This window comes from Saimiri boliviensis, chromosome 1, assembly GCF_048565385.1.
Source record: "Saimiri boliviensis isolate mSaiBol1 chromosome 1, mSaiBol1.pri, whole genome shotgun sequence".
Classification (NCBI taxonomy): Eukaryota; Metazoa; Chordata; class Mammalia; order Primates; family Cebidae; genus Saimiri; species Saimiri boliviensis.
The window spans coordinates 283,958,079-284,019,026 of record NC_133449.1 but is presented as its reverse complement, the minus strand read 5'-3'; the positions used below and the strand labels follow the sequence as shown (position 1 = coordinate 284,019,026).

At 42.8% G+C, this 60,948-nt stretch overlaps 5 protein-coding genes across 5 annotated transcripts; 2 read left to right on the top strand and 3 right to left on the bottom strand.

Moving 5' to 3' along the window:
• Window positions 1-4,727: 4,727 nt before the first annotated feature.
• Window positions 4,728-5,138, bottom strand: LOC101045345 (histone H3.X-like). The gene has a single exon (XM_010330750.2). It carries the CDS (start codon window positions 5,136-5,138, stop codon window positions 4,728-4,730), a length of 411 nt encoding a protein of 136 aa, XP_010329052.2.
• A 3,658-nt stretch (window positions 5,139-8,796) lies between these two features.
• On the bottom strand, window positions 8,797-9,207 carry LOC120364586 (histone H3.Y-like). The gene has a single exon (XM_039470486.1). It carries the CDS (start codon window positions 9,205-9,207, stop codon window positions 8,797-8,799), a length of 411 nt encoding a protein of 136 aa, XP_039326420.1.
• A 20,935-nt stretch (window positions 9,208-30,142) lies between these two features.
• Window positions 30,143-30,553, top strand: LOC120364962 (histone H3.Y). The gene has a single exon (XM_039471917.2). It carries the CDS (start codon window positions 30,143-30,145, stop codon window positions 30,551-30,553), a length of 411 nt encoding a protein of 136 aa, XP_039327851.2.
• A 21,691-nt stretch (window positions 30,554-52,244) lies between these two features.
• LOC141585547 (TATA-box-binding protein-associated factor 11-like protein 12) lies at window positions 52,245-52,838 on the top strand. The gene has a single exon (XM_074405394.1). It carries the CDS (start codon window positions 52,275-52,277, stop codon window positions 52,836-52,838), a length of 564 nt encoding a protein of 187 aa, XP_074261495.1. The 5' UTR covers window positions 52,245-52,274.
• A 5,659-nt stretch (window positions 52,839-58,497) lies between these two features.
• On the bottom strand, window positions 58,498-59,473 carry LOC120364963 (histone H3.Y). The gene has a single exon (XM_074393216.1). It carries the CDS (start codon window positions 59,166-59,168, stop codon window positions 58,758-58,760), a length of 411 nt encoding a protein of 136 aa, XP_074249317.1. The 5' UTR covers window positions 59,169-59,473; the 3' UTR covers window positions 58,498-58,757.
• Between the last annotated feature and the right edge of the window lie 1,475 nt (window positions 59,474-60,948).

The following is a 60,948-nucleotide window of genomic DNA, read 5'->3' as shown; positions in this document are numbered from 1 at the left end:
CTTTAAAAATTTTTAAATATTTATAGTCCTCATATTTTTATGTAGACATCTAAGTTTTCATTACAAATTTAAATAGTTGTAAAAGATGTTTGACATATTGTAAATTTTGTTATTTAAAAATAAAATAACTAGATCACTCTTTTAAATATGTTCAGTGTAGTGACAATAATAATTTCGTATCTTCTACCAAACATTTAAAAATATATGAAAGAGATTTAAAAGTCAGGTATTTTACCGTCTACTTTTTCTTCTGAACTAATTTTATGCTTTTTACCTAACATAATTTTCTCCAAATGTGATATATATTTTTGTGCTTTTCTGCAACCTCTGTATACATACATGTATATAATATAAAAATGGACATAAATATCCACATTCCCCTTACCAGCCCAGTTTATCCTCAAAGTACCTGATAAATGACTTGTTGCCGAATCAGTTGGGGATTTTTGCTCAGACATTTAAGTTGTGTAACATGCAACTTCATAAAATGTCAAATTTTCACTGAAATATGTTCTTTATTATTGTGAAATGCCAAAGGCCAGAGAAAAACATCTGTTTGTGCAGGAAGAGGTGCTGCACCCGTCTTCTTATGACAGGACTGTGTTTACTGGAGCTTCTCCATCTCAGTCCACCCTGGATTTACCCACGATCTTAATATTGTTTTCAAACTGTGACATTGTTTCATAAGCACCTTGACTAAATAATTGGGCCTCCTAGGACATATTGAGGCATTTTTCTGTGTCTTTCTCATTGGAAGGCAAAGTTACATAGGCCTTGATCATCCTGTAGACAGCTACTTTCAGAGAGCAAAATCTCTTCCAAGAAACTTGTGTGGTTTCCTACTGAAGCCGGGAGTTGCTGTGTCTTAGCTTTAATGCTTATATCTGGGTTTCGACAAGTGAAGCCTCCAAAAGCTTTTCCCTTGTGATATTCTGCCCTGCAGGCTGTGTCTTGAGCAGGCACACTGGAATTGTTGTCCTTATACGTATTTTAAATTCTTGTATGGATTTTGGTGAGTCATCATACAAACAGTTAAACTGTTTTCCAGCCTGCAGAAATAAAGATACAATCCCAAAGCATCATTTTCTCTTCTCTGAGTATTCTCATATTCCTACCTACTATGCTTCATGTCAGCAAGTGATCCTTTACATTATTATAAAGCATCTTATAAGACTAGACAGACAGAAACAATCCCAAAACCAACTTTCTGCAAACAGCCATTTGCAACGATCAACTAAGCAGTCTAAAAGACACAGATAGAGCCTATTGATAGTTCAGGTTTGCTATGGTGACATGATACTACCCGTTCTTCTACAGGTACCCAAATTTAGTTCAAAACATTGCTTCAGAGTATTCTTGATTTTATTCATTCTACCAGCGATCTGCTCAGAAAATCAAATCCGAGTACAGTAACAGAGGAAAAGAAGTTATTAAAATATCAGACAAAGCAGGTTCCTCAGGAGTTAACAAAGTTATTTCACACTCTACTTTACCTTTATTGTGGAAAAGGGTACTTTTTCATCATAAGGACCTGAGATTGATTATGGAATCGCTGTGGACCTCTTCAGCACAGCTCGCACATACCCATCGGGCTGTTTCAGTCTGTTTACCTTTGCCATGTGCCCCCTGAATCACAGTGTGAGCAAAAGGGTCTAAAAGCCCCCACAGTTTGGCTCTAATACTCACTGGAGAATAACAGCTATTCTTTCTTCCTCAGTCCAAAGATACCCCCACAAAATGTTGTTTTATTTCCTCATACACTCAGCTTTAGCTCTTAAAATGGGACTTACTGTACATGGAATCTATCTTTGGGTGAGCATTACATAAATTTCTACACTTTACCAAATACGTGGCGATTCTGTCTCATACCTCCATATTCTGACATTGTTTACCTTTCATTTTATTTTGCTAACTTCTTTGTAAAGAAATACAGCAAATTAGACCAGTGTGTCTTAGAGAGAGACAAGGAAGGTATGGGATTTTGGAAGAACTGAAGGAGATGGGAGGGGTCTCTCAGGAATTAAAGTGCTTGAGCAACCAAAAGAAGTGTGATCCAAGACTCAAAGTCTCCCAGTCTCTAGATTGCATTCAGCTCATTTCTTTCCCATGACATTGAGGAGTTTGGAAGCTGTGTGGTGGCAGATGTGGCAGGCCTAGCAGTCTCTGAACACTGGAGGTAAGGAGAACCTGGCTCAAGCAGCCTCAAGGGGGGATGAGCCACTGGGGAGAGTGGCGACAGTGGTGATGGCACACACAAGCTTAGAACGTTTTTCTGGCCTTCCATGGAACTCAATGCTTTGAGTGGGGTTTGAGTAAAGCTGAAGTGCTGAAGACACAGAAACAAGTTCCCATCAAGGTCTCAGAGGTCGGCTCAGGAGCGGGACCACTGTGTTGTTTCTCAAAGAGGGAAAATGAATTAGCCGAGAAGGTTCAGTGTCCTTACGCATTCAATCATCTCAATATGTAATATCATATGGCCACAGCTCTGAAGAAAGGAATCCGTAGAAAGCAGTATCTTTCCAGGAGAAATCTTTGACAGCTTTCATGGCTGGTTGTATTACATGTTAATGACAATGAAGTTTCTCCTGGAGCTTCATTACCACTCTTGAAGTCTATCTCATAATGTATATTTGGAGACGGCCTAGAAAAATGTGGTGTCTGATTGGTGCTAACAAGATGGTGATGAAATTCCTAACAAGTAAAGACTGTGCTTGACTATTTTCAATAATTTAGTATTCTGGGATAAGCTTAATATCCTCACTGGCTGCCTTTGCCCCCCACAAACACTTAGCATATGCCCAAATAATGTTTAAGCAAGCTAGCTCCGCTATTCCCAAACACATATTATCTAGGGTCTAGTCTTTAAAAGTACAAAGTAAAAAGTTTAAAAATACAACTGACAAAAGGTTGTACCCAAACTAAAAAAGCAGAAATGATAAATTGATGGATTTGTGTTTTCTATGGAAGAGGGTACAAAGCTGAGTGCTAACATGCATATATAGGGGAGAAGAGGGCAGGGTTTTTATAAAATGAATGCAGTCAAATCTTTTGTAACAGTTTCTTAAGTAACATAAATATTAGAGAGATGATTCATGAAAGTTCAAGCTATTGCCATATCTAGGAATATCAAGAAGTAGCTAGTATTAAAAAAAAAATTTTTTTTTAAACAAACCTATTAATGAGATAGATATTATAATGTTTCTTTTTTTCACTAGTTACTTAGTTTTTCTTGGTCACATATTCAAGGGAACATGCTAACATTTGGCAAAATGGTGTTTGCAAAATTCTACTTCTCACTCTTTCACCTACCATGCCACGTTCCACTATTATACTTGTAAGTATTGGAAATTCAAGTACTGTTAATATAAATTAAAGTACTGTTTTAATATACTTTCACCAAAGTAGTATTTTTTTTTTATGAGAAAGCCATAATCTCATCAGTAATCCCTTTCAAAAAAATCCAACAGAAAATACGAACTGGTAACTGACGGTGATGAGAAAATAAAACTCAGAAAAAAATCCTAAGGCAAAGCAGCTTCAGGCTTCAGTGTGAAACCATCGTAGTCACTTAGGAGGTGTTTCTCTGTCAAAGCGGCTATCTGTTCAAAAGGTGCTCAGGGACCATGCACTTTTCTTCTTCCAAGTAGGAAGATGTAGGAAAATGACTCAATTCCCTCAAGGAGGAACAAATATTTAGTCAAAGTTATTATGAAAAAGGCTGCTTTCATGGTCGGAGGGAGATCGTGTCAGAGTTTGAGGAAGATGTTAAAATCGAGGGTGAATCCAGGGCAGTTCCAGCACACAGAGTCTTCTGTCATGGGAATATGGAAGCAGTATTTCTTCTGCATGCACGGGATTACTTTTCTAGTCTTGGGCTGGAAATTACATGATTTTTTGGTACTTGTTAAAAATGTGGCCTTTAACCTTGGACGTGCAGACAGCCTTTCTCAAATGCTTGGACTGCAGCAGGGCAAATCTTTCCATATGTCACACATATCCAGAGCCTCTTCTACAACCTGCCTGACCCAGGCCTTGGCCATCCCACCCGTGACAATGACCGCACTCCGGGACTGCACTCTGGGATGGACTGCATCGGACTCCCGGAGTGGGAGGGGAGGGGGCTCTGACGCCCTGCAACACACACATACACCCCACAATGTGCGTCCACAATGTGCAGTAACCTGTAAATAGAAGAGTCCATTCAAATTTTAGAAAAAAAAGTTCAGTGTATTTTCATAGCAAACAAGCAGAAACAGCACAGGAGACAGAGAATACTGAAAACATCTAGTTGCGTACATAAAACCTCCAAGCATACCTGGAGTCTACTGTTTCATAAAATGCAATAAACACTTTTAGCTTTCATGAATAAATTTATTTTGTTTACAGAACCCATAGGCACACATAGAAAAGGAAAAAAACCAGATTACTTTACGGTTTTATAGAGTTGAACTGAAACTAGCCACAGAGACATTTCCACTTGACATTATTGCCTTAGGAGCCTCGAAGGAGATGAGGCATTTACTAACAGAAGCGACCTGACGTCTGCCTGCGTTTCCAGTGGCAATCCTATGCTTAGCTGGCTCCGGACCCCAGGAGGGAAAAGAAACCAAAACAGAACAAAACTTCTCACATCAGAACTACCAGTTACAGGGAGAAGAGAAAAACAAAACACAACCAAACAGAAAAGAAGTCCGCTAGAGCGCAACGTTTCCCAGGAGCCTGGGCCCTTAAGCTCCCTCTCCGCGGAGGCGAAGGGCCAGCTGCATGTCTCTGGGCATAATGGTGACACGCCTGGCATGGATGGCACACAGGTTGGTGTCTTCAAAGAGGCGGACCAGGTAGGCCTCGCTGGCCTCCTGCAGGGCGCCAATGGCCGCGCTCTGGAAGCGCAGGTCCAGGCTGATGAGGTGGGCGACGTCGCGCACCAGGCGCTGGAAGGGCAGCTTGTGCAGGAGCAGCTCCGTGGACTTCTGGTACTTTCTGATTTCGCGCAGCGCCAGGGTGCCAGGCCGGTAGCGGTGAGGCTTCTTGATCCCTCCTATAGGCAGCCACTTCTTGCCTGGGGCTTTGGTGGCCACGGGCTTCCTGGGGGCCTGCACAGTGGTGGCTTTGCGGGCGGTCTGCTTGGTGCGCGCCATGGTGTGGGGCCTCGGCCTTTCTCCGGTCCTTGGGCTGAGCCTGGTCAACAGCAGGCAGCGGTGGTTTCAGACAGCTGTGATGGTGGGGCTGTGGACGAAATTCAGAAAGCCTGTGAGTTGAGATCCATGGGCAAGGCGCTCCCGCACACTTAGCCCCCGAAACCCAGCCCGACTTACCAGCTCGTTGGTCTGCAGGTCAGAGGCCCTACTGCTCAGTCTCCCGGGGGTCCTGGGCTTCCTAGGTCTGCACACCAGCGGTAGTGAGTCTCCCTCCTAGGCTGTCTCTTTCTGAGTGGAGATCTCTGTGGTCTCAGTGAAGTCCGGCCTCTTTTAAGGTGTTCCGATGATTGCATTAGCCCCACCCAGATACCTTCCATTGTACTCACTGCTTCATCAGGGCTATGAAAAGCCAATCAAGTCCCCGGGTTCTTCACACACCCAAGGGAGGGACGAACCTCTGGAGTGTGCATCATGGGAAGGATGGGAGGTGCGAGTTAGGTAAAATTCTGGGTGCCAAAGAAATTCTGAACGTTTACATTTCATGACCATCAAGGAAGTCATTACAATGAAAAAGAGTAGAAGTTTTATACCCATGCATGGATGCACATACCATACACAGAACAGGAAATTCCAGGATAATCTCTACTCACAAAGTAAGTTTACATTCCTGTTTCAAAATAGATCTCATTTCACAGAAAACCTTTAGGTTCACACCAAAATTGCGCCAAAGGAACAGAGATTACGGATATACTCTCCTACAGCATATGCACAGGCCCCTTCACTATCAGCTTTCTGCCCTAGATTGGGACCTTGAGCTACAATCATTTAGCTTACATTGACACGTCATCCTGACTCCAAGACCACAGCTCTCCTTAGGATTCACCTGGGTGTTGTCTATTTCACGAACTTGAGCAAAGGCATAATTACATGCATCCACCGTTATTGTACCCTATGGACTAGCTTCACGTCCGTACAAATGAACTGTGTCCAGTCCCTGCACCTGTCCTTCACCCTCGGTACCTTGCAGCTACTCAAGGATTGATTTATTCATATTTAAAATGGATGCATCTCATTGTATATATTTCTTATGTACAAAATGCTGTTTTAAAGTATGCACACATGGTCTACTGTCTAACTCTAGGTAACTGACAAGTAGAGTGATAACTTTCATATTTAGCAAAGAAGGGGGCCAGGCTCTCATAAAACGAATGCAGATAGATCTTCTGTAATAGTTTCATAACTATCACGAATATTGGAGAGACATTTTATACAATTTCAAGTTATTGCCACACTTAGGAATATCTAGCAGTCTATCTATCTAGATAAAGAAACTTTTTCTTTTATACAAACCTAATAATGAGATAAAGTGTTTTTTTTTTTTCTTTTGAGATGGAATATTGCTCTGTCACCAGGCTGGAGTGCAGTGGTGCAATCTCGGCTCACTGCAACCTCCGCCTTCTGGGTTCAAGTGATTCTTCCACTTCAGCCCCCTGAGTACCTGGGACCACAGGCACGTGCCACCCTGCCTGGCTAATTTTTGTATTTTTAGTAGAGATGGGGTTTCACCATGTTGGCCAGGATGGTCTTGATCTCTTGACCTTGTGATCTGCCCGCCTTGGCCTCCCAAAGTGCTGGGATTACAGGCTTGAGCCACCACGCCCAGTCAAGTTTTTCATTTTTAATTAGTTTTTTCTAGTCATGCATTCAAGGGAGCATGACACTGTTTGGTAAAATGAGATGATTCCACATCATGTTTTTGTTTGGTTTGAAAGATGAAAGAGCTGAAAAACCTTTCGTCACAGAAATGCCACCCAATTAATCAATTTTTTTGAGATCATAATCCAAAAATTACATTGTGATTTAGCTACAAGTTTTTTTTTGTAATGACCTTTGAATTTATAACTCATTAAAACTTTTTGTAGTTTAGATAAAAACAAAAAATTTGAAATTATCGAAATTTAAAAAATGTCTGCCTGTCATATTCTACCCCCTCCTTTTTTTTTTTTTTTTTACCTATCATGCCATGTTCAGCTCTTGTATTTGAAAAGTATTAAAAATGAGAAAGTATTAAAAAATAAAAAATTAAAAGTATTAAAAATTAAAAACAGTACTTAAAAAATGTAAGTATTGGTAATTTCAATATACTTTTGCCAAATTAGTATTTTTTTGGTGAAAAAGCCACAATCTCATCAACAGTGCCTTTAAAAAAATTCAGCAGAAAATATGAACTAGTAACTGATCATGATAAGAAAATAGAATCCAGTAAAAACAAAGTTCTAGGGCAGAGCAACTTCAGTCTTCAGTGTGAAACCATCACAGTCTTTTGGAAGAGGCTTCTCTTTCAAAGCACATTGCTATCCAGAGGTGCTCAAGGCCCAAATAGGAAGATGTGGAAAAAACTCAAGTGACAAAAAAATCCAAATATTTAGTCAAAATGATTCTGAAATAGTTGCTTTCTTCATCCAGGTGTGGCCAATTTAAGAGTTTGAAGAAGATGATAAAATTGTGGGTAAACTCAGGGAAAATTGAGCTACCAACCTCTGGTACACAAAGTCCTCATCATAGGAAGATGGAATAAGCATTTTTTCCCTCAGGATTTTTCTGGCCTTGGGTCTAAAATCACATGATTTTTTTGGAACTTGTTAAAAATGTGACCCTTTAATATGAATATGCAGACAGTCTCCCTCAAATGGTTTGGCTGCAGCAGGGGTGTGTCTATCCAGATCTCACAGACTTTCAATGATTTTTTTTTTCTTTTGAGACATAGTCTCGCTCGGTCCCCAGGCCCCAGGCTGGAGTGCAGAGGCGCGATCTCGGCTCACTGCAACCTCTGCCTCCCGGGTTCAAGCAATTCTCCTGCCTCAGCCTCACGAGGAGCTGGGACTACAGGCGCACACCACCATGCCCGGCTAATTTTTTTGTATTTTTAGTTGAGATGGGGTTTTACCATGTAGGCCAGGATGGTCTCAATCTCTTGACCTCATGATCCGCTCGCCTCGGCCTCCCAAAGTGCTGAGATTACAGGCGTGAGCCACCGCACCGTCCCTCAATGATTCTCTTGCTACTTCCCAGACCAAGACCTGGGTCATTCCAGTCATGGACCACATTCGAGGACACTGAACTGCCAGAGATGGATGGCAGCAGACTTCTAAAGGGCACCTCTCTCCCTTTCCACCCCACAAACACACCCACACTGGTTTTTCTGCCTCCCCTGATGTGAAGTGGCTTGTGGATAGAGAGTCTATTGACACTTTAGAAAGTGGTGTTGAATGTATGTTCCTAGTAAACTAGCAGGAAGAGCCCAGGACACGGGGAACATTGCAAACACGGAGCCGCATAGAGGGAAAGAGAAAGGGTGGATGTCATCTGTTTGATCAAGTTAAACAAATGTCGTTGAGTTGCCTTCAAGAGGAGATTTATTTGGTTTGAAGTATTCTACACACAGGCATAGTCCAGTGAAAATGAACAGATTTATTGAACACGGATGTAGAGTGGAAGTGCTGAAACGCGCTCGCTGAAACAATTGCACTTGACACTGCTGGCTTATCATCGTCAAGGTAGATTAGACATTCACAAACAAAAGCACCCAGAACCACCACCAAGACCCGATTTCTGCCTGTTTCCACACCCAGTCCTACGCTTAACTACATTTGGGCTCCTAACGACCTTCTCTGTGGAGGCGAAGGGCCAGCTGCATGTCTCTGGGCATAATGGTGACACGCCTGGCATGGATGGCACACAGGTTGGTGTCTTCAAAGAGGCGGACCAGGTAGGCCTCGCTGGCCTCCTGCAGGGCGCCAATGGCCGCGCTCTGGAAGCGCAGGTCGAGGCTGATGAGCTGGGTGACCTCGCGCACCAGGCGCTGGAAGGGCAGCTTGTGCAGGAGCAGCTCCGTGGACTTCTGGTACTTTCTGATTTCGCGCAGCGCCAGGGTGCCAGGCCGGTAGCGGTGAGGCTTCTTGATCCCTCCTATAGGCAGCCACTTCTTGCCTGGGGCTTTGGTGGCCACGGGCTTCCTGGGGGCCTGCACAGTGGTGGCTTTGCGGGCGGTCTGCTTGGTGCGCGCCATGGTGTGGGGCCTCGGCCTTTCTCCGGTCCTTGGGCTGAGCCTGGTCAACAGCAGGCAGCGGTGGTTTCAGACAGCTGTGATGGTGGGGCTGTGGACGAAATTCAGAAAGCTCGTGAGTTGAGATCCATGGGCAAGGCGCTCCCGCACACTTAGCCCCCGAAACCCAGCCCGACTTACCAGCTCATTGGTCTGCAGGTCAGAGGCCCTACTGCTCAGTCTCGCGGGGGTCCTGGGCTTCCTAGGTCTGCACACCAGCGGTGGTGAGTCTCCCTCCTAGGCTCTCTCTTTCTGAGTGGAGATCTCTGTGGTCTCAGTGAAGTCCGGCCTCTTTTAAGGTGTTCCGATGATTGCATTAGCCCCACCCAGATACCTTCCATTGTACTCACTGCTTCATCAGGGCTATGAAAAGCCAATCAAGTCCCCGGGTTCCGCACACACCCAAGGGAGGGACGAACCTCTGGAGTGTGCATCATGGGAAGGATGGGAGGTGCGAGTTAGGTAAAATTCTGGGTGCCAAAGAAATTCTGAACGTTTACATTTCATGACCATCAAGGAAGTCATTACAATGAAAAAGAGTAGAAGTTTTATACCCATGCATGGATGCACATACCATACACAGAACAGGAAATTCCAGGATAATCTCTACTCACAAAATAAGTTTACATTCCTGTTTCAAAATAGATCTCATTTCGCAGAAAACCTTTAGGTTCACACCAAAATTGCGCCAAAGGAACAGAGATTAGGGATATACTCTCCTACAGCATATGCACAGGCCCCTTCACTATCAGCTTTCTGCCCTAGATTGGGACCTTGAGCTACAATCAATTAGCTTACATTGACATGTCATCCTGACTCCAAGACCACAGCTCTCCTTAGGATTCACTTGGGTGTTGTCTATTTCACGGACTTGAGCAAAGGCATAATTACATGCATCCACCGTTATTGTACCCTATGGACTAGCTTCACGTCTGTACAAATGAACTGTGTCCATGACATCCATTACCTCACATATATATTACTGTGATGACAACACTCCACGTCCATGTTAATAGCATTTTTCAAGAAGACAATCCATTGTTAAGTATAGTCACCATTATTGCACAATTATTGTTGTACAATAATTCCTGAGCTTACTCCCCCTATGTCACTGAAATGTTGTGTATTTTGACCAACATCTCCTCAAGTTGGAGGATTTCTGGGCTCTCTGCTCTGTCCCATCAGCTTTGATTTCTGTTTTTATGGCATTGTTATCCTAGTTTTGTTCCTACAGCTTGATAGTACACTTTAAAGTGAGGAAAGCACGAATTTTTAAAATTTTCTCTACGGTTTCCCCTGTGACGGTACCACTCAGACACATGTCAAAGAGATTTGGTTCTTCACTATTTCATGCTTTAACTGATTGTTAAGACAGAGTAATGACATGGAATGTTTTTTGTGGGCCACCCTGAAAACTGGAACTCCAGTTACTGTCGATATACATTTGTTACAGTTTATTTTACTTTCAGGATATTTGCTGAATTACCTGTCTGTATAATGACAAATAGGGTTCAATTACACAAAATAGTTAATGGTCAAATCCTACAGTGAGAGAAAATTTTATTTTTCACCTCTGTATTTCCTACGTAATAATTTGAAAAATATAGTAAAAATAGAATATGTTCTAGTATAAAACTTAATTATTGTTATGTGCATTTCTGTTTTAGAGAAGGACAGAACAGAGATCAACATGTTATTTTAGGCATAAACATAGGTTACATTGGGACCAGTGTTTTGGAGGTGAAGGCATGGAAATGAATGCAAAGATTAGACAAGGTTTCTGGGGTCCATGTTTCTCTGTTTAGTTTTCCATGAGGCTCCTGGAGTGTGTTACCATTCTAACATTATAAAGATCACTCCCTGACACGAAACGATTTTGGCAGTAATGTGAAAAAAATCATTTTAGAGGAAACTCTGGTTTTTAATTCAATTTCTGTTTTTCCAAGCTTGAAGACAATTGGTTGCTTCCCCTGGGAACATTATGAAAAGTGTAAATGTTTACAAGGACAACTATTCTAATGCTCTTAGAAAGCCAGGGCCTTCAGGAAAAAGTATTGTAAAGGGAGACTGTGTTTTATGTCCTAAAAGTCATACAGGAGCAAAAACATCCTAGATCATAGAAACTTTAGAATTCAATTTGATTTCATCACAGTCTCTTAAAAAAGTTTCTTTTTTCTTTGTAAAAACAAATCCCCATTCACAGAGTGCTCCAGGCTCACGCACCTATCTTGTTCCAGCCAGAAAGCCCAGAACAACGCCTGCACATGCATGGACCTCAGAGCTCCAAATATGATGATGATTGTTACCATTTTTGAGACAGGTTCTCATCCTGTTGGCCAGGTGTGAGGGCAGTGGTGCCATCTCTGCTCACTGCAACCTTCACCTCTGGAGTGCAAGCGATTCTCCTCCATCAGTCTTTAGAGTGAGTAGGTGATACAGCAGGCACTAGCGACCATGCCCAGATAATTTTTGTTTTTTTAAATTAAAGACAGGAGGTCTGGAAGTCCTGAGTTCATGGGAACCACCAGCCTCGGCCGCCCAAATTGCTGGGATAACAGGAATGAGCCACTGTGCACGGTCTGAGATACAAATATGATTGAAAGTGATGCTCAGACAGGCTGCTGCCTTTGTCTGGGTGTAACCAATGTAAGATGTAAGAAAGATGTTAAATCATGGATAAGTCCAGGGTGGACTGAGATACTGAAGCTCCAGCCTAAAGAGGGTCCTGTCATAGAAAGACTGGAACCAGTACTTTCTCCTTTAAGATCAGGCCTTTCTATCTGGGCTGGGACCTGGAGGAAGATGAGTTTATTTTATTTTATTTTTTAAATTCAGTGTTGGGGAAGTGGGATCTGGGCTGTTCCCTGTGAAAGGCCTCCTTCCAACGGTTGGGCTGCAGCAGGGGCGGGTCTCCCCACATCTCTCACACATCCAGGGCTTCTCCTGCCAGCTCCCGGAACAAGACCTGGATCATCCCAGCCATGGCTATGGCCACGTTGTAGGACACTGAACTGCTGGTGATGGATGGCATTGGGCTCCTAAAGGCTGCCTCTCTCCCTTTCCACCCACAAACACACCCACACTGATTTTTCTGCCTCCTGTAATGTGAAGCGACTTGTGGATAAAGAATATTTTCCCATTTCAGAAAGTGGAGATCAATGTATTCATAGCAAACTAGCAGGAACAGCCCCGGAGATAGGGGACTTTGCAAACACGGAGCTGCACATCGAAAAAGCCAAAGTGTGGATCCATCTACTGTTTGAGCAAATGCAGGAGACATGATCTATTTGGCACCTATCCGTCTATTTGGTTTTCCATAATATTAAGGAACACATTTTTTTCTTCCACAAGTGTTCTTGATTTGAAATGCTGAAACCTGTTCACTGAGACTTTTCCACTAATGCATTAGACCCTCGATGTAGATAGAAAGTTTACAAACGAAACAAAATAGAAACACAGTCCCTGCCTGTGATTTCTGCTTCTGGTTCTACTCCCAATCGTAGTTTAGCTACTTTTTGATCCTGTGCTGGAAATGCTACCAACACTGACCAAAACTTCTAATATCGTATTTATCATTAACAGAGAGAAGAGGAAAAACACAACAGAACACAAGAAACCCATCTACAGTGCAAGGTTTCCCAGGAGCACGGACTCTTAAGCACCGTCTCTGTGGAAGTGGCGGGCCAGCTACGTGTCTCTGGGCATAACAGGGACGCTTCTGGCATGCATGGGACACAGGTTGGTGTCTTTAGAGAGATGCACCAGGTACAGTAGTCCTCCCTGGCCTCCTGCAGGGTGCCAAGGCCACACTCTGGAGGCGCAGGTCCAGGCTGAGGGCCTGGGGATCTTGCGCATCAGGTGCTGGAAGGACAGCTTGCACGGGAGCAGCTGCGTGGACTTCTGGTACTTTCTTATTCCGGGCAGCCCCTGAGTGCCAGGCCTGTAGCGGCGGGGCTTCTTGATCCCTCCTCTAGGGGGTGCCTCTTGCCAGCAGCTTTCGTAGCCAGAGTCTTCCTGGGGGCCTGCCAGGCAGTAGCTTTGAGGGCAGTCTGTTTGTTGTGCCCTATGGTGCTGGTGCTGGGCGATGGCCACTCTCCTCTCCTTGAGCTGAGCCTTGCCCCCTGCAGGAGGCGCTGGCATCAGAGAGTGAGGGCGGTGGGGCTGTGGACAGGATTGAGGGAGCCTGTGTGTGAGATCCATGCAGAAGCCTCTCCCGCACACTCAGCCTTTTCCAGCCCAGCCCCAGACTTACCAGCAGAGGAAGATGGAAAACTGAAATGGTCACTTCTCCATCAGGGATGCTCCCCGGGTATTTTTCTCTCCCAAAGTGACATTCATGGAAATCGGCAGGTAGCCTTCAGGGGAAGCCGGGGCTATTTGATGAAATGGTCATATGTGCCTGTCACTGAGACCACCCTCCCCCCCACCCCGGCTCCTTTTTAACTTTGATGCGGGGCTGAGCCTTCCTTCCATTTGCCATGAAGCCCAGAGAAGGCCTTGGGTTCACCGCGTTGCTGAACCAAGATCTCAGCGGCGACCTTCATGCTACTGGCTTGATGAGAAAAAGCAAAGCAGAGCAATGCAAAACAAGCAAATAACGCACAAACCAAGGGCCCCTATTTCGGTACACTGTTAACAGCTTCTCTGATACTTGCTTTAGGAATTTAATGCCAGTACATGCAATGTATGTACCACATACCGAACAGGAATTTGCAGGATAATCAATACTCACAAAAGAGTTCACACTCCTCTTTTAAAAATAGAGCTGATTTTCTAAAAAATCTTTAGGTTCATGTCAAAATTGGGCAGAGGGAACAGAGGTCCTCAATATCCTCTCCCCCCACAGATGCATAGCCCCCTTCACTATCAGCTTGCTGCCCCAGAGTGGTACGTTGGCTACAACCATTCAACCTACAATGACACATCACTCCGACTCCAGGACCGTCGCTCTCCCCAGGATTCACCTTGGTGGTGTACATTCCATGAACTCTAGCAAAGGAATAATGACAGGTATCGACTGTTATTGTATACTATGGACTAGTTTCACTTCACTACAAATGTAGTATGTCCAGCCTCTGCACTTCTCCGTCACCCTGCGTCCTTTGCAACCACTCAACAATTGATTTATTTATTCATGTTTGAAATGGACACATCTCATTGTATATATTTCTTATGAACAAAATGCTGTTTTAAAGTATGTACAGATGGTCTAATGTCTAAATCTAGGTAATTGACTTCCATTAGCTCACATATGCATTCCTGGGTAGGAACACCCCACATCCACGTTAATAGCATTTTTCAAGAATATGATCTATTAACTATCGTCACCATATTGTACAGTAATTCTTGAGCTTATTCCTGCTATGTATCTGAAATGTTGTGTATTTTGACCAACGTCTCCTCGAGTTCCCCCAGCCACTACAGCCCTAGACAACCACCTCTCTTCTCTTTTACATCTGTCTGATTAACTTTGTGGGATTCCACATATCGTTGAGATTATGTGGTATTTGTGATTCTACCTATCCCTGACTTATTTCAATTAGCATGATGTTCTCCTAGGTGCACCCATGTGTCACAAATGACAAGATTTCCTTCTTTAAGGCTGCATAGTATTCTCTTTTGCCCATAGCTACTCTAATGAGTGTGAGGTGATATCTTCTTTTAGTTTTTATTTGCATTTCTCTGAAGCTTGGTGATGTTGACTATATATATGTGTATATGTTGAACAAATATATAAATATATAGGAATTAAAATTTATATGTACATTTTTATTTATAAAATGTATAAATATATATATAACACTATATAAATAAATGTATTTTACAAAAATACATAAATACATAAATACATGTATAGATGTATCTAGACATATATAATATATATGTTGAGAATATATAAATTTATATTTATATGTAACTATATAAACATAAATATATGTAAAAGATATAAAAATATGTATTTATATAAATAAATATATAAATCTAAATAGATAAATATATATATATAAAACGAGTAACAGCAAGTATATATGGGTATATACTTGCAGGCCACTTTCATGTCTTCTCTTCAGAAATGTCTATTATTTAGTTCCTTTGCCCAGTTTTTAAGTTGTATTGTTTCTTGGTTTCGAGTCCTTTGAGTTCCTAGTATATTTTGGACAGTAGGTAATTAATTCCTTGTTGGATGTAGGGTTTGCCAATATTTTCTCTCATTACGATTTTGACTCTTGGTGGTGTTGGTTGTTGTCAGTATAATCACGAATAAGGTTGAATCACACAAAATATTTAATGGTCAAATCCTACACTGAGAGGGAATTTTTTTTAAACATTTGTATTCTTATAGAATAATTTGGAAAATAAAGTAACAGTTGAATGTTATCTAATATGAAAATATATTGTTATCATATCTGTTTCCGTATTAGAGAAGGCACAAAACAGACATAAATATGTTACTTCAGCCATAAACTGAGTTTACACTGGGGCTAATTCCTCGGAGGTGAAGGGATGGGAAGGAGTGCAGGGCTTAGACAGGGTATCCGGGGTCTGCATGTCTCTTAGTTTTCTATGCAGCTTCTAGAGTGTGTTACCATTTGAATATCATCAAACATCACTCCCTGACATGAAACAGTCTTAGTAGGAAAGTAAAAAGAGTCATTTTAGAGAAGAAGGTTGTTAATTTCATTTTTATTTTTACAAGCTGGAAGAGTTGCTTGATTCCCCAGGAAAGGTTATGGAAAAGAATTAACTGTTTACAGCGGCTAATACTCCAGCACTCTTAGAGAGCTCGCGGCCTTCAGGGTAGAGTATTGTAAGGGAAGACTTTGTTGTTGCTCTTTAAAATCATGTGTGAGCAAAAAGCCTAAGTTATAGCAACTTCAGGATTCAGTGTGAATCCACCATAGTCTCTTAAAAGGGTTTCTTTTTTCTTTCTGAAAACAGCTCCCTATGCACAGGATGACCCAAGGCCCTTGAAGCTGGAAGAAGAAGCTTTCTTCTTCCAACTAGGAAGCCCTAGAACAACACCTGCTCATGCATGGACCTCAGACATCCAGGATGATAATTGATATTTTCTTGAGCCAGGGCGTCACTGTGCCAGCCAGGCAGGAGGCCTTTGGCTTCCTCTTGGCTCCCTGTCATCTCCACTTCCAACGCTCAAGAGATCCTGCTTTCCCAGCCTCTGGAGTAGCTGAAACAGCAGGTGCTGTTTAGCTCTTTTTTTTTTTTTTCCTCACTTTAATTGTAGAGAGGAGGTTTCGTTATGTTGCCCAGGCTGGTCTGGAACTCCTGAGTCAAGCAATCTGCCCACACTGGCCTCCCAAAACGATCTGATCATAGGAATAAGCCATTGTGCCCGGTCTGAGATAAAAATATGATTGGATGGGATTATTAACCCGGCTGCTGCTTTCATCTGGGTTTGACCAGTGTAAGATGTAAGAAAGACATTAAGTCATGAGTAGGTCTAGGATGGGCTGAGATACTGAAGCTCCGGACTACAGAGGGTCCTGTCATAGAAAAACTGGAACCAGTCCTTCCTCCTCTAAGAGCAGGCCTTTCTAGACTGGGGCCCAGAGGAAGACTTTTTTTAGTAGGTGTTTGGGAAATGGCCATTGGTCTGCCCCCTGAGAAAGGCCTCTCTCCAATGTTTGGGCCGTAGTGGGCATGTCTCCCTGCGTCTCACACATCCACGGCCTCTCCTACCACCTCCCCAACCAGACCTTTGTCATTCTAGTCATGGCCACAGCTGTGACCACGTTCTAGGACACCCAGCTGCCGGTGATGGTCTGCATGGGACTTCTAACGGGTGCCTCTCTCCCTTTCCCACCCACAAACACACACACACTGGTTTTTGCCTCCCATCATGTGAAATGACTTGTATATGGAAATCTATCCACATTGAGAAAGTAGGGTGTGATGTATGTTCATAGAAACTAGCCGGAACAGCCCAGGAGATAGGCAGTGTGAGAACACGGACTGCACATAGGAAAAGTCCAAGTGTGGATCCCATCTGCTGTTTGATCAAACGCGGGCGACGTTATCTACTTGCCACCAATAAGAAATTTATTTGTTTTCAATCATATTAATGAACAAATTTTTCTCAACTGTTCTTGATTTGAACTGCTAAAAGGCGTTCAGTGAGAAATTCCCAGTTGACGTGAATGCATTAGACTCTCAATGTAGATTGAAAATTTAGAAAAAGAAAACAGAAACACAATCACACCTGTGACTTTTGCCTCTCTTGTTACTCCCGATGATATACAGGGCTACCTTAGGACCCGGTGAGGGGAACAGAACCAAAACTGAAGAGAACCGCTAATAGCAGATCTACGATAAATGCAAGGAAGAGCAGAAACACAATCAAACGGATGCGAAGCCTTCCATAGTGGGGCGTTTCCCAGTAGAATGGGAACTTCCGCACCCTCTCCGCGGAGGCGGCGGGCCAGCTGCGTGTCTCTGGGCATAATTATGACACGCCTGGCATGGATGGCACACGGTTTGGTGTGTTGAAAGAGGCGCACCCAGTGGGCCTCCCTGCTCCCCTGAATTCGCGGGTGGCCACTCTCTGGAAGCGCAGGTTGGGCCTGACGATCTGGACGATCTCGCGCACCAGGTGCGGGAACGGCAGCTTGCGCAGGAGCAGCGGCATGGACTTCTGAGACTTTCCGGTTTTACGCAGTGCCAGGGTGCCAGGTCTGCGGCGGTGAGGCTTCCTGATCCCTGCTGTAGTCAGTACCCTCTTACCGACGACGTTGGAGGCCAGGGTCTTCTTGGGAGCCCGCCAGGCAGTGGCTTTGCGGGCGGTCTGCTTGGTGCCAGCCATGGTGTGGGGCTGTGGCCTGTCCCTTGTCCTTGGGCTGAGCCTGGTGAACTGGAGGCAGCGCTGGTACCAGACGGCAGTGGAGATCGGGCTGTGGGCAGGATTCCGAGAGCCTGTGTTTTGGGATCCATGCAGAGGAGGCTCCCACACACTAACCCCTTCGCACGCAGCCCCAGACTCACCACCTCACTGATCAGAGGGTCCCAGGTTCCTGTATTCAGTCTCCTTGAGTGGCCTTGAGATTCCTAGGTCTACACAGAGCAGTGGAGAATCTTTCTCCTAGACCGTCTTGCTCTGACTGGAGATCTGTGTGCTCTCAGCCAAATTCAGTCTTTTGTAGGAGGCTTGGATGATTGGATTAGACCCACCCAGCTATCTTCCACTGCATCCTGTGCTTCAGCAGATGCAGAACCTAATCAGGGCTGTGAACGCCCATGAAGTCCCTGGGTTCTTCCTACCCAAGGGTGGGACAGACCTCTGGATTGTGCATCGTGGGAGGGATGGTAAATAAGAGGTGTCCCTTAACATTTTGGGTGCCAAATGGATTCTGAAAGTTTATATTTTGTTTACATCACGGAAATAGTTACTTGAAGTTGCACATTCGACAGCTTACATGTCTGCGGAAAGACACCGGCCCTTGAGATCATGAGGTCTTCATCAGATCCCATGAGGATGAAGTGAACCGGGAAGGGGAATATGGAAACCTGAAATGGCCACTCCTTTGCCTTTGAAACCACGCCCCTTGTGAACCGTGGCAGAGAAGTTAACATAGTCCCTCAAGAGCATCTGGACACAGCAGCGCTTTGACATCAGTGTCTCATAGAACCTCCATTCTCACGTTTTTAAAATTATTTCGGAGGGTAGTTTTGGTGGTAGATGAAAGGACATGGGTTAATGAAGTAGGAAGGCATAAAAATCCTTACAATGTTGGTTTACAGACTCCAGTTTTCCCCTTATCAACCAGTGCAACGCTGTTTAACTCTGTTTCACACACTGGGCATTCGAGGAAGTATCTGAATGAAAAATTCTGCAATTAGAAATATTTATCAAAACCACTAAGCTATAAAATGAATAACATTCATTCTGCCATTCTGTATTTTCAGATGTTTCGTTTCTCAGTAATGATGCAGATTTTTCTCTAAAACATCTGTGCACTTTTACCTAACTGCACGTGTGATTAGTGACACATCATAGAAATGCAAATTAAAACTAAAATAAAATACTCCCTCACACCTATCAGAATAGCTGTTATCAAAGAGTCAAAGGATAACAATTGTAGATGACGATATGAAGAAAAGGGAAACCCCTTGCACTGTTGGTGAGAATGTCAATTAGCACAACCACTATAGAAAACACTGCAGCGCTTCCTCCAAAACTAAGACTAGAGCTGCGATATGTTCCACCAATGCCACACTGCTAAGTATATATCCACAAGAAATAAAATTAGTATACTGAGGAGATATCTGTACCCTCATGTCTATTGCAGCACTATGTACAATAGCTAAGATAAAAAAATCAATGTAAATGTCCAAATATAGGTGATTGGCTAAACAGATTGCGATATAAGTACACAATGGAATACTATCCAGCCTTAAAAAATAAAGACACCTGGATGAACCTGGAAGTCAGTATGCTATGTGAAATAAACAAGGCATAGAAGGACAAACACTACTTGATCTCAATCATATGAGAAATCTAAAAAAGTTGATCTCACAGAAGTAGAAAGGCAGTTGTCATGGACTGTAGTGGCAGGGGTGGGTATTTGATGAGATACCAAAATATACTCAAAATATACACAATTTCATTCACATGGGAGGAATAAGTTCAAGAGATATAATCTATCTTACACCATGGTGACTCTACCTAACAATATATCAAACTCTTGAAAAATGCTAAGGGTGAACGTGAAGTGTTCTTAACAAAATTATGATAACTACATAAAATAAGCTAGATTTGACATTTTACAATGTATATAATATATCCTGTTGTACATAATAAGTATATACAATTTGAAACATCAATTGAAAGATTTACTAATAAATAAACACAAAGATCCACGGTTGGAAGGGGTTGGTGTTGAGAGAAAGAATAGAGAGGCTAGAGTCAAAACATTTCTAGAGAAGTGAAACTATTTCATAGGCACTATCGTGGTGGATGCCTGTCATGATGCACCTGTCCAAACCTACAGAATGTACAATAAAAACATAGTGAACCCTGGTCAGGTGCGATGGCTCATGCCTGTAATCCTAGCACTTTGGGAGCCTGAGGCCAGTGGATCATGAAGTCAAGAGATTGAGACCATCCTGGACAACATGGTGAAACCCTGTCTCCATTAAAAACACAAAAATTAGCTGGACCTGGTGGTGTGTGCCTATAGTCCCAGCTACTTGGGAGGCTGAGGCAGGAGAATTGCTTGAACCCAGGAGGCAGAGGTTGCAGTGAGCCGAGATCATGCCACTGCACTCCAGCCTAGCGGCCTGGCAATGGAGCAAGACTCTGTCTCAAAAAAAAAAAAAAAAAAAAAAACCCATAGTGAACCCTATTGTAAGCTACAGACTTTGAGTGATAATAATAGGTCAATGTAGGTTCAATGATTGTAACTCACACACAATCTGGGATAGAAAGTTGATACTAGAGGGAGGCTGTGCATATACGGGAGAAAGGATTTAGGAGAACTCTCTACTTTTTGCCCAATTTTGCATAAAACTAAAATTTTTCTATAAGTTGAGCACAGAAGTCTTAGCTAGGGCAATCAGACAACAGGAAGAAATAAAAGGTATTAACATTGGAAAAGAGCAAGTCAGACTATCTCTGTTGGACAGACATCTGACAGTATACCTCTCAGGGACATTATAGGTAAATTCAGTAAAATCTCAGGTTACAAAAGCCATATGCACAATCAATAGCACCGCTACACACCAACAACAACCCAGATGAGAATTAAATCAGGAACTCAATCCCTTTTAGACTAGTTACATATGTCTATGTGAATATACTTAACAAAGAAGATGAAAGATCCCAACAAGAAGAACTACAGAGCACTGCCAAAAGAAATAGATGGTAGAAACAAATAGGAATGCGTTCCATGCCCACAGATTAGAAAAATCAGTGTCATTAAAAAAAACTATACTCCCCAAAAGAAGCTGCACATTCAATGCAATTTCTTCCCAATTACCAACATCATGTTATGCAGAGTTAGGAGAAAAAATCTAAAGTGCATATGGAACCAAAAAAAAAAAAAAAAAAGCTCAAATAGCCAAAGCCATGCAAAGGGGAAAAAAAAAAAATCTGGAGGTATCCTATTACCCGACATCAAATTATTCCGAAAGGCTATAGTAAACTAAAGGGTGTTGTAGTGGCATAAAAGTAGACCCACAGGCCAATGAAACAGAATAGAGAAAACAAAAATAAAGCCAGCTGATTTCGAGAGAGCATACAGAAACATCAACTGGGGAAAGAACACTCTTTTGAATAAATGGTAATAGGTACACTGGATAGCCACACGCAGAAGAAGAAAACTCGATCCCTATCTCTCACCATATACAAAAATTTACTCAAGATGGATTGAAGATTTAAATCCAAGTCCTGAAACCATAAAAACTCCAGAAGAAAACCCAGGGAAACTGTTCTAGACATTGGCCTAAGCAAACAACTTATAACAAAGACTCCCAAAACCAAACGCCACATAAACAAAAATAAATTAGTGGGAACTAATAAAAACAAAAAGCTTGTCCAGAGCAAAATAAATCATCAGAGTAAACCAACAACCTACAGAATGGGAGAACTATTTGCAAATTTTGCCTCTGACAAAGGACTAATACAGAATCTACAAGAAACTGAAACAAATCAACAAAGAAAACACAAACAACTCTATTAAAAAGTGAGCAAGTGACCTGCATAGATATTTGTCCAAAGAAGATACAAAAATAGCCAAAAAACAGGAAAAAAAATGCTCCACATCACTGATTATCAGGGAAATTCAAATTAAACCCACAATGAGATATTACCTTACCCCAGCAAGAATGGCCATTATTCAATAGTCAAAAAAACAGTAGATGTTGGCATAAATGTGGTGACAAAGAAATGCTTAGACATTGCTGGTGGAATGTAAATCAGCACAACATCTCTGGAAAACAAGAGATTTCACAAGGAACTCAAAGTAGATCTACCATTCCATCCAGCAATCCCACTATTGGGTACTAAAAAAAGAAGTCATTAAATCAAAGAAAGCTGAACACATATGTTTATATCACAGCACAATTCCCAACTACAAAGATATAAAATAAACCTAAGTGCCCATCAACTGATGAGTGGGCCCCAAGATGGCCAATTGGAAGCAGCTGTGGTCTGTGGCACTCACAGAGAGGAACAGGAGTGAGTGAATACAGCATATTCAACTGAAATATTCACGTACTCACATTGGGACTAATTAGGGAAACATCCTGACCCATGGAGAAGGAAGAAAAGCAGGATGGAGCAAGAGCCCACCCAGGAGCAACACAGAGCCAAGGGAACCACCACCCACAGCCGAGGAGAGCAGTGAGTGATTGTATGCTCCTGGGAAACCACATTTCACCCATGGATCTTTGCAATCTGTATATCAAGAGCTTCCCTCATGTGCCCGTGCCACCAGAGCCTTGGGCCCAACACATACAGCTGTGTGGTCTCTGTAGTGCCGCTGCTCAGACATGTACAGAGACCTAGGAGCTTTACACTCTGGGCTCGGGATCCCTGGCAGGGCATCTGCAGCTCAGGCAAAGCAAGAGGTCTACATGTCCCCATAGAGAGGGGGCTAAATCCTGGGGTCTGAGCAGCATCCATCTGCAGGCCCCAATTCATGGCATCCCACAAGACAAGCCCTACTGGCTTGGAATTCCAGCCAGCCACAAGAAACAAGGTGAAGCCTACCTGAGACATTTCAGAGACCCTGGGAAAGGGGGGGTGCTGCTATCTCTGCTGTTGGATCGACTCAATCTGCAGGCTTTGGAGTGTCCAAATGGTCAGGACAAGGAAGGGTCCCCCAGCACAGCACTGCACAGCTGCTTTCCCGGAATGTGGTCAGACTACTTCTTTAACCAGGACCCCAATCCACTGCTCCTTGGGGGCAGGTCCTCCCAGCCAGGGCCTCCAGCCACACCTGCCTGCGTTCTACAGCTGACAGAGTTCTAATTTTTCCCTGAGTCTAAGTGCCCATGGGACACGGCAGGCTACGACTATGACTATTCAGGCATCTCAGCTGGTCCGGCCTGGGGCCTTGGAGAGCTGTAATGGATCAGGAGCTGATGAGATCCCCAACACAGCACAGCTGCTCTAGTTAAAAGCACTCAGACTGCTTCTTCAAGCAGGTTCCTGATCCCATTCCTCCTGACTACATGAGACTTTCCCAACCACGGTCTCTAGCCACATCGTATAGGCACATTCAAGCCAGAAACCTACCTGGAACAAAGCTTTCAGAAGAAGAAGCAGGATGCCACCTTTGCTGTTTTGCACCTTCGAGAGTGTACCTCCAAGTATGGGAAAAACCCAGGTGACTATGGTCTGGAGCAGATACCCAGCAAACTGCAATAGCCCAAGGAAGACTGGCCAGAATGTAAAAAAAAAAAAAAAAAAACCAGCAGCAACAACAACAGAAAACCCATCCGAAGGTCAGCTACTTCAAAGCTTGAAGGTAGATAAGTCCACAAAGATGAGAAAGAATTAGTAGAAAGAATCTAAAACTCCAAAAACCAGAGTGCCCATTTTCCTCCAAATGACTGCATCACCTCTTCACCAAGGGTTCAGAAATGGGCTGAGTCTGAGATTGCTAAAATGACAAAAGGAGGCTTCAGGATATGGATAAAACAAACTTTGCCGACCTAAAAGAGTATGTCATAGCCTAATGGAAAGAAGCTAAGAATCATGATAAAACAATGCAGATATAGACTCCCATACAATAATATGTGAGATTTTAACACCCCACTGACAATATTAGCCAGATCATCAAGACAAAAAAATTAACAAACATATTCAGGAGCTGAACTCAGCTCTGCATCAAGTGGACCTGATAGATACTTACAAAACTCTCCACCCAAAAAACAATAGAATATAGAGTCTTCTCATCACCACAAAGCAGTTACTCTAAAATTGAATGCATAGCTGGAAGTAAAACACTTCTCTTCAATTGCAAAAGATCTGAAATCATAGCACAATCAAATTGGAACTCAAGATTAAGAAATTCACTCAAAATCATAAAACTATGTGGAAATTGAACAATGTGTACCAGAATGACTTTCTAGTAAATAATGAAATTAAAGTAGGAATCAAGAAGTTCTTTGAAACTAATGAGAACAAAGACACAATGTACCAGAATCTCTGGGATGCAGCTAAAGCAGTGTTAAGAGAGAAAACTGTAGCACTAAATACCCACATCAAAACGTTAGAAAGATCTCAACTTAAAAAAAAATCACAACTAAAAGAACTAGAGAACCAAGAGCAAACAAATACCAAAGATAGCAGAAGATAATAAATAACCATGATCAGAGCTCAACTGAAGGAGATAGACACAAAATCCCTTAAAAAAATCAATGAATTCAGGAGCTAGTTTTCGAAAAAAATTAATGAAACAGATAAATTGCTAGCCAGACTAATGAAGAAGAAAAAAAGAAGATTAAAATAAACACAGTCAGAAATAAGAGGGATGTAACCACTGACCCCACAGAAATGCAAATAACCATCAGAGGATACTATAAACACCTCTATGCACATACTAGAAAATCCAGAAGAAATGGATAAATTCCTGGACACATGCATTCTGCCAAGACTAAATGAGGAAGATATCAAATCCTAGAATAGACCAGTAAGGAGTTCTAAAATTGAGGCAGTAATAAATAGCCTACAAGCCAAAAAAAAAAAAAGTCCAGGACCAGAGGATTTACAGCTGAATTCTACCAGAGGCCCAAAAAAGAGCTGGTACCATTCCTACTGAAACAATCCCAAAATATTAGACCAGCATCATTCTGATACCAAAACCTGGCACAGAAAAACAAAAAAAAAGAAAACTTAAGGCCAAACTAGGTATTGAAAGAACATACCTCAAACTAATAAGAGCCACATGTGATAAATTCGCAGCCAATGTCATACTAAATGGACAAAGGCTGGAAGGATTTCCCTTTCAAAGGGGCACGAGAAGACAAGGTTGCCCTTTCTCACCACTCCTATTCAACACAGTTCTGGAATTCCTAACCGGAGTAATCAACAAGAGAAAGAAATAAAGGGCATCCGAATTGCTAAAGAGGAAGTCAAACTGTCACTGTTGACCAATAATATAATCGTATACCTAAAAAATCTTAAAGATTCATATGAAATGCTTCTAGATCTGTTAAACCAATTCAGTAAAGTTTAAGGATACAAAATCAATGCATACAAATCAGTAGCACTGCTATACACCAACCGTGACAAAGCTGAGAATTAAATCAAGAACTCAACCTCTTTTATAATAGCTGCAAGAAAATAAAATACTTAGGAATATTTCCAAGGAGGTGAAAGACCTCTACAAGGAAAAGTACAAAACACACTAATGAAAGAAATCATAGATGACAAAAACATATTTAAAAATTTCCCATGCTCATGCATGGGTAGAATCAATATTTTTTTAAACGACCATACTGCCAAGAGTGATCTACAAATCCACTGCAATTTCTATCAATTTCCATCATCATTTTTCACAGAACTAGGAAAAACAATTCTAAAATTCCTATGGACCTATAAAAGAGCCTGTATAGCCAAAGTAAGACTAATCACAAAGAAATCTGGAGGCATCACATTACCTAACTTCGAATTATTCTACAGGCTATAGTTACTGGCATAAAAAATAGGCATACAGACTGATGAAACAAAATAGATAACCCAGAAATAAAGCCGAATACTTACAGTCAACCGATCTTCAACAAAGCAAACAAAAACATAAGTGAGAAAAAGAAGACCCTATTCAACAAGGTGGTGCCGGGATAATTGGCAAATCACATGTAAAAGGAGGAAAGTGGATCCTCAGCTCTCACCTTATACAAAAAACCAACTTAAGATGGATATCAAAGACTTAAATTTGAGTCCTGAAACCATGAAAATTCTAGAAGATAACATCCGAAGAACTCTTCTAAACATTAGCTTAAGCAAAGAGTTTCATGACCAAGAATTCAAAAGCAAATGCAAGAAAAACAAAGATAAATAGATGGAACTTAATTAAACTAAAAAACCTTCTGCACAGCAAAAAATGATAATAACAAAGTAAACAGAAAACCCATAGAGTGGGAGAAAATATTCACAGGCTATGCATCTTATAAAGGACTAATATTCAGAATCTACAAGGAACTCAAACAAACCAGCAAGAAAAAAAAAAATCCCATCAAAAAGTGGGCAAAAGCTATGAATAGACAATTATCAAACGAAGATATACAAATGGTCAACAACATATGAAAAACTGTTTGACACCACCAATGACCAGAGAAATGAAAATCAAAACTGCAATGCAATGGAACTTTATTCCTGCAAAGAATGGCCAAAATTTAAAAATCAAAAAATAATAGATGTTATCATGAACGTGAGGAAGAGGGGACACTTTTACACTGCTGGTGGAAATGGAAACCAGCTCAGCCGCAATGGAAACAGAGTGTGGAGATTCCTTAAAGATCAAAAAAGAGATCTACCGTTTGATCCACCAATCCCCTACTGGGTATCTGCCAGAGGAAAGTAAGTCATTATATGAAAAAGACACTCCATGTGCATGTTTATAGCAACACAGTTCACAATTGCAAAAATATGGAACCAGCCCAAAGGCCCATCAATGGAATGGATAAAGAAAATATTATATATATATTTGTGTGTGTGTGTGTGTGTAGATATATATATTTTTGCAATTGTGAACCGTGTGTGTGTATATATATAGATATAGATAAATTATATAAATATATATTCATTTATATATATTTTTGTATATATATTTTTTGTATATATATATTTTTGCAATTGTGAACTCTATGTGTATGTGTATATACATAGATATATATAAATATATATATAAAAATATACAAATGTATGTATATGTATGGATATAGATAAATATATATAGATATATATATATACACACACACATATATAGATAAATGTGTGTATGTATATATATACACACATATATATAGATATGTATATATACATATACACACACAAATATTTACATATACACATATATATAAATATATGTGTGAATATATATGGGTACATATATTTATATATACACATATTTATATATACACATATATATGTGTATATATATATATATTTATATATACACATATTTATATATACACATATTTATATATACACATATATATGTGTATATATAAATGGTACATATACATACATTCCATTTCCCTGGTTATATATATATATATATATATATATATATATATACACACACACACATACATGCACAAATATATGTACACATATATATATACATACATTTATATATATATATGTATATATAAATATATGTGTATACATATATATATGCACACACATTTCATTTTCCTGGTCATATATATATATGTATATACACACACATGCACAAATATATGTACACATATACATATACACACACACACATGCACAAATATATGTACACATATACTTATACACACATTTATATATATGTATATATAAATATATGTGTATACATATATATATGCACACACACACATTTTGTTTTCCTGGTCATATATATATGTATATACACACACATGCACAAACATATGTACACATATATATACACACACACACACATACATATATACCTATATATATATATACACTATGCACACACACCATAGGATACCACTCAGCCAAAAACAGCAATGAAATAATGGCATTCACAGCAACCTGGATGGAGTTGGAGACCATTATTCTAAGTGAAGTAACTCAGAAATGGAAAACTAAATATCCTATGTTCTCACTTACAAGTGGGAGCTAAGCTATGAAGAAGAAAAACATAAAAATGTCACAATGGACCTTGTGGACTCCAGGAGAAAGATGGAAGGGGGTGAGGGATAAAAGACTACACATTGGGTACAGTCTACACTGCTCAGGTGATGGATACACCAAAATTTTGGAAATGACCATTAACTAACTTATCTATGTAACCAAACATCACCTGCTCCCCAAAATCTATTGATATCATAATAAAACAAAACAAAACAAAGGGAAAGAAAACGGGTACATATACATCATGCACTGCAATTCAGCCATTAACAATGAAATTATGTCTATTTCAGGAACTTGGATGGAGCTGGAGGCCATTATTCTTTTTAAAGTAACCCAGGAATCTACAAGCAAATAGTGCAGGATCTCACCTAGAAGTGAGAGCTAAGCCGTGGGTCCACAAAGGCACGCAGTGTAACATACTAAACATTAGAGACTCAGAAGTGGGGAGGGTGAGAGAGGGTGACAGAGGAGAAACTGTCTGCCGAGTAAACTGTAAACAAATTGGGTGATGAGTGCACTCCAATCCCAGACTACTATGAACACTACACGGTTCATCTATGGAACCAAAATAACCTGTACTCCTAAAGCTATTGAAACAGTTTTTAAAAATTCAACAACAAAATAAATAATAATAAGCTCTAATTTTAAAATGCTAATGTGAACTTATTTTCTAAGTACTGATATCATGGAATCTATTGTTCTGTGTGCCATACCTGCATTGAATTGGGCATTAATTTCAACTACACCTCTCACAAAAGTCTGTTAACAGTATATTTGAATAGAATTCACAACTATACATTTTATCTATGGAACCTAAAAAACCATAATTACCCCTAAAAATATTAAAATAACAAAATATTTTCAATGCTTTCCTAGCTCATCTGTGACCTCCGGTCAGCAGCTAAGTGAGGTCAAAACTAGCTTCTCAGGAGCTCATGGCATTCCCATCATGGCCAGTGGCAGGATAGCTCAGCTCAGGAATCCAATCCACCTTCAAAAAGGAAAGGGAGCTTCAGGGGGCTGAGAGGGAACATCTGTGACAGTCACATGTGATTCTTTTCTCAGGAAAGCTTTGGCTTATCCAGAGCCAAATCTGCTGTAGGCTACCAGAAGATTTTCGTGAGTGTCACTTTTGGGGAGAAAATACCACAGGAGAATCCCTGACAGAGAAGTGGCCGTTTCAAATTTCCATATACCCTTCCCCCCCATCCCCCACCCCCATCATTACACTTCATTCTCAAAGAAATGATACAACCTCATGTTCTCATGCCTTGGTGTCTTGGAGCAGACATGCAATTTGGCTAACTGCCGATTTTATTAAAATTGGTTTTTCACTGTCAGTGTTTTCATGATGATTGACAAATGTAAACTTTCAGATTTTCTTTTGCACCCAGAACTTTAGGTGACCCACGCACCTACCATCCCCCCTACAAGGCACGCTCCAGACTAGATTGAGTTTTCACAGCCCTGATGAGGTAGAGGGTCTGGTGAAGCTTAGCTGGGTGGGTGGGTCTAATACAATCATCTAAGCCAATTATAGGAGGCTGGACTTGGGAGGGTCGAATGCAATCATCTGAGCCCCTTCTGAGAGGCTGGACTTGTTCCTCCTTTCCTTGGGAGGGAAGTCCCCGGGGACTTGATGGAGTTTTCACAGCCCTGATGAGGTTGAGAATCTGATAAAGCAATGAGTGCAACGAAACGTAGCTGGGAGGGTCTAACGCAATCATCTGAGGCCCTTATAAGAAGCTGGACTTAGCTGAGCCCTCAGAGATCTCCAGCCAGTGCGAGACTGCCTAGTAGGGAGACTCACCACCGCTGGTGTGCAGACCTAGGAAGCCCAGGACCCCCGGGAGACTGAGCAGTAGGGCCTCTGACCTGCAGACCAACGAGCTGGTAAGTCGGGCTGGGTTTCGGGGGCTAAGTGTGCGGGTGCACCTTGCCCATGGATCTCAACTCACAGGCTTTCTGAATTTCGTCCACAGCCCCACCATCACAGCTGTCTGAAACCACCGCTGCCTGCTGTTGACCAGGCTCAGCCCAAGGACCGGAGAAAGGCCGAGGCCCCACACCATGGCGCGCACCAAGCAGACCGCCCGCAAAGCCACCACTGTGCAGGCCCCCAGGAAGCCCGTGGCCACCAAAGCCCCAGGCAAGAAGTGGCCGCCTACAGGAGGGATCAAGAAGCCTCACCGCTACCGGCCTGGCACCCTGGCGCTGCGCGAAATCAGAAAGTACCAGAAGTCCACGGAGCTGCTCCTGCACAAGCTGCCCTTCCAGCGCCTGGTGCGCGACATCGCCCAGCTCATCAGCCTGGACCTGCGCTTCCAGAGCGCGGCCATTGGCGCCCTGCAGGAGGCCAGCGAGGCCTACCTGGTCCGCCTCTTTGAAGACACCAACCTGTGTGCCATCCATGCCAGGCGTGTCACCATTATGCCCAGAGACATGCAGCTGGCCCTTCGCCTCCACAGAGAAGGTCGTTAGGAGCCCAAATGTAGTTAAGCATAGGACTGGGTGTGGAAACAGGCAGATATCGGGTCTTGGTGGTGGTTCTGGGTGCTTTTGTTTGTGAATGTCTAATCTACCTTGAGGGTCATAAGCCAGCAGTGTCAAATTCAATTGTTTCAGCGAGTGCGTTTCAGCACTTCCACTCTACATCCGTGTTCAATAAATCTGTTCATTTTCACTGGACTATGCCTGTGTGTAGAATACTTCAAACCAAATAAATCTCCTCTTGAAGGCAACTCAACGACGTTTGTTTAACTTGATCAAACAGATGACATCCACCCTTTCTCTTTCCCTGTATGCGGCTCCGTGTTTGCAATGTTCCCCGTGTCCTGGGCTCTTCCTGCTAGTTTACTAGGAACATACATTCAACACCACTTTCTAAAGTGTCAATAGACTCTCTATCCACAAGTCACTTCACATCAGGGGAGGCAGAAAAACCAGTGTGGGTGTGTTTGTGGGGTGGAAAGGGAGAGAGGTGCCCTTTAGAAGTCTGCTGCCATCCATCTCTGGCAGTTCAGTGTCCTCGAATGTGGTCCATGACTGGAATGACCCAGGTCTTGGTCTGGGAAGTAGCAAGAGAATCATTGAGGGACGGTGCGGTGGCTCACGCCTGTAATCTCAGCACTTTGGGAGGCCGAGGCGAGCGGATCATGAGGTCAAGAGATTGAGACCATCCTGGCCCACACGGTGAAACCCCATCTCAACTAAAAATACAAAAAAATTAGCCGGGCATGGTGGCGTGCGCCTGTAGTCCCAGCTCCTCGTGAGGCTGAGGCAGGAGAATTGCTTGAACCCGGGAGGCAGAGGTTGCAGTGAGCCGAGATCGCGCCTCTGCACTCCAGCCTGGGGCCTGGGGACCGAGCGAGACTATGTCTCAAAAGAAAAAAAAAAACATTGAAAGTCTGTGAGATCTGGATAGACACACCCCTGCTGCAGCCAAACCATTTGAGGGAGACTGTCTGCATATTCATATTAAAGGGTCACATTTTTAACAAGTTCCAAAAAAATCATGTGATTTTAGACCCAGGGCCAGAAAAATCCTGAGGGAAAAAATGCTTGTTCCATCTTCCTATGACAGAGGACTTTGTGTGCCAGAGGTTGGTAGCTCAATTTTCCCTGAGTTTACCCACAATTTTATCATCTTCTTCAAACTCTTAAATTGGCCACACCTGGATGAAGGAAGCAACTATTTCAGAATCATTTTGACTAAATATTTGGATTTTTTTGTCACTTGAGTTTTTTCCACATCTTCCTATTTGGGCCTTGAGCACCTCTGGATAGCAATGTGCTTTGAAAGAGAAGCCTCTTCCAAAAGACTGTGATGGTTTCACACTGAAGACTGAAGTTGCTCTGCCCTAGAACTTTGTTTTTACTGGGTTCTATTTTCTTATCATGATCAGTTACTAGTTCATATTTTCTGCTGAATTTTTTTAAAGGCACTGTTGATGAGATTGTGGCTTTTTCACAAAAAAAATACTGATTTGGCAAAAGTGTATTGAAATTAACAATACTTACATTTTTTAAGTACTGTTTTTAATTTTTAATACTTTTAATTTTTTATTTTTTAATACTTTCTCATTTTTAATACTTTTCAAATACAAGAGCTGACCATGGCATGATAGGTAAAAAAAGTAGGGGGTAGAATATGACAGGCACCATTTTTTAAATTTCGATAATTTCAAATTTTTTGTTTTTATCTAAACTACAAAAAGTTTTAATGAGTTATAAATTCAAAGGTCATTACAAAAAAAACTTGTAGCTAAATCACAATGTAATTTTTGGATTATGATCTCAAAAAAATTGATTAATTGGGTGGCATTTCTGTGACAAAAGGTTTTTCAGCTCTTTCATCTTTCAAACCAAACAAAAACATGATGTGGAATCATCTCATTTTACCAAACAGTGTCATGCTCCCTTGAATGCATGACTAGAAAAAACTAATTAAAAATGAAAAACTTGACCGGGCGTGGTGGCTCAAGCCTGTAATCTCAGCACTTTGGGAGGCCAAAGCGGGCAGATCACAAGGTCAAGAGATCAAGACCATCCTGGCCAACATGGTGAAACCCCATCTCTACTAAAAATACAAAAATTAGCCAGGCAGGGTGGCACGTGCCTGTGGTCCCAGGTACTCAGGGGGCTGAAGTGGAAGAATCACTTGAACCCAGAAGGCGGAGGTTGCAGTGAGCCGAGATTGCACCACTGCACTCCAGCCTGGTGACAGAGCAATATTCCATCTCAAAAGAAAAAAAAAAACACTTTATCTCATTATTAGGTTTGTATAAAAGAAAAAGTTTCTTTATCTAGATAGATAGACTGCTAGATATTCCTAAGTGTGGCAGTTGTGCGACCCGCAGAGACCCTTCCCAAAGCAAATGAGAGCGAGGAGTTGTTAAGCCGAGTCCAGGTTTATTGGGGTTTGCGGGCAACTCGAGCGGGAGAGGGAAGAGCTGCACCCAGCAGCTGCCGGAGAGGGTTTTTATAGGGGCGGCGGCCTGTTTAGGCAAGGGGTTGTGAAGTGATTGGTGGCTGTTGGGCATGGGCGAAGGGGGAGTATTGTGGAGTGCAGGGATTGGCTTAGCTTTGGCGGGCTAAGGTGGGGAGTACAGGTGAGGTGTTATGGAGTGATTGGTGGAGGTTAAACAAAGAAGAAGGAAGAGCCATGTGGCAAGAGGGGATGGGTTCCGGAGGCGGTCCGCTGGATGTGGGTCCCGGGCATGGGGAATGGGCCCTTTCTACCTAACAGCAGTAACTTGAAATTGTATAACATGTCTCTCCAATATTCGTGATAGTTATGAAACTATTACAGAAGATCTATCTGCATTCGTTTTATGAGAGCCTGGCCCCCTTCTTTGCTAAATATGAAAGTTATCACCCTACTTTGTATCCTTCTTCGTAGAAACATAATTCCATTAAATTACTATTATTCTTAAAGTATTATTTAAACTTGACTAATTGGGGTATAACATTTTGTTTAGTTGGTACTCTTGAACTTGTACTTTTGAAGACCAGACCTTAGATGCTATCTATGCACTTGGAAACAGAGCAGATAGATTGTTTAAACTGCATTTGGCACATGCTAAGTACTTTGGTGAGGGGACAAAAGCAGGCAAGCTCCAGTAAACATACATTGTTATTAACACGTAATACACCCAGCCTTGAAAGCTGTCAAAGATTTTTCCTGGAAAGATACCACTTTCCACAATTTTTTTTCTAGAGAACTGTAGCTATATGATATTAAATATTGAGAAGATTAGAATGTGTAAAGACACTTCTCAGCCAATCCATTTTTTCCTCTCTGAAAAAACAGCACTGTTGTTCCGCTCCTGAATTGACCTCTGACTCATTTTTGTCTTCAGCAGCTCAGCTTTACTCAGACTCCATGAAAAGCATTGAGTTCTGTGGCCGGGGGCGGGGAGTAGCGGGTGGAGGACATATCAGATCAACGTTCCAGCCTTGTGTGTCCGATCACTACCCTCGCTGCCCTCTGTAGACGCTTGTCGCCACCTGAGGTTACTTGGGCAAGGTTCTCTGTACTTCTAGTGTTCAGAGAGTGCTAGGCCTGCCGCATCTGCCAGAACACAGCTTCCAAGACTCCCCCATGCCATGAGAAAGGAAGGAGCTGAGAGCAATATAAAGAGGGAGATACTGAGATGCTTGGATCTTACTTATTTTGGTTGCTCAAGCACTTTGTCCCTCCATGTCCCTCCCTCAGACCCACCAGTCTAACTCCCTAACAAGGAAGTTGGTAAAATAAAATGAAAGCACATTATGTATAAATCATAATATGTTGGTGTGAAATAGAGTTTCCCCATTCTTGGTAAGGTTTAAAAATTTCTGCAGTACACACCCAATCAATGATAGGTTCTATGTACCATTTTAAGAGCAAAAGCTAAGTTTAAAAAGAAATAAAGCAACACGTTTACGGGGTATATTTGGCTTCAGAAAAAAATACTTGATGTTATTCTCTATTCAATATTAGAGCTGAACTGTGGGGGCTTTTAGATCTTTTTGCTCGTATTCTGTGATTCAGGGGGTACGTGGCAAAGGGAAACAGACAGAAATAGCACTGTGGGTATCCGCGAGCTGTGCTGGGAAGGTTCACAGTGATTCCATAATCAATCTCAGGTCTTTATTTTATGATGAATTTCAGGTCTTTATTCCCATAATAATGGTAGAGTATGTACAAAGTGACTACAGAATAACTTTATAACTCCGGATGGACCTACTTTCTTTCACATCTTAATACTTTCTTTTCTATGTTGCTGTATTCAGGTTTGATTTTCTGAGTAGATCACCTCTAGAAAGAATAAAATCAAGAATACTCTAAAACAGTGTGTTATACTAAATTTGGGGGGCTACAGAAGCGCTGGTAATATCACCATGTGAAGCAAAGCTGCAGTATCAATAGGCTCTCTCTCTATGTGTCTTTTAAAGTGCAGATGATCGTTGCAAACTGGTGTTCACAGACAGGTGGTTTTCGGAAGCAAGCTGTAATCCCAGCTACTCTGGAGGCTGAGGTAGCATAATCATTTTAACCTGAGAGGCAGAGGTTGCAGTGAGCCGAGATTGTGCCACTGTACACCAGCCTGGGTGACAGAGCAAGACTCCATCTCAAAAAGAAAGAGAGAGAGAGAGAGAGAGAGAGAGAGAGAGAGAGAGAAGAGAGAGAGAGAGAGAAAACAAAAGAAAGAAAGGCAAGAAAGAAAAAGAAAAAAAGAAAATCACGGTAAGGTGCAGTCCTTCCATTTGTTAGTCATCGCCTCACTACCTCACCAGCTCCAACCAGAGACCACATTTGTCTAGGCCAGGCATCCCCAAACTACGGCCCGCGGGCCACATGCGGCCCCCTGAGGCCATTTATCTGCCCCCCCACCCTGCTGCCGCACTTCAGGAAGGGGCACTTCTTTCATTGGTGGTCAGTCAGAGGAGCACAGTATGTGGCAGCCCTCCAACGGTCTGAGGGACGGTGAACTGGTCCCCTGTGCAAAAAGTATGGGGACGCCTGGTCTAGGCAGTCACCAAATGTACATTATGAGATAGGCTTTAAGAATGGCAATGAAGCCCCAGGAAAACTTACATTGTTATAAACATGTAATACAACCAGCCATGAAAGCGGTCAAAGATTTTTCCTGGAAAGATGAGACTTACTGCAAAATACCTTCTAGAGAACTGTGCCTATATATTAAACACTGAGAAGATTTGGAATGTGTGAGGACATTCTCTCTCTCTAGTCTTACAGGATTCTCCTAGGCTATGTTAATTTCCAGTAATGTAGAAGAACACTTACTGACATAAAGCAAAGTAGGGAGGAACACGAGAACAGTCAAATAAGAGAAAAATAACGCTTCATGATTTCACTTTTATTTCCTCAGATTGGAAACAGTTCAATGATGACAAAAACAACACCCCATACAAAAATTTAAAATACACACAAAGACAACCATTGCAGTGCTCCTGCTCAGGACACAGCCTTCAGGGTAGAGTAACACAAGAAAAAACTCTCTGCGGGCTTCACTTACTGAAACCAGATATAATGACAAAAGCTAAGCCACAGCAACTCCAGGCTTCAGTGTAAAACCGTACAAGTCCCATCTCTGAAAGCATCTCCCAGCCCACAGAAAACTCCAGGCCGTGTACCTATCTTCTTCCAACTGGGAAGACACAGAAAAATGCCTCTATATGCCCTACGAAGCCCCAATATTTAGTCAAAGTGATGACAAAACAAGCCACTGTCTTCATCTAGGGAAGGCCAATGTCAGAGTTTGAGAAAGACGTGAAGACCATGGGTCAATCCAGGGTAAACCGAGAGGCAGAAGCTGCAGCAAACACAGTCCTGTCATAAGAAGACAGATGCAGTACTTCCGGCACAAACAGTCCTTTCCTCTGGCCTTGGGCCTAGAAGAACATGATTTTCTTGTACTTGGTGTTGGGGAAGAAGCCCTTGGACTTTAACCTGCGAACAGCCTCCCTCAAATGCTTGGGCTGCAGCGGGGGCGTTTCTCCCCACATCTCACACACGTCCAGGGCCTCTTCCACCACCTCTCCCACCAAGACCTTGGCTATTCCAGCCATGGCAATGGCCACGTTCTCAGGCACCGACCTGCCCATGATAGACTGCATCAGATCTGCAACGCGTGCTTTGGGGAAAGCTGACCTGCGACACACTTCATAGCGGGCCAGCTGCTCCTCAGACATGGCCGAGAGCAGAGCTGTCATCCTCTGAGCCTCATCTTCATCCACGGTGGGCTTCCTCTCCTTCTTTCCTTTGGCATCTGTCTTCAGTCTTTTGGATGCAGGAGGAGCTGAGACTGAGGCTTCCTTGGCATCTGCTGTGAGGTCCATAACGTCCTGACTCCTGAGCTTACTTTCCTGATCCATGGGTTCTTCCAAGTTCCCATCTAGGTCCTCTGGGATTCCATCCTTGTTGCTGGCTCCCAGACCTCGAGGCATGGTGAACATCTCAGCAGACACGCCTGTTTGCCAGCCTTTCTCTATGGCTGAGACGCAGATCTAGTCCATGGCAGCGCTGTAGAGGCCGAATATCCAGCGGGGGTGGTTAGACTATGGAACTGCAATGAGAAAGTTTCAAAGACTTTAGCTGCTGTGTTTCTGCTGAGCCATAGCTCAGCCCCAACTGCACAGAGCTCCCTGCCTCCCCCTCCCACACACAAACACACATGCTGGTTTTCTCACTTCCGCAATGTGAAGAAACTTATGGATGGAGAGTATATTAGTTTAAGATCAATGCAGAATAAATTCTCATACATTTGGGGACTTTAAAACAAACCCCAACTCACAGGTCAGAAGTTCCACTAGGCCGAGGGATTGCCTCCTACTCAAAGTCGTACAAGGGACCTCCAGGGCCTGGCTGCGTGGACGTTGCCTTGACCTGGGAAAGGTCTGGCTGTGATCTGTTTCGGGTTGGTGGGGGAATTCGATGCCTGGGGGTTGTGAGACCCAGGCCCACTTGTCTGCTCTGCTTGCTCCTGGGAGAATGCTCTCAACTCCTGCAGGTTGCCCGGGTCTGGGCTGTGGGGGCTCCCTGGGTCTGCAGAGTCAGCCCTGAGGAATCTCCTTCCGGTGAAACTCTCTCTGGCTGGAGATCTCTGTAACTTCAAGGAGGTTCAGTCCCATATAACGAGCTCAGATGATTCAATTCCATATAAAGAGCTCAGATGATTCAGTGAGACCCAGCACTTAACAGCTATTGGTTCAGGGTATCACTGAGCGATTTGTTCGGCTCATCAGTTCCGGGTTCCGCCCACACTCCAGGGAGGGGCAGATGCAGGGCGTGTCTCTGAGGCGCGGGAAATGCAGGGGGCCTTTCAGAATTCCGTCTTCCTCACGGAATCGCAAACTTCACATTTCACAACAATAAAGAAAAATTTAACAGTAAAAACGAGACATTTTATGAAATCACGCGTTAGAAAACAGATGTCTGAAAAAAAAATCTCCAACTCACAAGGAAACAAGTGGTTTATCAGGTACTCTGAAAATAAATTGGGCTGGGTGAGGGGACTATGGAAATTTTGTTTCAATTTTTATTTTTTTATTTATTATTATTATTATTATTATTATTATTATTATTATTTGGAGACAGAGCCTTGCTCTGTGCCCCGGGCTGCAGGGTAGTGGCCTGATCTTGGCTCACTGCAACCTCCACCTCCTGAACTCAAGCGCTCCTCCTGTCTCAGCCTGCAGAGTAGCTGGGACTAAATGCACACCACTCCACACTGGACTAATTTTTGTATTTTTAAAAATAGAGATGAGGTTTTACCATTTTGGCAGGCTGGTTTGAACCACTGACTTCAAGTGACCTGCTCACCTTGGCTTCCCAAATGGAAGGGATTACAGGCGTGAGCCACAACGCCCAGATTTCAATTCATATATACATATATGTGTGTACATGGGTTACAGAGAAGCAGCAAAGAGACATGAAATTATGTCATGCACAAAGATACAGATCACATTTAGGAAAACTTATGTTGAGAAATGGCATAAAAAGTACTTCAGAAGATAAAGCAGACACTAAAATATCAGCCTTTTTTTTTTTTTTTTTTTTTTGACAGAGTCTTGCTCTGTCGCCAGGTGCTGGGCTGGAGTGCAGTGGCACGATCTCAGCTCACTGCAACCTCCACCTCCCAGGTTCAAGCAATTCTCCTGCCTCAGCCTCCCGAGTAGCTGGTACTACATGCATGCACCACCACGCCCAGCTAATTTTCGTATTTTAGTAGAGGCGGGGTTTCACTATCTTGCCCAGGATGTCTCGATCTCTTGACCTCATGATCTGCCTGCCTCGGCCTCCCAAAGTGCTGGGATTACAGGCATGAGCCACCACGCCCAGTCATATCTGACTTTTAAAGAACTTTTGTATATTTAAAAATATTTGGTAGAAGATATAAAATTACTGGCTAGGTGCAGTGCTTACTCCTGTAATCTTAGCACTTTGGGAGGCTGAGGTCGGTGGATCATGAGGTCAGGAGTTTGAGACCAGCCTGGCCAACTTGGTGAAACTCCGTCTCTACTTGCCACCACCAGCTAATACAAAAAATTAGCTGGATGGTGGCAAGCTCCTGTTATCCCAGCTCCCTGGAGACTGAGGCAGGTGAATCACTTGAACCCAGGAGGCAGAGGTTGAGGTGAGCCGTTATCTCGACACTACACTTCAGCCTGGGCAACAAGAATAAACCTCTGTTTAAAAAAGAAGAAAGAAAGAAAGAGAGAAAAAGAGAGAGGGAGGGAGGGAAGGAAGGAGGGAGGGGAAGAAAAGAAATTACTTTATAATTGGTATTACACCTGTTTGTTTGTTTGTTTGTTTGAGACAGAGTCTTGCTTTGTCACCTAGGCTGGAGTGCCGTGGCACAATCTTGGCTCACTGCAAACTCCGCCTCCTGACTTCAAGTGATTCTCCTGCCTCAGCCTCCTGAATAGCTGGAATTACAGGCACCCACCACCATGCCCAGCTATTTTATATTTTTAGTAGAGATGGGATTTTACTATATTGGCCTGGCTGGTCTCGAACTCCTGACCTCAAAAGATCTACCTGCCTCAGCCTCCCAAAGTGCTGAGATTAGAGGCATGAGCTACCGCAGCCATCCTACACTGAAGATATTGAAAACAAGGAACTATTTTATGTTTCAGTCACAAAATTTACAACACGGCAAACATCTTAAACTATTTAAACTTGTAACGAAAAATTATACATCTTCATAAAAATATGTGAGTGATATAAAGACTTAACAATTTTTAAAGATTGAAGACCAATGCCTTCTACACTTGATTTAAGCCATTAATTATGAAACTTAGAATCACTCAACTTCTCCGTTCCATAAATTAATATAACTGTCAAACTTAGAATTATTCAAACCCTAAGCAATGTGACTTCTCAACACTTCTTCACTAATTCTGATTGTGCTGATGCAAAATCAAAGGTCCTAAAAGAACCAGAACAGTTGACACCCCTTCTCTGCATATAAAGTTATTGGTCTGGTGCTTTTGTTATTTTATCATATTGGCCTTCAATTAACATATTACATATTGAAGAAACTAGATTTTAAGAGTTCAGAGTGGAAATTGATCAACGTTTGACATGAGCTTCTTCGACTTGCCTCCTACTATTTGAGTGAATGCAGGACACAATAGCAAGACCCATAACTCATGGGACAATGATATTTAGCAGAAGTTCTTGTAACATTAACATTGCTGAATATTTCCCTTGCCATAATATGCAGGCTAATCTAATCATTTGAATTCCTGGAGCTTCTGCAATAAAATTGACTCTGAGAATAACATTGGGATCGTCTTAAAAAAATAGAGCTTAAGATGGAGATAGTTAATTGAAATATTCAAAGTTCTAAGTGTTTATCCTACCTTGATACCAACTAACCAATTTTATTAACTCACCTGAGGGGGCATCGCTGTGGTACGAGAACACCTGTGAAGGTCATGCGTAATCCAACACCTTCACTTCCCCTTTACAGCAACACATATTCACATCAGAACCTTTGTAAGTCACATAGGGCCTTCCGTTTTCAAAATTTACTAGTACTAAAGGCCTGATCGGTAGGTTCTAAGCAGAAAGAAATGGGAACTCAAAGAGAACCATCCCAAACTTGAAAATTAGCCCCTGAAATAAAACACAGATATGTAAACTAAGGTCAAAATGTCAGGTAAAACATAAACTAAAAAATTACTTCTCTTAAAAATTATTTACCAGATGCAGTCATTTCTCACTATACTCTAAAAAGACACTGAAGTTATCTAAGCTTTATATACGCCTCATTTTTCTCTTAAAATCTAGTGGGTCTTTACCTAGACAGATAAAAGCTCCAGAGTGAGGCCTAAATTAATGATTTCTTAAATGAAGAGAGAGGAAGAAGGCCATATACCCCCCAAAATATGCAAGATAATGGAGGCATAAAGGAAAACACTTGAATGTTGATTTAGTTTATTTTTAATCTAAGGGCAAATGATTAAATTAACTAATGTATAGATGAAAAACAACTACAGCGCATGAATAAAGCTCATAAATAACAAGATATATGTTGGTCTATTCACAATGTTTTACTGCCTGGGCATGGTGGTTCACACCTGTAATCTCAACACTTTGAGAGGTTGAGGCAGACAGATCACTTGAGCCCAGGAGTTCGAGATCAGCCTGGACAACATAGTGAAATCCCTTCTCTACAAAAAAATACAAAAATTAGCCAGGTATCCCAGTGGTGTCAGCTACTTGGGAGGCTGAGGTGGGAGGATCCCTTAAGCCCAGGAGGCAGAGGTTGCAGTGAGCAGAGATCTTGCTACTGCACTCCAGCCTAGGTGATAGAGCAAGAACCTATCTCATTTTTTTTAAAAAAGCTCTTAATGATAAGATGCAAGTAGAAAAAATAAGAAAAGCCTCCTAGAAACTCTTCAAAAACATAAACCTTCAGCCATTCACTCTCCTCTGAATGGATTAGATAGACTTCCATAGAAACCTGTGGAACAGATACAGGTCATATTTTATAATGCTCCAGAGAAAAATTACAGACACTTGTATCCTTTACTTTAGCTGCTTTCTAAGCATCAATGTTAGGAACATTTTTTAATTCCTCTTTTTTTTAAAAAAATACTTTTTTAAATAAACTTTTTATATATTAAGTCTATTAGCTCTATTACATGAATGAGAAATTTTTCTCCCAGTTGGCCATTTTATTTTATTTTTTCAAAATGGAGTCTTATTCTGATGCCCAGGCTGAAGTGCAGTGGCAGGATCTCAGTTCACTGCAACCTCTGCCTCCCGGGTTCAAGCAATTCTCCTGCCTCAGACTCCCAAGTAACTGGGATTACAGGCACATGCCATCACACCCAGCTAATTTTTGTATTTTTAGTAGAGTTGGGGTTTCATCATGTTGGCCAGGCTGATCTCAAACTCCTGACCCCAAGGTGATCTGCCCACCTTGGCCTCCCAAGGTGCTAGGATTACAAGTGTAAGCCACCATGCTTGGTCCTAGTTTGTCATTTATCTTTAACTTTACCTGTATTTTTCTTTGTATGCAGAATATTTTTTTTAAAGTTGTCAGATTCATACATCTTTTCTTTCATAGTTATGGGTTTGAGGTCATATTTCAAAAGGGCTTCAGATTACAGGATAAAAAAATTTATATATATGAGTATATATGTGTGTGTATATACATATATATCTCTATATACGTACCCACATATATAGTTTCCCCCTATATTTTCTACTGGTAGGTAGGTTGTTTTTTTTTTTTAGAAAGAAAAAAAGAATAATAAGGAAAAGAATAAAGAAGAGGAAGAAAGAGAAAGAGGAAGAGGGAGAGAGAATGGGGGTATTGCTTTGTTGCCTGGGCTAGAATGCAGTCTAAATATGGGTATGCCTATAATTGTCCTTGATAATGGAGACATGAAAGAAAATGAGGGAAGAAAGTAACAAACAAGGAGCCAACCAACATTTCGTTTAAACTTCTAAGTTGATATGAGGTGGTACTAATAAGAGTGTATCTTTTGTGTAAAGTGGAGAGTTCTATAAATGTTAATTACATTTACTTGTTCCAGATCTGAGTTCAAGTCCTGGATAGCGTTGTTAATTTTCTGTCTCATTGATCTGTCTAATATTAATGTTGAAGTCTCCCACTATTATCGTGTAGGAGTCTAAGTCTCTTTATAAGTCTTGTATGTCTGGGTGTTCCTGTATTGGGTGCGTATATATTTAGGATCTTTAACTCTTCTTGTTGTTGCGTTGATTCTTTTATCATTATATAATGTCCTTCTTTGCTTCTTTTGATCTTTGCTGCTTTAAAGACTATTTTATCAGAGGCAAAAATTGTAACTTCTGCTTTTTATTTATTTATTTTTGCTCTCTGTTTGGTTGGTAAATCTCTCTCCATCCCTTGTTTTGAATCTCCTTGAAGGTGAGATGGGTCTGGATGCAGCATACCAATGGGTTTTAGTTTTTTGCCCAAATTGCCTGTCTGTCCTTGAATTGGGGAATTTAGTCAATTTAAATTTAGAATTAATAATGATATATGTGAGTTTAATACTGCCATTTAACATTAGCTGGCTATTTTGCCCATTTGTTGATGTAAATTCTTCATTATATTGATGCTCTTTACTTTTTGGTATTTTTTAGAAAGGCTGATACTGTTTGTTCCTTTCATATGTGTAGTGGTTCTTTCAGAAGCTCTTGTAAAGCAGGCCTGGTGGTGATGAATTCTCTGAGTGCTTGCTTGTTCACAAAAAACTTTATTTTTCCTTCACTTATGAAGCTTAGTTTGGCTGGATGTGAAATTCTTGGTTGAAAGTTCTTTTCTTTAAGGATGTTGAATATTGGTCGCCACTCTCTTCTGGCTTGTAGGGTTTCTGCTGAGAGATCTGCTGTAAGTCTGATAGGCTTCCCTTTGTGGGTAACCTGACCTTTCTCTCTGGCTGCCCTTAGTATTTTCTCCTTCATTTCAACCCTGGTGAATCTGACGATTATGTGCCTTGGAGTTGCTCTTCTTGAGGAATATCTTTGTGGTGTTCTCTGTATTACCTGGAGTTGAATATTATCCTGCCTTACGAAGTTGGGAAAATTTTCCTGAATAATATCCTGAAGCATATTTTCCAGCTTGGATTCATTCTCTTCGTCACATTCAGGTACACCTATCAAGCATAGATTAGGTCTTTTCACATAGTCCCATATTTCTTGGAGACTTTGCTTGTTCCTTTTTATCCTTTTTTCTCTAATCTTGTCTTCTAGTTTTATTTCATTGAGTTGGTCTTCAACCTCTGATATCCTTTCTTCTGCTTGATCAATTCGGCTGTTAAAACTTGTGCATACTTCACGTAGTTCTCCTATTGTGTTTTTCAGCTCCATCAATTCACTTATTTTCCTCTCTAAATTTTGTATTCTTGTTGACATTTCATCAAACCTCTTTTCAAAGTTCTTAGTTTCTTTAGATTGTGTTAGAACAAGTTCTTTTAATTCACAGAAGTTTCTTATTATCCACATTTTGAAAACTGCTTCTGTAATTGGAACACACTCGTTCTCCATCAAGCCTTGTTTCGTTGCTGATGAGGAACTGGGATCCCCTGCTAAGGGAGAGGCGTTCTGATCTTGGGTATTCTAAGCCTTTTTTGGCTGTTTTCTTCCCTTCATTATTAATTTATCCATCTGTAGTCTTTGTATTTACCATCTTTGTAATTGGGTTTCCGAGTGGACGTCCAACTTACTGATTCTCAGCGCCGAAATCTGAGCAACCCACTGCACCGACTAAATCAGCGGCGTTAAGATTGATGGTGCTTTTCTGACTCTGCACCAAGAACCGACACTCCGAGGTGCCAGCAAAAGTGCCTCACCAGTCACAAGAGTCGCGCTGGCGACCCGTGGGGCTCCTCCGCTGGGAATCTCCTGGTGCGTGAGCAACAAGAATTCATGTGAAGGTGTGGCGTCCTCTCGTTCTTTGCGCTTTCACTGGGAGCTACGATCCCGAGCTGCTAGTGATCAGCCATCTTGGATCTCTCTCCCCTAATTCCTCTTAAAAAGAAGAAAGCATTTAAAGTTTTTCCCATGAAAATGGGGATCGTTCTTTATCCAATTACTGCAATTCCTGCTCTGAAACCCCTTCCAATTTTCTTAAGCAATTCTTCCATGTCCGCCTATGCCCAATTAAAATTTTTAAAAAATTATGTCAGAACCACCACTATTATTTTGCAGAATGTATATAAAAGCATTCATAACAAGCAGAGCCTTTTTTGATGCACCCATAAAGATACTGGCAGAGGAAAGTGGTAAAATTGTCACACCCCAAAACCATGATGTGGCTCTGATTTTTAACTTAAGAAAGAAGAAACATGCTAATTAGATGGCTGTTTACTTGATCCTTAACCTCCCCTTTATAGACAACAGACTCAAAAAGTAGTTTTCAACATATATTTACTGAACATTATTCTACATGCTATGTATCCTGAAGGAAATGCTGTATTTATGAAGTTTAAACTCTCCCACCCTAGACATTTAAAAATCTGATATTCTCAAGCATTATTAAGATTTTTTTTTTTTTTTTTTTTTTTTTTTTTTTTTTTTGCAGTAGCCACAGCTGGGAATTTCTAAACTGTTTTGGTCTTTTAGAAAACCAGTCAATGTCTCAGAGGGTCCAGATCTCTCCAGTATAGTTCCAGGCTCTTAATTCTTACTTGGTTTGTCATGGTGTTACTGCCTTAATTATTAAACAAATACTGATTGTGGACACATAATTGAGAGTGCTTTCAATATTCAGATACCGTAAGTTTTTCATTTTATCACAGAATTTCTGATTGAGTAGAAAACACTTCTGTACAGCAAAAGAAATAATCCTCTCAGTAAACAAACAACCTACAGCATGGGACAAACTACTTGCAAACGATGCATCTGACAAAGGACTAATAGATCCAGAATCTACAAACAATTCAACAAGAAAAAAACAAATAGAATCCCACGAAAATGTGGGCAAGTGATGTGCCTAGAAGTTTCTCAAAAGAAGATACAAAAATGGCCAAAAATAGGAGGGGAAAAGATGCCTCACATCACTAATCATCAGAGAAAAGCAAAGTAAAACCACAATTCGATGTTACCTTACCCAACCAGCGTGACTGCTATTCAATAGTCAAAAACAATAGATGCTGGGTAGAGGTGGTGAGAGGGAATGCTTAGGCACTGCTGGGGGAATGCAAATGAGTGTCATTTCTGTGGGGAACAGCATGGAGGTAGCTCAAAGAACTCAAACTACCTCTCCCATTTGATCCAGTCATCCAAATACTGGGTATACACACAAAAGAAAAAGAAGTCACTATACCAAAAAGATCTGTGCACATATCCAAGCACAATTCATGATTACAAAGATATAAAATGAATCTAAGTGCCCATCCACTGATGAGTGAGTAAAGGTAAATAGGGTGCACATATGCCAGGGACTACTGCTCAGCCATGAACAACACTGAAATCATGTGTTTTACAGCAGTTTGTATAACACTGCAGGCTATTCTTTTCAGTGAAGAAATTCAGGAACCTACAGCCAAATTGTGCACGTTCTCATTAGAAGTGGCAGCTAAGCTATGGGTAGGAAACTCATGCAGAGTGGTCAAATGGACAGCAGAGAGAGAAGTGGCAGGGGGAGGGGGTGGGGAGGGATGAAAAACTGCCTATTGGGTGCCTTGTAGGATAGTCAGGTGATGAGTGCACTGAAATTCTTCACTTCAACACTATATAATTCATGTATGGAATAGAAAACATGAGTGCTTTTTTTGAACTAATGAAATATAACTTTTTTTAAACTAGGCAACTAGAAAATAATAACACTAAGCTCTAATTTTAAAAATGAGCCGGGCGTGGTGGCTCATGCCTTTAATCCTAGCACTTTGGGAGGCTGAGATGGGCAGACTGCCTGAGCTCAGGAGTTCAAGACCAGCCTGGACAAAATGATGAGACCCGATCTCTACCAAAATACAAAAAAAAAAAAAAATCAACCAGGCATGGCAGGTGCTAGAAATCACAGCTACTTGGGATGCTTAGGCACAAGAATTGCTTGAATCCGGGAGGCAGAGGTTGCCTTGAGCCAAGACCATGAACTTCAGCCTGGGCGACAAAGTGAAACTCCTCTGTCTCAAAAAAAAAAAAAAAAAAAAAAAAGAAGGTTGGCAGGAAAGTATTTTGTGAGTATTGATATCATGAAATTTATTTTGTGCATGAAGTCTGCATTGATTTAAACAATAATTTCTGTTACAGGTATCACAAAAGTTCATAAAGATTAAAGTGAAATAGCCTTCACCACTGTACAATTCATCTATGGTACCCAAAATCACTTGATACTGCCAAAGCTATTCAAATAACACAATGTTTTCAATATTTTCTTAGCGAAGCTGTGACCTCGGTTCAGCAACTCAGTGAGGTCGGAACTGACTTCTCAGGATCTCATGGTGTTTCCATCCTGAGCAACAGTAGAATAGCTCAGTTCAGGCATCAAATCCACATTCCAGGTGGAAAAGGAGCCAAGGTGGGCATCAGTGACAGTCACATGTCACCGTTTTCTCAGAAAAGTTTTGCCTTCTCTGGGAGGTTACCAGCAGATTTCCCGAAGCATCACTTTGGGAGAGAAAAATGCCCCAGGAGAATCCTTCATAGAGGAGTGGCCATTTCAGGTTTCCATATTCCCCTTCCCGGTTCACTTCATCCTCATGGGATCTGATGAAGACCTCATGATCTCAAGGGCCGGTGTCTTTCCGCAGACATGTAAGCTGTCAAATGTGCAACTTCAAGTAACTATTTCCGTGATGTAAACAAAATATAAAATTTCAGAAATCATTTGGCACCCAAAATGTTAAGGGACACCTCTTATTTACCATCCCTCCCACAACGCACAATCCAGAGGTCTGTCCCACCCTTGGGTAGGAAGAACCCAGGGACTTCATGGGCGTTCACAGCCCTGATTAGGTTCTGCATCTGCTGAAGCACAGAATGCAGTGGAAGATAGCTGGGTGGGTCTAATCCAATCATCCCAGCCTCCTACAAAAGACTGAATTTGGCTGAGAGCACACAGATCTCCAGTCAGAGCAAGACCGCCTAGGAGAAAGATTCTCCACTGCTGTGTGTAGACCTAGGAATCTCAAGGCCACTCAAGGAGACTGAATACAGGAACCTGGGACCCTCTGATCAGTGAGGTGGTGAGTCTGGGGCTGCGTGCGAAGGGGTTAGTGTGTGGGAGCCTCCTCTGCATGGATCCCAAAACACAGGCTCTCGGAATCCTGCCCACAGCCCGATCTCCACTGCCATCTGGTACCAGCGCTGCCTCCAGTTCACCAGGCTCAGCCCAAGGACAAGGGACAGGCCACAGCCCCACACCATGGCTGGCACCAAGCAGACCGCCCGCAAAGCCACTGCCTGGCGGGCTCCCAAGAAGACCCTGGCCTCCAACGTCGTCGGTAAGAGGGTACTGACTACAACAGGGATCAGGAAGCCTCACCGCCGCAGACATGGCACCCTGGCACTGCGCAAAACCGGAAAGTCTCAGAAGTCCATGCCGCTGCTCCTGCGCAAGCTGCCGTTCCCGCACCTGGTGCGCGAGATCGTCCAGATCGTCAGGCCCAACCTGCGCTTCCAGAGAGTGGCCATCCGCGAATTCAGGGGAGCAGGGAGGCCCACCTGGTGGGCCTCTTTCAACACACCAAACAGTGTGCCATCCATGCCAGGCGTGTCACAATTATGCCCAGAGACACGCAGCTGGCCCGCCGCCTCCGCGGAGAGGGTGCGGAAGTTCACATTCTACTGGGAAACGCAGCACTATGGAAGGCTTCGCATCTGTTTGATTGTGTTTCTGCTCTTCCTTGCATTTATCGTAGATCTGCTGTTAGCGGTTCTCTTCAGTTTTGGTTTTGTTCCCCGCACCGGGTCCTAAGGTAGCCCTGTATATCATCGGGAGTAACAAGAGAGGCAAAAGTCACAGGTGTGATTGTGTTTCTGTTTTCTTTTTCTAAACTTTCAATCTACATTGAGAGTCTAATGCATTCACGTCAACTGGGAATTTCTCACTGAACACCTTTTAGCAGTTCAAATCAAGAACAGTTGAGAAAAATTTGTTCATTAATATGATTGAAAACAAATAAATTTCTTATTGGTGGCAAGTAGATAACATCGCCCGCGTTTGATCAAACAGCAGATGGGATCCACACTTGGACTTTTCCTATGTGCAGTCCGTGTTCTCACACTGCCTATCTCCTGGGCTGTTCCGGCTAGTTTCTATAAACATACATTACACCCTACTTTCTCAATGTGGATAGATTTCCATATACAAGTCATTTCACATGATGGGAGGCAAAAACCAGTGTGTGTGTGTTTGTGGGTGGGAAAGGGAGAGAGGCACCCGTTAGAAGTCCCATGCAGACCATCACCGGCAGCTGGGTGTCCTAGAACGTGGTCACAGCTGTGGCCATGACTAGAATGACAAAGGTCTGGTTGGGGAGGTGGTAGGAGAGGCCGTGGATGTGTGAGACGCAGGGAGACATGCCCCACTACGGCCCAAACATTGGAGAGAAGCCTTTCTCAGGGGGCAGACCAATGGCCATTTCCCAAACACCTACTAAAAAAAGTCTTCCTCTGGGCCCCAGTCTAGAAAGGCCTGCTCTTAGAGGAGGAAGGACTGGTTCCAGTTTTTCTATGACAGGACCCTCTGTAGTCTGGAGCTTCAGTATCTCAGCCCATCCTAGACCTACTCATGACTTAATGTCTTTCTTACATCTTACACTGGCCAAACCCAGATGAAAGCAGCAGCCGGGTTAATAATCCCATCCAATCATATTTTTATCTCAGACCAGGCACAATGGCTTATTCCTATGATCAGATCGTTTTGGGAGGCCAGTGTGGGCAGATTGCTTGACTCAGGAGTTCCAGACCAGCCTGGGCAACATAACGAAACCTCCTCTCTACAATTAAAGTGAGGAAAAAAAAAAAAAAAAAAAAAAAAAGAGAGCTAAACAGCACCTGCTGTTTCAGCTACTCCAGAGGCTGGGAAAGCAGGATCTCTTGAGCGTTGGAAGTGGAGATGACAGGGAGCCAAGAGGAAGCCAAAGGCCTCCTGCCTGGCTGGCACAGTGACGCCCTGGCTCAAGAAAATATCAATTATCATCCTGGATGTCTGAGGTCCATGCATGAGCAGGTGTTGTTCTAGGGCTTCCTAGTTGGAAGAAGAAAGCTTCTTCTTCCAGCTTCAAGGGCCTTGGGCATCCTGTGCATAGGGAGCTGTTTTCAGAAAGAAAAAAGAAAGTTTGCAGTGAGCCAAGATTGTGCCACGGCACTCCAGCCTAGGTGACAAAGCAAGACTCTGTCTCAAACAAACAAACAAACAAACAGGTGTAATACCAATTATAAAGTAATTTCTTTTCTTCCCCTCCCTCCTTCCTTCCCTCCCTCCCTCTCTCTTTTTCTCTCTTTCTTTCTTTCTTCTTTTTTAAACAGAGGTTTATTCTTGTTGCCCAGGCTGAAGTGTAGTGTCGAGATAACGGCTCACCTCAACCTCTGCCTCCTGGGTTCAAGTGATTCACCTGCCTCAGTCTCCAGGGAGCTGGGATAACAGGAGCTTGCCACCATCCAGCTAATTTTTTGTATTAGCTGGTGGTGGCAAGTAGAGACGGAGTTTCACCAAGTTGGCCAGGCTGGTCTCAAACTCCTGACCTCATGATCCACCGACCTCAGCCTCCCAAAGTGCTAAGATTACAGGAGTAAGCACTGCACCTAGCCAGTAATTTTATATCTTCTACCAAATATTTTTAAATATACAAAAGTTCTTTAAAAGTCAGATATGACTGGGCGTGGTGGCTCATGCCTGTAATCCCAGCACTTTGGGAGGCCGAGGCAGGCAGATCATGAGGTCAAGAGATCGAGACATCCTGGGCAAGATAGTGAAACCCCGCCTCTACTAAAATACGAAAATTAGCTGGGCGTGGTGGTGCATGCATGTAGTACCAGCTACTCGGGAGGCTGAGGCAGGAGAATTGCTTGAACCTGGGAGGTGGAGGTTGCAGTGAGCTGAGATCGTGCCACTGCACTCCAGCCCAGCACCTGGCGACAGAGCAAGACTCTGTCAAAAAAAAAAAAAAAAAAAAAAGGCTGATATTTTAGTGTCTGCTTTATCTTCTGAAGTACTTTTTATGCCATTTCTCAACATAAGTTTTCCTAAATGTGATCTGTATCTTTGTGCATGACATAATTTCATGTCTCTTTGCTGCTTCTCTGTAACCCATGTACACACATATATGTATATATGAATTGAAATCTGGGCGTTGTGGCTCACGCCTGTAATCCCTTCCATTTGGGAAGCCAAGGTGAGCAGGTCACTTGAAGTCAGTGGTTCAAACCAGCCTGCCAAAATGGTAAAACCTCATCTCTATTTTTAAAAATACAAAAATTAGTCCAGTGTGGAGTGGTGTGCATTTAGTCCCAGCTACTCTGCAGGCTGAGACAGGAGGAGCGCTTGAGTTCAGGAGGTGGAGGTTGCAGTGAGCCAAGATCAGGCCACTACCCTGCAGCCCGGGGCACAGAGCAAGGCTCTGTCTCCAAATAATAATAATAATAATAATAATAATAATAATAATAAATAAAAAAATAAAAATTGAAACAAAATTTCCATAGTCCCCTCACCCAGCCCAATTTATTTTCAGAGTACCTGATAAACCACTTGTTTCCTTGTGAGTTGGAGATTTTTTTTTCAGACATCTGTTTTCTAACGCGTGATTTCATAAAATGTCTCGTTTTTACTGTTAAATTTTTCTTTATTGTTGTGAAATGTGAAGTTTGCGATTCCGTGAGGAAGACGGAATTCTGAAAGGCCCCCTGCATTTCCCGCGCCTCAGAGACACGCCCTGCATCTGCCCCTCCCTGGAGTGTGGGCGGAACCCGGAACTGATGAGCCGAACAAATCGCTCAGTGATACCCTGAACCAATAGCTGTTAAGTGCTGGGTCTCACTGAATCATCTGAGCTCTTTATATGGAATTGAATCATCTGAGCTCGTTATATGGGACTGAACCTCCTTGAAGTTACAGAGATCTCCAGCCAGAGAGAGTTTCACCGGAAGGAGATTCCTCAGGGCTGACTCTGCAGACCCAGGGAGCCCCCACAGCCCAGACCCGGGCAACCTGCAGGAGTTGAGAGCATTCTCCCAGGAGCAAGCAGAGCAGACAAGTGGGCCTGGGTCTCACAACCCCCAGGCATCGAATTCCCCCACCAACCCGAAACAGATCACAGCCAGACCTTTCCCAGGTCAAGGCAACGTCCACGCAGCCAGGCCCTGGAGGTCCCTTGTACGACTTTGAGTAGGAGGCAATCCCTCGGCCTAGTGGAACTTCTGACCTGTGAGTTGGGGTTTGTTTTAAAGTCCCCAAATGTATGAGAATTTATTCTGCATTGATCTTAAACTAATATACTCTCCATCCATAAGTTTCTTCACATTGCGGAAGTGAGAAAACCAGCATGTGTGTTTGTGTGTGGGAGGGGGAGGCAGGGAGCTCTGTGCAGTTGGGGCTGAGCTATGGCTCAGCAGAAACACAGCAGCTAAAGTCTTTGAAACTTTCTCATTGCAGTTCCATAGTCTAACCACCCCCGCTGGATATTCGGCCTCTACAGCGCTGCCATGGACTAGATCTGCGTCTCAGCCATAGAGAAAGGCTGGCAAACAGGCGTGTCTGCTGAGATGTTCACCATGCCTCGAGGTCTGGGAGCCAGCAACAAGGATGGAATCCCAGAGGACCTAGATGGGAACTTGGAAGAACCCATGGATCAGGAAAGTAAGCTCAGGAGTCAGGACGTTATGGACCTCACAGCAGATGCCAAGGAAGCCTCAGTCTCAGCTCCTCCTGCATCCAAAAGACTGAAGACAGATGCCAAAGGAAAGAAGGAGAGGAAGCCCACCGTGGATGAAGATGAGGCTCAGAGGATGACAGCTCTGCTCTCGGCCATGTCTGAGGAGCAGCTGGCCCGCTATGAAGTGTGTCGCAGGTCAGCTTTCCCCAAAGCACGCGTTGCAGATCTGATGCAGTCTATCATGGGCAGGTCGGTGCCTGAGAACGTGGCCATTGCCATGGCTGGAATAGCCAAGGTCTTGGTGGGAGAGGTGGTGGAAGAGGCCCTGGACGTGTGTGAGATGTGGGGAGAAACGCCCCCGCTGCAGCCCAAGCATTTGAGGGAGGCTGTTCGCAGGTTAAAGTCCAAGGGCTTCTTCCCCAACACCAAGTACAAGAAAATCATGTTCTTCTAGGCCCAAGGCCAGAGGAAAGGACTGTTTGTGCCGGAAGTACTGCATCTGTCTTCTTATGACAGGACTGTGTTTGCTGCAGCTTCTGCCTCTCGGTTTACCCTGGATTGACCCATGGTCTTCACGTCTTTCTCAAACTCTGACATTGGCCTTCCCTAGATGAAGACAGTGGCTTGTTTTGTCATCACTTTGACTAAATATTGGGGCTTCGTAGGGCATATAGAGGCATTTTTCTGTGTCTTCCCAGTTGGAAGAAGATAGGTACACGGCCTGGAGTTTTCTGTGGGCTGGGAGATGCTTTCAGAGATGGGACTTGTACGGTTTTACACTGAAGCCTGGAGTTGCTGTGGCTTAGCTTTTGTCATTATATCTGGTTTCAGTAAGTGAAGCCCGCAGAGAGTTTTTTCTTGTGTTACTCTACCCTGAAGGCTGTGTCCTGAGCAGGAGCACTGCAATGGTTGTCTTTGTGTGTATTTTAAATTTTTGTATGGGGTGTTGTTTTTGTCATCATTGAACTGTTTCCAATCTGAGGAAATAAAAGTGAAATCATGAAGCGTTATTTTTCTCTTATTTGACTGTTCTCGTGTTCCTCCCTACTTTGCTTTATGTCAGTAAGTGTTCTTCTACATTACTGGAAATTAACATAGCCTAGGAGAATCCTGTAAGACTAGAGAGAGAGAATGTCCTCACACATTCCAAATCTTCTCAGTGTTTAATATATAGGCACAGTTCTCTAGAAGGTATTTTGCAGTAAGTCTCATCTTTCCAGGAAAAATCTTTGACCGCTTTCATGGCTGGTTGTATTACATGTTTATAACAATGTAAGTTTTCCTGGGGCTTCATTGCCATTCTTAAAGCCTATCTCATAATGTACATTTGGTGACTGCCTAGACCAGGCGTCCCCATACTTTTTGCACAGGGGACCAGTTCACCGTCCCTCAGACCGTTGGAGGGCTGCCACATACTGTGCTCCTCTGACTGACCACCAATGAAAGAAGTGCCCCTTCCTGAAGTGCGGCAGCAGGGTGGGGGGGCAGATAAATGGCCTCAGGGGGCCGCATGTGGCCCGCGGGCCGTAGTTTGGGGATGCCTGGCCTAGACAAATGTGGTCTCTGGTTGGAGCTGGTGAGGTAGTGAGGCGATGACTAACAAATGGAAGGACTGCACCTTACCGTGATTTTCTTTTTTTCTTTTTCTTTCTTGCCTTTCTTTCTTTTGTTTTCTCTCTCTCTCTCTCTTCTCTCTCTCTCTCTCTCTCTCTCTCTCTCTCTCTCTCTTTCTTTTTGAGATGGAGTCTTGCTCTGTCACCCAGGCTGGTGTACAGTGGCACAATCTCGGCTCACTGCAACCTCTGCCTCTCAGGTTAAAATGATTATGCTACCTCAGCCTCCAGAGTAGCTGGGATTACAGCTTGCTTCCGAAAACCACCTGTCTGTGAACACCAGTTTGCAACGATCATCTGCACTTTAAAAGACACATAGAGAGAGAGCCTATTGATACTGCAGCTTTGCTTCACATGGTGATATTACCAGCGCTTCTGTAGCCCCCCAAATTTAGTATAACACACTGTTTTAGAGTATTCTTGATTTTATTCTTTCTAGAGGTGATCTACTCAGAAAATCAAACCTGAATACAGCAACATAGAAAAGAAAGTATTAAGATGTGAAAGAAAGTAGGTCCATCCGGAGTTATAAAGTTATTCTGTAGTCACTTTGTACATACTCTACCATTATTATGGGAATAAAGACCTGAAATTCATCATAAAATAAAGACCTGAGATTGATTATGGAATCACTGTGAACCTTCCCAGCACAGCTCGCGGATACCCACAGTGCTATTTCTGTCTGTTTCCCTTTGCCACGTACCCCCTGAATCACAGAATACGAGCAAAAAGATCTAAAAGCCCCCACAGTTCAGCTCTAATATTGAATAGAGAATAACATCAAGTATTTTTTTCTGAAGCCAAATATACCCCGTAAACGTGTTGCTTTATTTCTTTTTAAACTTAGCTTTTGCTCTTAAAATGGTACATAGAACCTATCATTGATTGGGTGTGTACTGCAGAAATTTTTAAACCTTACCAAGAATGGGGAAACTCTATTTCACACCAACATATTATGATTTATACATAATGTGCTTTCATTTTATTTTACCAACTTCCTTGTTAGGGAGTTAGACTGGTGGGTCTGAGGGAGGGACATGGAGGGACAAAGTGCTTGAGCAACCAAAATAAGTAAGATCCAAGCATCTCAGTATCTCCCTCTTTATATTGCTCTCAGCTCCTTCCTTTCTCATGGCATGGGGGAGTCTTGGAAGCTGTGTTCTGGCAGATGCGGCAGGCCTAGCACTCTCTGAACACTAGAAGTACAGAGAACCTTGCCCAAGTAACCTCAGGTGGCGACAAGCGTCTACAGAGGGCAGCGAGGGTAGTGATCGGACACACAAGGCTGGAACGTTGATCTGATATGTCCTCCACCCGCTACTCCCCGCCCCCGGCCACAGAACTCAATGCTTTTCATGGAGTCTGAGTAAAGCTGAGCTGCTGAAGACAAAAATGAGTCAGAGGTCAATTCAGGAGCGGAACAACAGTGCTGTTTTTTCAGAGAGGAAAAAATGGATTGGCTGAGAAGTGTCTTTACACATTCTAATCTTCTCAATATTTAATATCATATAGCTACAGTTCTCTAGAAAAAAAATTGTGGAAAGTGGTATCTTTCCAGGAAAAATCTTTGACAGCTTTCAAGGCTGGGTGTATTACGTGTTAATAACAATGTATGTTTACTGGAGCTTGCCTGCTTTTGTCCCCTCACCAAAGTACTTAGCATGTGCCAAATGCAGTTTAAACAATCTATCTGCTCTGTTTCCAAGTGCATAGATAGCATCTAAGGTCTGGTCTTCAAAAGTACAAGTTCAAGAGTACCAACTAAACAAAATGTTATACCCCAATTAGTCAAGTTTAAATAATACTTTAAGAATAATAGTAATTTAATGGAATTATGTTTCTACGAAGAAGGATACAAAGTAGGGTGATAACTTTCATATTTAGCAAAGAAGGGGGCCAGGCTCTCATAAAACGAATGCAGATAGATCTTCTGTAATAGTTTCATAACTATCACGAATATTGGAGAGACATGTTATACAATTTCAAGTTACTGCTGTTAGGTAGAAAGGGCCCATTCCCCATGCCCGGGACCCACATCCAGCGGACCGCCTCCGGAACCCATCCCCTCTTGCCACATGGCTCTTCCTTCTTCTTTGTTTAACCTCCACCAATCACTCCATAACACCTCACCTGTACTCCCCACCTTAGCCCGCCAAAGCTAAGCCAATCCCTGCACTCCACAATACTCCCCCTTCGCCCATGCCCAACAGCCACCAATCACTTCACAACCCCTTGCCTAAACAGGCCGCCGCCCCTATAAAAACCCTCTCCGGCAGCTGCTGGGTGCAGCTCTTCCCTCTCCCGCTCGAGTTGCCCGCAAACCCCAATAAACCTGGACTCGGCTTAACAACTCCTCGCTCTCATTTGCTTTGGGAAGGGTCTCTGCGGGTCGCACAACTGCCACACTTAGGAATATCTAGCAGTCTATCTATCTAGATAAAGAAACTTTTTCTTTTATACAAACCTAATAATGAGATAAAGTGTTTTTTTTTTTCTTTTGAGATGGAATATTGCTCTGTCACCAGGCTGGAGTGCAGTGGTGCAATCTCGGCTCACTGCAACCTCCGCCTTCTGGGTTCAAGTGATTCTTCCACTTCAGCCCCCTGAGTACCTGGGACCACAGGCACGTGCCACCCTGCCTGGCTAATTTTTGTATTTTTAGTAGAGATGGGGTTTCACCATGTTGGCCAGGATGGTCTTGATCTCTTGACCTTGTGATCTGCCCGCTTTGGCCTCCCAAAGTGCTGAGATTACAGGCTTGAGCCACCACGCCCGGTCAAGTTTTTCATTTTTAATTAGTTTTTTCTAGTCATGCATTCAAGGGAGCATGACACTGTTTGGTAAAATGAGATGATTCCACATCATGTTTTTGTTTGGTTTGAAAGATGAAAGAGCTGAAAAACCTTTTGTCACAGAAATGCCACCCAATTAATCAATTTTTTTGAGATCATAATCCAAAAATTACATTGTGATTTAGCTACAAGTTTTTTTTGTAATGACCTTTGAATTTATAACTCATTAAAACTTTTTGTAGTTTAGATAAAAACAAAAAATTTGAAATTATCGAAATTTAAAAAATGGTGCCTGTCATATTCTACCCCCTACTTTTTTTACCTATCATGCCATGGTCAGCTCTTGTATTTGAAAAGTATTAAAAATGAGAAAGTATTAAAAAATAAAAAATTAAAAGTATTAAAAATTAAAAACAGTACTTAAAAAATGTAAGTATTGTTAATTTCAATACACTTTTGCCAAATCAGTATTTTTTTTGTGAAAAAGCCACAATCTCATCAACAGTGCCTTTAAAAAAATTCAGCAGAAAATATGAACTAGTAACTGATCATGATAAGAAAATAGAACCCAGTAAAAACAAAGTTCTAGGGCAGAGCAACTTCAGTCTTCAGTGTGAAACCATCACAGTCTTTTGGAAGAGGCTTCTCTTTCAAAGCACATTGCTATCCAGAGGTGCTCAAGGCCCAAATAGGAAGATGTGGAAAAAACTCAAGTGACAAAAAAATCCAAATATTTAGTCAAAATGATTCTGAAATAGTTGCTTCCTTCATCCAGGTGTGGCCAATTTAAGAGTTTGAAGAAGATGATAAAATTGTGGGTAAACTCAGGGAAAATTGAGCTACCAACCTCTGGCACACAAAGTCCTCTGTCATAGGAAGATGGAACAAGCATTTTTTCCCTCAGGATTTTTCTGGCCCTGGGTCTAAAATCACATGATTTTTTTGGAACTTGTTAAAAATGTGACCCTTTAATATGAATATGCAGACAGTCTCCCTCAAATGGTTTGGCTGCAGCAGGGGTGTGTCTATCCAGATCTCACAGACTTTCAATGTTTTTTTTTTTCTTTTGAGACATAGTCTCGCTCGGTCCCCAGGCCCCAGGCTGGAGTGCAGAGGCGCGATCTCGGCTCACTGCAACCTCTGCCTCCCGGGTTCAAGCAATTCTCCTGCCTCAGCCTCACGAGGAGCTGGGACTACAGGCGCACGCCACCATGCCCGGCTAATTTTTTTGTATTTTTAGTTGAGATGGGGTTTCACCGTGTGGGCCAGGATGGTCTCAATCTCTTGACCTCATGATCCGCTCGCCTCGGCCTCCCAAAGTGCTGAGATTACAGGCGTGAGCCACCGCACCGTCCCTCAATGATTCTCTTGCTACTTCCCAGACCAAGACCTGGGTCATTCCAGTCATGGACCACATTCGAGGACACTGAACTGCCAGAGATGGATGGCAGCAGACTTCTAAAGGGCACCTCTCTCCCTTTCCACCCCACAAACACACCCACACTGGTTTTTCTGCCTCCCCTGATGTGAAGTGACTTGTGGATAGAGAGTCTATTGACACTTTAGAAAGTGGTGTTGAATGTATGTTCCTAGTAAACTAGCAGGAAGAGCCCAGGACACGGGGAACATTGCAAACACGGAGCCGCATACAGGGAAAGAGAAAGGGTGGATGTCATCTGTTTGATCAAGTTAAACAAACGTCGTTGAGTTGCCTTCAAGAGGAGATTTATTTGGTTTGAAGTATTCTACACACAGGCATAGTCCAGTGAAAATGAACAGATTTATTGAACACGGATGTAGAGTGGAAGTGCTGAAACGCACTCGCTGAAACAATTGAATTTGACACTGCTGGCTTATGACCCTCAAGGTAGATTAGACATTCACAAACAAAAGCACCCAGAACCACCACCAAGACCCGATATCTGCCTGTTTCCACACCCAGTCCTATGCTTAACTACATTTGGGCTCCTAACGACCTTCTCTGTGGAGGCGAAGGGCCAGCTGCATGTCTCTGGGCATAATGGTGACACGCCTGGCATGGATGGCACACAGGTTGGTGTCTTCAAAGAGGCGGACCAGGTAGGCCTCGCTGGCCTCCTGCAGGGCGCCAATGGCCGCGCTCTGGAAGCGCAGGTCCAGGCTGATGAGCTGGGCGATGTCGCGCACCAGGCGCTGGAAGGGCAGCTTGTGCAGGAGCAGCTCCGTGGACTTCTGGTACTTTCTGATTTCGCGCAGCGCCAGGGTGCCAGGCCGGTAGCGGTGAGGCTTCTTGATCCCTCCTGTAGGCGGCCACTTCTTGCCTGGGGCTTTGGTGGCCACGGGCTTCCTGGGGGCCTGCACAGTGGTGGCTTTGCGGGCGGTCTGCTTGGTGCGCGCCATGGTGTGGGGCCTCGGCCTTTCTCCGGTCCTTGGGCTGAGCCTGGTCAACAGCAGGCAGCGGTGGTTTCAGACAGCTGTGATGGTGGGGCTGTGGACGAAATTCAGAAAGCCTGTGAGTTGAGATCCATGGGCAAGGTGCACCCGCACACTTAGCCCCCGAAACCCAGCCCGACTTACCAGCTCGTTGGTCTGCAGGTCAGAGGCCCTACTGCTCAGTCTCCCGGGGGTCCTGGGCTTCCTAGGTCTGCACACCAGCGGTGGTGAGTCTCCCTACTAGGCAGTCTCGCACTGGCTGGAGATCTCTGAGGGCTCAGCTAAGTCCAGCTTCTTATAAGGGCCTCAGATGATTGCGTTAGACCCTCCCAGCTACGTTTCGTTGCACTCATTGCTTTATCAGATTCTCAACCTCATCAGGGCTGTGAAAACTCCATCAAGTCCCCGGGGACTTCCCTCCCAAGGAAAGGAGGAACAAGTCCAGCCTCTCAGAAGGGGCTCAGATGATTGCATTCGACCCTCCCAAGTCCAGCCTCCTATAATTGGCTTAGATGATTGTATTAGACCCACCCACCCAGCTAAGCTTCACCAGACCCTCTACCTCATCAGGGCTGTGAAAACTCAATCTAGTCTGGAGCGTGCCTTGTAGGGGGGATGGTAGGTGCGTGGGTCACCTAAAGTTCTGGGTGCAAAAGAAAATCTGAAAGTTTACATTTGTCAATCATCATGAAAACACTGACAGTGAAAAACCAATTTTAATAAAATCGGCAGTTAGCCAAATTGCATGTCTGCTCCAAGACACCAAGGCATGAGAACATGAGGTTGTATCATTTCTTTGAGAATGAAGTGTAATGATGGGGGTGGGGGATGGGGGGGAAGGGTATATGGAAATTTGAAACGGCCACTTCTCTGTCAGGGATTCTCCTGTGGTATTTTCTCCCCAAAAGTGACACTCACGAAAATCTTCTGGTAGCCTACAGCAGATTTGGCTCTGGATAAGCCAAAGCTTTCCTGAGAAAAGAATCACATGTGACTGTCACAGATGTTCCCTCTCAGCCCCCTGAAGCTCCCTTTCCTTTTTGAAGGTGGATTGGATTCCTGAGCTGAGCTATCCTGCCACTGGCCATGATGGGAATGCCATGAGCTCCTGAGAAGCTAGTTTTGACCTCACTTAGCTGCTGACCGGAGGTCACAGATGAGCTAGGAAAGCATTGAAAATATTTTGTTATTTTAATATTTTTAGGGGTAATTATGGTTTTTTAGGTTCCATAGATAAAATGTATAGTTGTGAATTCTATTCAAATATACTGTTAACAGACTTTTGTGAGAGGTGTAGTTGAAATTAATGCCCAATTCAATGCAGGTATGGCACACAGAACAATAGATTCCATGATATCAGTACTTAGAAAATAAGTTCACATTAGCATTTTAAAATTAGAGCTTATTATTATTTATTTTGTTGTTGAATTTTTAAAAACTGTTTCAATAGCTTTAGGAGTACAGGTTATTTTGGTTCCATAGATGAACCGTGTAGTGTTCATAGTAGTCTGGGATTGGAGTGCACTCATCACCCAATTTGTTTACAGTTTACTCGGCAGACAGTTTCTCCTCTGTCACCCTCTCTCACCCTCCCCACTTCTGAGTCTCTAATGTTTAGTATGTTACACTGCGTGCCTTTGTGGACCCACGGCTTAGCTCTCACTTCTAGGTGAGATCCTGCACTATTTGCTTGTAGATTCCTGGGTTACTTTAAAAAGAATAATGGCCTCCAGCTCCATCCAAGTTC

What these genes read in the sequence shown, in the direction of transcription:
- LOC141585547 (XM_074405394.1), top strand. Translation starts at nt 52,275, where the DNA reads ATGTTCACCATGCCTCGAGGTCTGGGAGCCAGCAACAAGGATGGAATC.
- LOC120364963 (XM_074393216.1), bottom strand. Translation starts at nt 59,168, where the DNA reads ATGGCGCGCACCAAGCAGACCGCCCGCAAAGCCACCACTGTGCAGGCC.
- LOC120364962 (XM_039471917.2), top strand. Translation starts at nt 30,143, where the DNA reads ATGGCGCGCACCAAGCAGACCGCCCGCAAAGCCACCACTGTGCAGGCC.
- LOC120364586 (XM_039470486.1), bottom strand. Translation starts at nt 9,207, where the DNA reads ATGGCGCGCACCAAGCAGACCGCCCGCAAAGCCACCACTGTGCAGGCC.
- LOC101045345 (XM_010330750.2), bottom strand. Translation starts at nt 5,138, where the DNA reads ATGGCGCGCACCAAGCAGACCGCCCGCAAAGCCACCACTGTGCAGGCC.